Source organism: Symsagittifera roscoffensis, chromosome 4, assembly GCF_963678635.1.
Source record: "Symsagittifera roscoffensis chromosome 4, txSymRosc1.1, whole genome shotgun sequence".
NCBI lineage: Eukaryota > Metazoa > Xenacoelomorpha > Acoela > Convolutidae > Symsagittifera > Symsagittifera roscoffensis.
Genome location: NC_087065.1, coordinates 19366876 through 19438964, shown reverse-complemented (window position 1 = coordinate 19438964; position 72089 = coordinate 19366876). Strand labels below are relative to the sequence as shown.

Here is a 72089-nt window from a genome sequence, read left to right as displayed (position 1 = left end):
AAAAAAATTAGCCATTTTGTAACATCTACATTGTAGACGATCTCATTTATTTTGTCCGACAGACTTTCCGCCAAGGGAACACGCGAGTCTTTTGGTGCTCTCTTGAGTACTCGGACATTTGAGATGGCTGTTTTAACATAATTGTCTAGCACTAAAGCATTTCCTATTGTTGCTTTGTTAACAGATTTTACACCAACGCATAAAAGGACACTGAAACCATTGGGTTTTCTTAGAGTCTCTTAGAGAAATATTTACACAACTGATATGATACCAACTAGAACAACAATCACATCTAATCCAATTTATCAGTCCTGAAGGTTTTAAGCAATCTTTGCTTGTTCACTCTTTGTTGTTTTTCCTCATCGTGACGCAGCATAAAGGTAAAAAAAAACATTTTGACTGGTATTTAGGGGACTAAACGTTTTAATTCCTTGGGCCAATGTTTGCAAAAAATTCTTGGTTTGGTTATGAAAATAAATCAAAACCAAGAGCCAGACCAGAATTTTTGAACTCAGAAATTTTAGCTGTAGTGGGGACCGGTTTGTTAGTACAAAAATGAAATATACGTTTTTTAGCAGACTTTGAGTGTAAGCTTTGAGGCGTTAGAAAAAATTGGCGCAAAACTGGTTGACTCAAGTAGCATTTGGAGTTGAGTTTCCCTAATTAAATTATTTATCTCAAGCAAAATACTTTCGCGCCAAACACTGATTCACGCGCTTTTTTCCTCTTGTGCTAGATATAAGCAAAACAGAGCGAAGCCGATAATGTGTTTGAATTGTTAATTGATTTTGTCTGCTAGAAAACAACAGGTCTGCTGAAAAACCTAGTCCCCTATGTATTGATATGTTATAAGGAATAGCTGTTTCCTGTATCTGTTTATAATTTGTTCGCCGAAAAGTCATCGACTTATTATTATGCATTCAAAGTCAACTTTGAACACTTCGGCGCAAAAATAGTGACCATGGGCAAGGAACTTGGTAATAAAAAAGGTAAACTATAAAAGGGGCCCTTCCGTTTAGGTACGGGTGTGCACAAGCTGGATAGGGCCTATACCAGCATTATATAAATACATCAATAAACAATATTGCAGGAATTAAGTCAAGTCAGCATTTAATGCATTGTCATTAAAAGTATTTACTTCGATCGTCCCTCTTCTACAACAGCACTAATTGAATTGTCTACCAACTTTGTAATTGATTCAAATCGTCAATTGAAGACAGGATTGATTCAAAAATTAAACCGTTGTCTAAATATTGAATCAAAGTACATTCATGAGATGTAAGCTGTTGTAAATCATAAAATATAGTAACTTCTAAGAGTCTTCCGCTTACGTCACAAATGAGGTTAAGAGAAATAGGCCTCATAGCCATTTGCTCAAGGGTCAGGGACACTACATCTTATGTGTTTCCAGCTCATTCTGTAGGAGCAAATTTGCTTCGCTTAAGACATGAGACCACAAAATTGTGTAACAGCTTGAAGGCTACTACCAAAATACCCCCAGCCCCCACTCTATAAAGAAGAACGCCCCCATGGCTAGTTCTCTAAATACCTGAAACACGCAAACGCCGTCAAAAACAAGGAAGGAAACTCAAGTACATCATTAATTTTTATTAGAAATTGAACCTTTGTTACATTTCAGAAAAATCAACCTCAAACCGGCCTTATCTCAACATGACTGGGTAAAAAACACTCAAGAAATTAAATTGCCTAATCACATAGTGACCCGAGACTAGAAACAAGTAATTAATATAACTAAAGCAACTCTAGAAGTTTGAGGAATTAACTAGTTTAAACTCAAGTAGTTTTGTTGTCTGGACCATTGCGTCGCTCCACTCGTCGACTAGACCAAGCAAGGTTCTCCTTATTCCAGTAATAACACTCTTGCAAAAATTCTCGGCGTTCTCTATCAGGAACAAGACAGCTCTACTTGAATTGATTATTATTAATAGACAAACTGCGAATAGCAACTTCTCTCCAGACTCATTTTCTGTCCACTTTCCCGCAATTATGATTCAATTCTTCAGATTTCCTTGACTTCTTTTTTCAGTTGCTGAGATAAATTTGATAATGACATGTCCAATTCGATAGTTTTTTATGTGTGTAACATTCGCCCAAATACTCCATAGTGACGGAGCGTAGAAAAAGCACCTGTTGACAACTGGCCGGCGTCAGTTACCTAGATTCTACCCGTTTTTCACCGTCTTGACCTTGCCATTTGATTTTCTGGTCTGTTTAGGGTGTAGTAAAAAGTTACCGTTTTTAGGCCATCAGTCAAACGATTTTTGATTAGCTTTCGTTACATGCGAAGATAACCACATAGCTCGGTCTCGGATCCCCAGACTAGGTGGTTACCATTCAAAACACGGCTCGAATATCATACTTTACTATCTTTTTAGTGACACTTAGATAATAAATCCATTGGAGATGTGTTGACCTTTTCCTTTTTTTAGCTACTCATGCTCTCAAATACAATATAAAATTGGAGTTAATTCAAGTATTCAGGGCATCACAGCAGCTAAAAATGTATGCTATAGTCTACTGAGTCCTTGAGCACCGGGCCTCCAATTCCACTCTCTCTCTCTCAGAGATAACTCTCTTATCTTTCCGATCTCGGGGCGCGGGACGATACTGATCCGCTCCGGATGTCCCACTGCACCTTCCTTCCGTATGGTTTCTTCAAGGTTAGCGTCTTATCGTTTCTTGTTACCACGATAAGAGGCCCCGTATTTCTAGCGTTTCTAGCAACTGATTCTTGTCTTGCTAATTCGGTTATCTCTTTTTTCTGATTTTCTTGCCAAATATGGCTGTTTTTTCATTTCTCACAAAAAGACCGCTGAGAATCGAAATTTCAAAAATTAAAACTTCCAGAATATTCTGACCCTCTTTTTTTTACTGATAAACGATCGCTAAGGCCTTTATCGTCATTTTTCTAGTGCCGCGGCAAATTCGACTGTGCCAATCCGGCTGAATGTCACAATGGTTCTTCTACAAGACATACAACCAAGAGGTCAACGTCGCCCTAAACCACAAAAAAAATCGCACCCGGCTCCAGACACACTTCACTTCCATCGGTATTGCAAATACCTTGCAAGCAGTCTCATACAACTCGAGCCTCCTGCAGTAATCGATTGCAGGTATAGCTTCCATAGTCAGTGCTTTCGACTCGCGGTATTTTACTACGTTATCCTCAATCCATCGCAGTGCCAGCATCGAGCTTACCACGAAGACGGTCACCTTCTTGAGCAGCAACTGCAAAAAGAAGTCAATGAAAACTGAAGAATTGAATCATAATTGCGGGAAAGTGGACAGAAAATGAGTCTGGAGAGAAGATGCTATTTGCAGTTTGTCTATTAATCATAATCAAAACAAGTAGAGCTGTCTTGTTCCTGAAGGTGTGGTCTTATCGTGTCTTGTTACCACGATAAGAGGCCCCGTATTTCTAGCGTTTCTAGCAACTGATTTTTGTCTTGCTAATTCGGTTATCTCTTTTTTCTGACTTTCTTGCCAAATATGACTGTTTTTTCATTTCTCACAAAAAGACCGCTGAAAACCGAAATTTCAAAAATTAAAAGTTCCAGAATATCTGACCCTCTTTTTTACTGATAAACGATTGCTAAGGCCTTTATCGTCTTTTTTCTAGTGCCGCGGCGAGTTCGACTGTGCCAATCCGGCAGAATGTCACAGTGGTTCTTCTGCAAGACATACAACCAAGAGGTCAACGTCGCCCTAAACCACAAAAAAATCGCAACCGGCTCCAGACACAATTCACTTCCATCGGTATTGCGAATAGCTTGCAAGCAGTCTCATACAACTCGAGCCTCCTGCTGAAAATGATCGCAGGTATAGCTTCCACAGTCGGTGCTTTCCACTCGCGGTATTTTATCACGTTACCCTCAATCCATCGCAGTGCCAGCATCGAGCTTACCACGAAGACGGTCACGTTCTGTTGGTGATCTGGTAACCCTATAGCACGGATTTCCTCAACATCCCATATCAAGCAGAGGTTGCTCTTCTCTGGATACCCCACGGTCTGTGTCACACAATGACAAGGATAGTCTCCATGCATCAAGCTATTACTCCAGAGGTTGCGTTCTTCAAACGTTTCAAGCAAAGGTTCGAACCTCATCATCTTGGTGTGGATCAAGTCATTTTTGTCCACGGCAGGGGCGTTGTTGAGAACCTTGCCTCTGGTACTTTGCTGTCAAAATCACTCAAGACTCAAGAGTTCAACTCCCCAAGTATTACTCAAGTCCACTATCCTCGCTCCAATGTTGTGCTGGTGCGAGCGATGTGACATTCTTGCCGGTCCTACACACTTGAATATCGAGAAGTTCTTCTCAATCATCACCCACTGGCTAGACGCCTCCACCATCGGCATCTGTAATGGTTAATGGCTCCCGCAGAAGTTTGCCATCACCGATCCCACCATAGACTTCGCATTCATTGGCAAGCTATAGGCCTCACTCACCGGGAACCCCATTTTGCTTCCAAGACCATCATGCATCCCTTGATAGGTTTCTGAATCATCTGCATTACTCCAGGTCAGGATTCCACACACAATGCCGTGAGTAGATAGTGTTCAGATTCAAGCATATCTAGCTAATCTAGACTACACATTCTCGAGAAGAATCATAGGGCCGTCTCCAAATTCACAGTGGTACTCGAACAATAACGGCCTAAGATTTGCCCCCCACCCTTCTCCTTCTCCGCAGCGTCACCGAACCTCCTGGCCAAGTCCCTTCTCTGGAATGGCTGGTGTCCACCGTCACATGAGTGTCCCCCGCTTCCGGTTGCCAGATTGAGGCAAGTGACCTGCTATATCTTCTTCGACAAACCATCTCTAGATTTGTCCGTTTCTCTTTAGATTCTTCTTGATGAGGCAAAATCAGCTTGTGTGTCACGTTCAAGTTGCACAGGTCCTCATTTTTCCCTGGTGACAACTTCTTCCACTCTGTGTTCTCCTGAGTCTAACTCGCTAGTGGATGTGGGCACCAAGAAAGTCTTAACAGTCTCCAGACCACTCCTAGGTTTGCGAACAACACGTTGTTTTCGCCACCTGGCCTCAATTCCACTCTTTCCTTGACTGTGGCACACAGATGACTCGGGTTCATTCTCAAGAAAGAAGTCCAGTCTCGGCTTCTCCCTTTGTTACGTGTCGGTTTCAGTTATCCTTTCCTTCCAAAATTTCAGTAAGTCTTTAACTTCATGCAAGTCCATGCAAGCTGCTCCTGCTTCTTTGCTCAAGAAAAGGTTGGACGACATCCCCATGGCACCAGAGACATTATGATATTCTCCTCGCTTTGAGGGCTTTGAGTACTCCTCCGCCTCAATCATGGCACGGTGCTTGTCATGGCTGCTGTCGAATTTTTTGTTTGAGAACCCAGAAGTTTCATCAATCTTCGCACGGTTCTCAAGAGACTGCCTGGAGTCAATGTCTTTCTCAATCCCGGCGCTCTGGTATACAATCAGAATGAGGCCCCAGACTCTAAAATCCAACGTTTTTTTTTCGTTGCCTTCTGGTAGCAAGCTTGTATCACCGGGTCAGGTATCACTGACATGATCCATCTCAAGAAAAAAGTAGAATTTTTCCTCCTGGCGAGACTCAGCCCAGAATTGTCTCGAGAAACATTCTGCATCATCATTTGGTAGACATGCAGGCCTTTATCGCCCAACTTCAACTTGTCGCATGAAGTCAGATCCTCCAGTGCAACCCCAAGCAGGCACCTTGTGAAAAGCAACTGACCCTCAGTTCTGGTTAAGGGGTTCAACATCAGGGGCTTGGCGGACAAGGGTGTCCTCATCTCGTTCTCGAAGTATTGTAGCTGTAATTTCTCCTTGGTTCGTCCTAGTTCCAGTTTATTCACTTCTGCTTTTTGCTGCTTGGCCCAACTCCGGCGCTTTCTGGATACTCCCCAATCCAGCTTCTTCAGACAATCCAGTTACTTCATCGTGTCCAGAGCTATCCACCATGAACGAGCCGTGTTCCGCGATAGGCTTTTCTCTAGGGGGATCGCTCGTGATTTGTTGTCCGTCGCTCTGGTGTTCACTCGAGACCCATTCCTCTCCGACATCGACATCCCATGTTTGTGCACTGGTGGATCCTCTCTTTATCTTCACTTTTTGTGGTTTAAAAACCTTTTCTGTCACTGGACTTGATGCAGCTTCCATGTCGGCCATCACTTCCGCCAATTTCCTAGATGTCGAATTGTCTCTAAAAGCTGCAGTCATCCACCTCGCCAAAACCATCGGAGGGGTCTCTTTCAATTTCGCTTCCGACACCGCTTCCTTTGACGGATTTTCTGCTTCTGTTTCTCGCTACCTCTTCCTTGACCTCTACTCTTTGCTCGATGGCGTAGACTCAAACATCACCGAAGCGGCCTCATTTTCTGGGTCTTCTTCCTCTGTCTCTTGCCTTCCATCTTCTCTTGTCTCAAGCACCGTTTTCTCCTTTTTAGCTTTAGGTATAAAAATAATTTTAACTATAATCTTAATTTCATCTTTACTACTCGCTTTGTCTTTAACATTTTTGAATTACACACTTTCTCCTTATCGTAGAGCTGTCTTTACAGTATCTAGGAGCGGTGTTTGGCCTCGTCTCCCGGATATGAATCATCTTGCAAGCAAATCCTTTCCCGCCACTTTGTCCAGTCCAGGCTCTCCGAACTCCACCACTATGTCCCACAGTTCCTCCTTGAACTCCTGGACATCTAATTTCTGCTCCACTTTCCGTTTGAATTCTGTCAAGAACTGTTGCCATCAATCTTGATCCAGAGTACTCAAGAACATTGTTTTGTTTTCCTCGAAGATGTTCTTCTCTTTGCTCTCATTACTTAAAAACACAATGCTCATGACTGCTGGCTGACTCCAAAGCTGCAACTCCAGATTCTTTCGAGGGGGCCCAGAGGGGGGATCGCCGTATCGCCTATTCTTCTCCACTCAGGTCCTGTAATTGCTCTCGCGTGGTGCCAGGATTGTACGTCCCGACCGCCACCTCTTAAGCTGGAGCTTCCTCCATTTTTTCTCCTTCCGTCACTTCCGAGCGTTCTTGCTTCAAGGCATCCTCAAACCTTTTTTCCACTGTAGGATTTGTCTTGTCTCCAGAAGTGTCAATCGATAGAGGTAAGGGTGTGAGTACCCGATAAACAGGGGATCCCAGCCATGCATGAGCACTATTTGTTGTCGCTCTACGACCTTTCTGGCGGGCACTGATGGCACTGGTAGCGGACTATTCATTCCAAAGGTCATCCGCCTCCCAATAGGGAACTCCGGGAGAGTGGCTGACAGCACATCCCGCTCAAAAATCACCTCTAGTTCCTTCCTTATCAAGTCAAAGGCTTCCATCCAAGGCGGTATCTTCAAGATCTCTCCAGCCTGTTTTTACAGAAAGTTCAAATTCCAGAATTTTGGGTAAGCCTCTATTGAACCCTGTCGTTTTCCACCCATTTTGCATTTCAGCTGGCCGCTGAAGCACTATCAATTCAGGATCCAAACAACACCGTCTCGCTCATTTGGGCTCTCAAGTGTCCTTGTTTGCACCAGTTTAGTGCCGTCCCATCTAGAACGCTGATCAAGCTCACGTGCATCACTGAAGGTCGATATGCTGTAATTAAGGGGTCTGGAAAGGCGTTGGTTACTGCTGATCCTAGACGCAGGTCGCCGCTTCTCCCATCCCTCTCACTACTCCCGGAGGATCAGATCGCATTGCCAGGCATAGGTAGGTCAGGAGAGGCATACGTCAATTTATTCAATAACTTGTTCTTTGTATTTCGGGTCCATATCTTCGCCGTCATCTGTTCTTCTCCCGTCAGATGGTGGGCATTTTTAATAAAAAATATTTTTCTAAGGAATTGAAAGTAATTTGGGATTTGGTTTAGCTTCAACTGACTATTGCAGACACCCGGGTCTCTGAAAAACCGGCCCAGATTGTGGTTGCATAATCAAAAAATTGTAATCAAGCTTCAAGTTTTTTTGACATTGGCAGACTTTGCAGATCAACGATATGTTACGGCGACAGGCACTGCCCAATAAAAATTATCCATCATCGGGATCAAGAGCGGCATACCCAAAAAAAGTTAACCGCGACCACTACGAGTTTAGCGACCGCAGTGTTTTTTTTGCTATACCAGACATTTGTTTCAGACTTTTAAATATGTTTCAGATTTTTGCTAATTTTTTTTCAGATGTTAAATAGTTTTCATACTTTTCGCAATTACAAACTTTTTCATTGCTATGCCATGACCTCAATTTTTAGTGAGCCTTGCCTCAGAGTATCACTTCTCGGACATTTTTTGAGATCACATTTTGCTTCCCGAGTCGAGATTTTTCACCTAATTTGAAGCAAGATTTGAGCGGTTTGAGCGGTTTTTTTAGACAATTACGCTCAAAATCTTGCTTCAAAATGAGCGGTTTGAGCGGTTTTTGAACGGTTTATCTAAAAAAAACGCTCAAAAACCGCGCAAGATTTGAACGGTTTTGAGCGGTTTATCTAAAAAAACCGCGCAAGATTTAATAATAAAAAGTCGACCACCGAGGGATTCGAACCCCCAATCTTCTGATTCGAAGTCAGACGCCTTATCCGTTAGGCCATGCTGCCCTAAAACTGTTAAATAACATCTGAAACATAGACTAACATTCTGAAGCGCAAAACATTTGACGTCATTATTGGCATCTCTAAAAGTCTTCGAAGCTCTTTTTCCTTCCCATCCCCCCCCCACCTCACACGACCTTCAATATATTAGTGTAACGAGTGGTTTTACGAGTAGTCAATGTATTCAACAATGTAGTCAACAAATTTACATGTAAAAATTTGTAGGTGGGGGGGGGGAGGAAAAAGAGCCGACTTCGATGATGCTGGTATGGGGAGGGGGGCGTGGGAGGTAGAAATTGGTTTTTTGTCAACTCATTGATCCAAACATTAAAAGTTTGGGCTCTTTTCCAGTCCCCCCTTTTCAAAACCAAGGAAGACCGCTCAAAAACCGCTCAAAAACCGCTCAAATCTTGCTTGAAAAACCGTTCAAAAATCACCGCAAGAAATGAGCGGTTTTTGAGCGGTTTTCTAAGCAAGATTTGAGCGGTTTGAGCGGTTTTTCCAAAAAAACCGCTTAAACCGCCCAAACCGCTCAAACCGCTCAAATCTTGCTGGAAAACCGCTCAAACCGCTCAAATCTTGAACGGTTTTTGAGCGGGATCTCGACCCGGGTTTTAAGTCTGCTACTTATCTCCAGACTATCGTGACAAAGTTCCAAACAATTTCGAATAGATTTTACGCTATCACGAGCGAAATTCCGCATTTTTAGACTTAGCCCGCTACTATTAAATTCTGATGTTACTAAGGCCGCGGAACCCTTATCGCGGTGAGTTTGCTAGTAGTCACAAATAAGTCACAGACCACGACCAGGCTTATAAAGGGTGGCTAAAAAGGCTATACAACCTTCTCTTTCTTTATAAATGGTCTTAGAGAAAACACAGTCAGTTTGATGGCTCTTTGATTGTGGGAAAAAACAGCTGCGAGCATTTTTCAGTTCTTAACGGATGTGGCTAAAAGTTTGTCATGAATTTTATTCAAAATTGATTTTCTTCAAATCTAGCTGGTTTAAAAATGAATTTTTAGGGCAAATTTAAAAAAAACGTCGTTTAACTTTGTTGATATGCAGAACAGCCTGTTGAGAAGTACACAAAATTAGACACTCGAATCATTCGTTCTGAATTAGACTCATGTCGGTCGCATACAATGAAAGTAGAAAAGATACTGCATTTTTAAAAGGCTTCTATATTTTGCTATTTTAGCTGCCACCGGGTCTCATTTTGCTCAGGTCCAAATCCAGCGCAAAATATGTTTTCTAAATAATCTTCCAGATTTCTTGAAGTGTCGCTACTGTCTATATTTGGGGGTGTGTATATAATTATATTAAAATAAACCAATTTGTGTGTGTCAGCATTTTTTCACAACGGACTCCTCCCAGGACCATGGAACTTTGACCCTGTTCGAATACCGGGTAAAAAAGGGAAAAGGGGGCAAGGAACAGAATTATGCGACTCCTACGGTTCCTTTGCAATTAGTTTCCATTAGATGCTAAGACTTGAACACGTCTGTTTTTCTTAAATTTGTTTCCTGTACAGTAACAAAAAAGCTCAGAATCAGTGAAACTGAAAACTTCTGAATCTTGAAATTGAGATAAAGGTTCACCTTTAAATAAGCAGCATTTCTTTTTCCAAATGCACTTCTTTCTTGGCCATGTAGTCTTCAGTTTCCTTATTTAATCTATTGTTTATCATCGTTTCTTTGATAATCTGTCACTGGTACGCCACAACATTCAATTTTAGATAACATACATTCAATGTGAGCTTAGATTACATACAATTTTTATACGTTGAGATAACATAAAAAATTCAATCAAATTATTTTTTACTTTTTCTCTCAAACTTCAATTCAAAATTTTCTCACAAGGCTCAAAAGTTTGACTCTTCTCCAGTTTTCCGCCTCTTTTGGTTGATATTGGTATATACGGCAAAACGCATGTATGCATTTTTGTGAGCAACTGTTAACTTGCTCACCTTGTCATTTTTACTGAAGTTTAAAACGTCAGCATTCTTTTAAATGGGCTTCCTTAAATCGAATTCCGGCTAATATCAACGAAAGAGACTAGAGAAAAGCCAAGAAATTTTAATAGTTACGTTAAAAGTTTTTAACTGGTTTAATGGCTAAAGTACCGGGCCACAAACGGCAACACAGCTAGTTTTCTAAAAAGCAAAAGAAACAGATGACAGATAAAATTCTTTTTAGTGGAGTTCAGAAGTTGTGAAATAATTTTGTTTAGTTCAAGCTAATTTATTTAGGAATCAGGTTTTTAACACTTTTTTATCTGTTTAATTTTCAAGTTAAGATCTGCTTTAGTTTTGTACCGTATTTTAAAAAATGTTTATTGATTTTTGAAACCAGGAATAGACTTGAAATTTACTACACTTAGCATGAACAAAATTAAGTCAAAAACATGAAAATACAGGCCAGCCTTAATGCGTAAAATAGTTGTTTGTTTTGAGCGTACAAGTCATCGAGAAATTTGTGGAATTAAAACCTGCATGCTAGATTTTTTGTCAGCTTTAGTCTGCAAAATAAATCTGCAACACCTGAAACCAAATTGAAATTTTGAACAAAGATAGCCGGTTACTGTGCAAGTAGCACAGAATGTTACAACCATAGTTTTTTAAAAAAACTTTTAAAAAAACAGGCAAATAAGATACAAACATTTTTAGAAAATTGACTAGAAAACCATCCTAAAAAAACTTCAAAGGTTTTAAAAAAAAAATTTTTTTTCCAAATATTGTGCAGAAAATTTTCCAATTTTTTTTGAAGTTTTTGGTTCCCAGAATGGAACTATACAAAACTCAAAAAACAAACATTTTACTTGCTGAAAGTTAAGTTTTCAGTACTTAAATTTTGAACTTCTCCTAATTAAGCTGTTGTAAGCCTGCTCGCTTGCTTTATTTGCTCGAATTAGGACAAAAAATAAAAATTTCAAACCGGTTTTTTTTTCAAACATTGAAAAAAAAATTTTCGAAATTTTTAAAAATTGGCCGAATCATGACTGAAAGGGCTTTAATATGATATATCACTCACGCGAGTCTGATGATTACGTGTGGTAGCTAGTTTCGCGTGGAAAACAAAAAGAAAAAAAACTAAAACACACCCGTATACAAAGTTCCTCCCCATTTTCAACGGTCGGAACAATAAAAGTTCTCAAAACTACTTGTTTTCACTGTTTTACTGCGCTTAGTTGGACAAACTTGAATACTTCTTGGTGCGCAAGGATAAAAATTATTATAATTTCAGATAAAGAAGCATACAAATATTTGTTTAATATTACGTTTTAATTATTTAAATTTGGTGTTTTAGAATCTAAAAGCTTCGGAAAGAAACTTGTTTGTTTGTTATACTCTAAGTTGGCAAGCAAAAAATTTTTCTCAATACTTGAGAAATAATGACGAAGATTTTGTTTCAGCTTAACCCATATAGAAATTTTTACTTCAAAAAATTTCGATTTATAAGGATTTTGTCAAAAAAAATCCTAAAATGTGTCGGAATAAAAAGTAAAAAAACAGAATAAAAAGCCCAAATGTAAATTTCGAAGTAAAAAAAACATTTCAAAACAACTTGTGTCATTATTAATTAGTAGCAAAAAAGCAGAATAAAAAGCACAATAGTAAATCTCAAAATTAAAAAAATAACTGATTTTTTCTATGAGTATTTCGTTCGGTTTTCTAATTTTTTCATTCAATTTTTTCAATTTAAAAACTCTGGCTAAATTTCTGATAGTGCAGCTTTATCATTTTTGTTGCTTTCCATCGAACATTATGATGCCAATTTTTTGCATTGTGCAAAAGTTTTTTCGGGAATTATTTAATTATATCTGCGATTTAATGATTTAATATTTAATTAAATCGAATATAAAATTTATTTTTTTGTAATGAAATACAATAGCCATTCATTCACACTATATCATTCATGTATAGCTTTCAAATGATTTTAAAAGATTGTTTTGATTTCATTCTTTCATATTTTTTAGTCAGATTTATAGCATATTTGATCAGATATGATTGAAAGATGTCCAACTCTGAGTCAGAGCTAATCATGTCAAGTAAAAATTTCTCGAGTTCAAGATCTGTAAAAATGAATGTTTTCGCATTTCCAGATTTTTTATATATCTAGCATACGTGAATAGAGTTTTTTAATCAAAAATAAAATAAAATACATTTTTGTAAAATTTTTTTGCTAAGTGTTTGATTTTCCAAGAGCAGATTTTTTTTACAGAAAAAATGAAAAACAATTTGATAAGCTTTTTAATTAAATTTCCAACTTTTGAAATATATGTTCATCAAACATTTGCAACATGTTCATCAAACCATTTGCACAGCTACCTGTGAAGTTTGCTTCAAACTTGTTTTGTAGGGTAAATTTACGGAAAATTTATACACTAACAATTATGATGAACGAAAAGTATATGACTCACATTTCGCCATGTATTACAAATATAGATCTTTTGCTAAACATCGTGGAATGACGAAGCCTATCTGGATGTCCTTAACCGGAAATCAATTAAATTTTTGTTTATTTGGTCCACTTTTTGTTTTGTTGCGAATCATAATCAAACTTTCAAGATTAAATTTCACAATGAAACTCATATTCTCCTCAATCATAATCTACAGTCAGCTATTTAAAATCGACAAGTTCAATTGTAAAGTATCAAAAAAAATTGTCATAGAGGCGTACTCGGCAGCGTTTCATTAGAAGTTGTTGCATTTGTATTAATAGCTAGGTAGTTTTGTTGTTGCTTGGAGGCTTCCAATAGGGGTGACAGTTGAATGGCAATTGCAGTATAGGTCAGACACAAACCAGCCATCTAAAACAGGTTAAATTTAAACTTCAAAAAAAAGAAGACAGTTCGTCTATTGGAGAGAAATCGCCATCTTAGAAGCGGTTCATTATATAACAAAAATTAGAAGTTGAACCGCTTTAAAAGAATGTTGTTTTTTGACGAGGAATGGTTTGGATTAGTTTTTTTGGACTGCGCATTCTAAATGCAGAAAAGAGCAAGAATCGTCTTTAGATTGGGACAAGAAAACAGGTTGCTCTCTAAATAACACACCAAAGTAATTTTGATAACAAGAACAAAAGTGTGCTCGCTTCTGAATTCCACGGACACATCTTTAACAAATATCTAATTTTTTTTCAGCCGAGATCCAAGAACAATATATGCTTATACGCAAATTTCTGAAAAACTTGTCTACAGTATTGGAAATCCGAATAAAAACTATAAACGTTGATATACATATGTCTATTAATATTTGAGCTTTTTTCTTTTGATTCAAATTCTTCTTATTTTGAGGAACCCTTTTCAAAAAACAGACTTTGATGCAGCAAAAATTAAATACGCAAAAAAAGCAAGATCAAGAATCAAAATTTAGATCTAGAAGTAGCGTTCTATTTGACTGGTATTCTGCATTTTCACCACATTTGAATTAACATCTTCATTTTAATTCCTAATAATTTCAATTTCTAAAGCTAGAACCTTGACAAGTTAAATCCTATTTATTAACCTTACACTGATATGTCATAACGCAACCCAAAAATATATAACTTCTCACACTACAACTTAATGCTGGTCATCGCTGTCGCGCCAACATGTTGCGAGCTTGCCAAAAAGAGTAGAACTCTATAAAAAACTAGAGCAGATTATTTAAGCAAAGCAGCGATGCACACAAAGCGCACCTCCTGACAATCTGAACACAAAATTCGTTAAAATGTTCTGAATTACACGGCACTGGACTAAATAGATGGGAGTGAAACTACCCAGTGGTTAGATGTTTGGAGTGATCTTCTGAACTATCTTAGTAACCCTACAGAAACCTTTTTACTCTATAGTTCTTTAGCAATTTAACTAGTCAAAACGAAAAAATGATCAGGCATTCAATTTTGAAGAGAAAAAAAAACGAGAGAGAAGTAATAAACACAAGTAATTTAAAAACTTAACCTCCATTCTAGAATGTTACAACCTCTAAGAGTTACAAGAGCTAGATTTTTCTCCAGGCATGTTTCTTTTCCAATGAATCTTCAAGCAACAAAAAAGAACATAAAAGTTTTGTAAAAACTATCTGATCCCTTTTTTGCCTTTTTTGGTAACACTTTTAAATTTCAGTTTTCTGCAAGCTAACGGCTAATCAAGTTAAGTAATAAAAAAAAATAATTTAAAAATCCTTGTAGTTGTTGCCGGATATTAGGAAGGCTGAAATACGATCAGACAGACGTTTTTGACGCTAGGGCTTTTAACGAATCGTCAAAAGCTCAAAAACAAAATCAAATTATTATGGTTTTTTTATTTTTTGAAGAAAATTTTTTTTCATTTCATGAAGAAAAAAATTAATCTATACGACCAGTGGGCATTGGTATTTTATATATTTTTATTGTAAAACTATGATTTGGATTATTTTGACGCATGAATTTTTTTTGAAATTGATATTTTACCCTTAATTGATTTAAAATGAGAAAGATGATTAGAAGAAACGTTCGGGCAATTTTTCGTTGTTTCCATTTATAGTTGGTTTTTAATCTTCAGAGATCGTTTCAAATAACCAAAAAAAAATTGTTTTTCAAACTTGTCAAAGTTCATGATAAAGTGCGTTAGGGTTTTTAACAAAGCTTCGAACGCTCAATAGCAAAATCAAATAATTTTTTGAATTCGATTTTTGACAGTTTATATATTTTTTGAGGATCTGATTTGGATAACTTGACGCATGAACAAAAATGAACTTTAGAAAAAAGTCCAAATTTAATCAGTTTCTCAAAACAAAATTTAAATACATTTTAGATGAAATATTTTTTTGAGACTTTGATTCGTTTCCGATGATTAAATTTCTAATTATTTAAACTGAGATGAAAGCGCATTAGGCGAATGAGGCGCTCCGTGCTTATACAAATTTTGCTTATTCCTAAAACTGTTTGTTTTATTATCCCGCACTATAAAAACGTTCCAAATTGAATTGAAGCAGCTAATTGGTTTTATTAACTCAAACCATACACGACTCAAAATTCAACAGTTAATTTTTGATTTTATCAACATAAGCTTCAAAGTTTGCCCTTACCGAGAAATTTTTTTCTTTATGATCTGAAAAACATTATATCTAATCTAATTTCTGGTCAGAAATGTTTTTTTAAATGTTTATATAAAGCAGGGATTTTCTTAAAATTCTTTATTTCTCATCTTAATTCTGATCAAAAACTAGCTAAATCTAGGCTATTTCTAGCAAGAGAAAAATCTCGTGGTGCGGGTCGAACCCTGACTTAAAATTTTCTAGGTAGTTGCGCTAACATTGATAGATTTGTCAAAATAACACTTTTTATAACAAGTGTAAATTTGCATTGAATTGCTACTGTTATTGTGTATACTCGAAGCATGTTTATCTCGTTCCGGTTGAGCAGTGAACTGATTTCTGGTTATTTTTTCCCAGAAACTGTTTATTTCTAAACTAGAAAAGAATAGATTATTTCTGCAAAAAAAAATACGAGAAAACTAGGCTGGATAATCTATAAAAAAATTTCTATCTTGAAAAACAGCCTCTGTTAGGTACGGGTGCCAATATTTAGTTTACAAAAAACTATCCGAGACCAATTTAAGGGCAGTCGGAAATAAAGGGCAATCAGATACAGAGCTTTGCCCTGATACGAGCAGTCGTGTTTTGTTATAAGATAGCAAGAGATCAATACAATATTGTTATATTTTCTCTTTAACTTTCTTGCTTTCAACGGTATGATGTCATTTCCCACAGCTTATTCATTAATTTTTTCTAACGCATTGAATAAACTCGGGTAAGTGGTTTCACAAATCACAAATCCGAGCGAATGAAAACAGTACTCGATTTTCTTTGCTGAACTCGATTTTATTTTTCGACGGGCTCAACGACTTTGGATATATTTAGACTTTGGATATCTTTTTCATTGCTTCACAACCGCATGTTTGACTCCCAAAAAAACTACATTTTTCATTATTTTGGAAGACGTAGCATAACACGATCTCATCCCACAGAAGCATAACATGTCTTTTAGTCTCCTTTTCAGTTTGTCAGTCATTCTTTGTGGTACAAAGATGACCAAATTTTCGCAAAATTTAACCTAATTCTTTACAGAGTTATTTTAAGTTATTTTAACAGTGGTGGATATGCTATTTTTTCGATAAGGAGGGACCTTTTTATGTTGACTAAATAGAGCCCTTTTAAAACACTATGCTAAATACCCTATTTTGACAAAAATTTTCGCGCTACAATCAAATTTTTGAAAACAAAAACCGGTTAAAATACCATTTTTGGGCACTTTCTGGAAGTTGTTGACCAAAAATTGCAGCTTTCATGCGCGTGTTTTCCTCAAAACTAGTATAAATTGGTACCGATGGCGCCTCTAGAAAAATTTTAGGTACGGTCGGCTGAAAAAGGATGTCGTAAAATAGTACCAAAAGGGGGACCCTTTGGGCGAGGAGATTGTCAAATCGGCGAGGACTAACCCGCCGCCCCTGATTTTTATCGTGTTTTTTGCGACTAAAGGCTTATCTATTTATGCGTCTCGATAAACGAATTTGAAGCCAAACGAAAAAAAAATAGCTTGTTCTGATAAAATTAAACAGTTATTACATGCAGTTAAATTAAAATAGGCAGTAGCTAGGTTTTGGCTTTGAAAAGTCCCCATTGAATATCGAAATCCTCATGACACTAATGGCAGTTTTAAAATTGTGACAAACAGTTATGCGTAGGAGCAAATATAATTACACGTATTCCATAATTTGATCCTGCTGGAAGACAAAAACTTGTTTATTTCGCAAAACTCATATCGCAAATTTTACACTTTTCACGATACAAATTTTACAATTTTTGTTACTTCAATCTTTTTTTTTTGAATTTGTTCATTTTCTTTGTTCACCTGCTTTTTGGATGATTTTTGGATTTCGAATTTGAGGTTTTTTGGTTTTCAAACTCTTTTGGATTTTTTGGGTTTCAATTTGATTTCTATTGTTTAATATTATAACTGATACAAGTTTTTGGTTAGTTGCAAAAGGCATCTTTAAGATAAGTTTAAGCAAAGTTTATAGCAGTCAGTCCAATTTACGATCATAACCTGAAGCAGAGTAACCTGAAAAAGTTCACCCATATCATTATAATGGCTCAAAGTCATGGACACGGGATTATGCAAGCTAGCCTTTATGCAATAATCGAACCAAGCGTAAAAAGGGAAGATTAAGTTAGGGAATTGGTGACAGCACTGGGCCAAATACAGGGGCTTAAATGGGATGAAGTATAACTATTTGGGACATTTTAAGAGATTATTGGGTATTCGAGACACATCTTCTCTCCGAGAAAGATTTTTTCTTTAGAAGATGACATCTAGACCATCGAAGCGTAGATTTCATAGAAACCAAAAAATGTAATTTCGGATTCCATCATTTTGTATTTCTAATTTTCCATTGTCTTGCAAGTCTCTTTTTACCTATTTGACTCAAAAACATGAAAAAACTGTTTTTTAATTGTTTTTGACGACATCGCATCAAAATATCGTAAGAACAGGTTCCGGACAAAAATAAATGAAATGCACCATTTTTGAAAAACTAAGTGGTTTCATGTATTGATGAAACCTGATGCATGCATTGATAATTTGTAATTTATTAAAATCGACTTGTGATGAGAACCAATTATAAAAAAACTCAAATAAAACAGTTTTCTTTTTCTGTTAACTCAATTGAATGATTACGTTAAGTGCACCAAAAACGAATTTGACTTGAAGCAAAAAGGTGCGCATAAAAAAGGGCGTTTTCTTTTTTATTACCGCTGGTACGTTGGACGCAAAGGTCGTTGAATAACAAAATGAAAGAGTTCAAATCCCTCCTAAGCTCTGTTGAAGGAAGCAAAGAGATCAGTATTTGGGAAAAATGCTCTCAAAATGTTTTCACATCAAAATGTTTTTTTTTGAAAAGCAGGCCAGGTTATTGATTGATTTGAGCTGTTGCTTACATCTGCGCGCAAGGATTAAAGTTGCAAGGTGACAGTCCCTGTCAAGTCTAGTTACCAAATAATTCCAAAAGATCCCCTCATTTCTCTTTTGATACTGTTTTACAACACCAGTGTATGGTCAATCAGCTGTATTTTTTCTGAAGGTGTCCAACCTGTCAGAAAACTTCCCCTGTTTCAATCGATAAATAACTTTTTCGATCACTGTAAGAAACTTCGTGAACCAAACAAGGATCAACAAGCACGTTTACCATTTTGATGTTTCCAACATTTTTGTATTAATTTCAATTACAATTTTCGCTAGCATAAAATAGGGCCAAAAAATGCAACTATATAAATAGATCAACTTTAAATTTTATCCTTATTGCAAAATAAACAATTTTTTGTCAATTTCCGACACATTTCGGAAATTGATAGACACAAAAGGTAATAGTTGTCCTGAGTCTGATATGAAATTTGAAATTAAGGAATCCTAACTTAGTTTTTGGATTAGGGTGTAGACACGAATTACGAAGCACACGTGGGAGTGCAATTGACAAAAAAGGAAAATGGTTGCTCTCTCAAAGATTATTCCCCCCCCCCCCCCCCCCCCCCCCCAGGTGAGATTCCTTAATACATTGGTGAAACAACTGATTTGTAACTTGAACTTTCTCAAACATGATAGCCAAAATGAGCAAAAATTGAACTATAGATTATCAATACGAAAATATATGCCTGAAAGGATCAAGATGTAAATGGGAATATACAACATTACAAATTATTTTGACAGTTAATACTAAATTATGGCATATATTTTGTCAGTTAACAGATGGTAATAAATACCAAACCCGTTATTGTTCAAACCCTTCAGTTTTTTTCTCAAATTAATGGCTATTTAATTCATGTTGATCAATTTCAAATTACTTTAAACTTTCAACTTGGATTTAAAAATCAGATTTGGGAGATAAATTGCACCTTGAGGTCAAACAAACAATTCCAATCATGCTACAGTCTAACAATCTACCAACATATAGCATACTTACGAAACAAGAACTGATACTTTGAGAGGCTACATTCGAATAACTATTCCGGTCTCGTCTTTTATCCCAACTCAGAAGGAGGGAGTTCGGAAGAGGAATCGACAGTCTTCGATTCTAACAAGGGCGACATTTGGATGGCTATTGCGGTGTACGTAAAGCACACGCCAAACGTCTAAAAATATCAAACTGCTCAACACATCAAAACGGACAAATTTAGGTGGGGGAGGGATGGTTGAGGGTGTTTTTTTTGGTGGTTAAAGGCTAAACATTCAGAAAGTGGCTACACCTGCCAAAAATTTTGTTGGCTGCTCGATAAGGGGGGGGGAGGTGTATATTTTTTGTCGAAACAATACAAACGCTTCATTTTACCCCGTTTAAATGTTCCAAAAATGCGTTTTAGACTCCGTTGAAAGAAACTTGACCGATTGAGCAATTATTGCAGTGCGCTTCAAATTACTATACTGACCCAATTTTTACCGAATTTTTGGCATTGCGAAAAAAAAACTTGAGGCGTTTTTTGGAAAGTTTTCACCAAAAAGTTGCGCTTTTTAGGCGAGTGCTACAGTGTCAATTTTAATCTATTTTGATGTCGGAGACACCTTAGGAAAAACTTTTGACTGTGGTCAGCTTAAAATGGATGTCCTAAAATAGTACTAAATGGATGACCCTTTGGTTGGTCAAAAGGTCGAATCCATAAAGAAAGAGGGGCATCCGCCCCGCCCCCGCCTTTCAAGTTCGTCAATGAATGAAAGCAAAAGAAGCATCAAACAAAACGGGTACTCTACTTTTTGACATTAATTATTTGTCAGAACAAGAAAAAGAAGCGGCATAGACATAAGGCTTAAATTTTTGTGAGTTATTATTAGGGTGTACAAAGTAGGGTATCAACTTATGTTATCCTTTTTTTTTCAAAAATCCCCCCTTTGATAGTAATTTACTGGCTGACCAACCCAAAAACCAAACTTTTGATTCAATAAAGTCCCTCTAGAGTTTTTGCAAAACTAAGGAAACTCAAAATTGCTAGCTCTAAGCAAAGTTAAATTTCAACAAACACCCCTCCCGAAGATTTCTACGCGCGCCACTGTATTAATAACATACAGATCGCATGTTTATAACTGAGTGAAGCAAAAATCTGCTCTAATTTTTGTAGAACTAAAGCTAGTAAAAAATAAATAGTAAATAACCTCAATTTGCACTCTTCTCAGAGCTGAAAATTTTGATAGTTCAATTTTTTGTCATTTTTTGAGTGGCTACATCAATGAAAACACAAATTGGCTAAATTTTATCAGAACAGCCACGTTGGAGCAAATTCCTGGAAAGCTATTTGTTGGATAACAGAGGCGTTCAAAGTTTTTTGAAGATCGAAGTAATAGGCGGCTCATTAATCTTAAATTGAAAATGAAAGTGTTTTTTTTTTTCGATTTCTAGATCTCGATCTTTATCAAAAATATAGAAGCATAAAAACAGAAAAATTGCATTTGCAAAACAGTCTATCTTTTTTCTGACTTGAGGCACCCAAAAACTGTCTCTTGCAGCCTAATGGCGTCCTCCCAGCCTATACTTTTGTAAGCAAGAAAATAATGAACCCTATAATGGTAACATTTGGTTAGAAACAATTTATTGTGATTGATATTAACCCAATACTGATGCTTTACGTCAATGCAGTAATCAAATGAAAAACAGGCGCATGTTCGACAAACTGCCATACCATGAGTCGAATTTACATCAAGATTATGTCAAAATTTAATAACAATAAGGAAAATCTATTGTTATATTGCAAAAGGCACGAAAAAACCGTTAGGTTTCCAAGCTTCCTTTGTCATCGAGTTAGAAGACCTCGATTTTTAATGTAGCGGAAACCAGACTACTTTCCATTTTGGAGTGTTTTTTTCCACGCAAATCCAGTTGTGACGATACACATCTGATGTGGAAATTCAATGAGGCACTTTTAGGTGATTCTAGTCGTGATTCGAGCCGCAAGGAAAACCCACAGAAGTGTTTTTTGAACACTTCATTTTTTATCAGAGCTTAGAAAAAAGAGCGATGAAAAAAAGAGCGGTTGATAAGAAATCCACGTTCATATCATAAAAACTAAAAAAAACAGTTCCGTCAAAAATGGCTAGTTAAAATGTCGAAACTTGTCTGAAGAAAAAACCCAACCCGAGCACAAAAATTTGGTTACTCATTAATATTCCGGGCCCACTTGGGGTAAATTATACTATTTGGGAAAAATATACCTTCTAGCAAAATTCCTCCACCACCTGTACATTTTTTCAAAATGAATAAGAGAAACTAGGGTTTGAAAATGATTTTTTTTTGTTGCTCAGTACTCAGAAAAATGGGACGAATGAATAAGATTTTGCTTGTTCTAGATATTTCAACTCTGATAAGGATCAAAGCAAAACTTCAGTCACGACGAAAGATTGTAAATATGGGCTGGAAAATTGCTTGTTTTTTCATTATGTTGAGTTAATTCAAGCGCAACTCACCGACATGTATCTGTAACGCTCAACATGTAAGCGCAAATCATTTTATTCATGGGAGTTAAGGAATGTTCAAAATGGGTTTCATGAATACATTTGTAACAGATTTTTTTAAGTCTAATGTCTCGATTTGGCTCCAAACGACAAAAATGCTTATCGTCAAATTCTATTTAAAAAATGCTTGTCATACAATTCCATGCGTGATTTCTATGGAAAAATTGCATATCATAGGACTTCCATTTATGAAAACTGTTTGATAAGCATTTTCCCACAAAAAATTTCAAATCTGAGGAAAAATTATTTTTTGGTACTCATCCTATTCGCTTAATCAAGATTACGAACAAAAAACTTTCTCCAAAATTTTTTGCCTGTAAAATTTTAAAATTTTTGCTTATAACGTGGTCTTTATATATGAAAAAATCAATGGTCACATTGAAGGTTCTCTTAAGATATAACCTAAATCTAACCCAAAAACAGGCCACCATTTTCAACGTTTGAGTTTTTCAAAACAGAGGCATCGTAGCTATAAACAAAAAATTTTATTAAGCATCTACCAAAAAGTTAGTTATATCTGCAATTCAATGCCGTTTAATCTGTTAGTTTTCTCATTTCAGAAAAATTTTGGTGTTTGTGTTTAGGATGAAACACAATTATAAAGCACAAACCAAAAAACACAAAGAAAAAATGCTTGTCATACAGTTCCAGAGTATGCAAAAAGTGCTCATCATACAATTCCATTGTATGGATAAAAGGCTTATCATGTGATTTTCATACAATGTTTCTTATTGTATGCAGTTGTATGAAATTGTATGATAAGCATTTTTTCCATACTATGGGAGTGTATGATAAGCATTTTCAGTCAACGTGGGATAATTCCTCAGCCATAATAGAGGCCACACAAAGTACCTTACTTTTCAACGCTCTAAAGAGGTCTGAATATATCTAAGGAGGTTTGAAAGACCTCCGATCGTTTAGTTTCAACGCTTCCGACAATTTTGACAACTGGTATTGCTTGCAGAGAAAAACACCACCGAATGAATAGCTTTTCATCGACTTTTCCTACAAAAAACGTTCAAGGCATTTTTGAAAAAATTCAAAGTATACTTTGAAAAAAAAAATTAAATTACTTCATTTAGCGTTAAACAAGTTTATTCATTCCAATAGTTCTCAAGCGCTTATCAGAAATCAAATCATGGGACAAAAAACTTATTTTTCGAAAACCTGAAAGTTTCTGTTACAATTTTCGAAGAAAAAGACGAAATATTTATGCTTGGGTGGCTTTTTAATCAGGCCATTTTCGGCAATTGCGATATTAGATTTCAACAAACGTTTGAATAAACCAATATAGATGGGTACAAAATTGTATAAGGCACATATATTTTAAAACAAATCAGGTTGACAAAAATTGCTTATCATACATTTTCTTACAATTCCCTTGAATAAAAATTATTTTATGAAAATCACATGTTAGGCTTTTTTTGCAAACATTGGAATGGTATGATAAGCAGTTTTTCCATTCTAGAGAAATTTATGACAAACCTTTTTTTCCTTGTAACTTTTTTGTGTTTCGCTTTATATTTGTGTTTCGTGGCCTGTTTATTGGTTAAATTAAGGTTATACTCCATCATCTAAAACTGAAAAAAAAACAAATTCTGCCACAGCAGAGAACCTTCTTTTGACCCTTGAACGCGTAAGCACAAAACACTTTAGCCCCACCGATGAACTCGGGCTGAAAAATCATACCAAATTGATTTGAGGTGGGCTAATTATTCCTGTAGCTGTCTAATAGTAGCTAATTACGTTACTTAACACAAATAGGAAACGAAGTCAAACTACTGATTCTGAAAGTTTTTTGCCTTCAATTTCTCAAATTATTGAAGTTACTATTTAGTTCGAATTTAAAAAACTGATAAAACGTTGTTCCGAGTTTTATCTTTTCTTTAGTTTTGTTTAAGCGCTTAATCCTTAGTTTTGTTTAAGCGCTTAATCCGTTCTCATGTTTTTTAAATGAGAAAAGTTTTTAGCAATGCACTCATTGAGACTCGAATAGCGAATAGCAAGCCTAGGGGTAGGGGCGATGAAACGACCACCCCATCACCCTGCCTTCAAATCTGGTTGCCAAATTTTTGATAACGCCTTTAGCAGCATTATACCAATTTTGAGGATGCAACGATCGCTCAAAAGAAAAACACATTTTTTGTGAAAATTTTCCAGAAACTGCTCAAAACTGCTTTCATTTCCAAAAAATGCTAGCAGTACAGAAATTTTAGCCAATTATGATCATTTTGGCTCAGAGAAATTCGAAATGTTTGACAAAGTCTTTTGAAAAACTAAAAGAAAAACCAAAAACTACTTAATATGCCAGAATGGAGTCGCATGAATCGAATGGTTGATTTCTCTAAAAATATTGTCAAGGACAGAGAATCAAATGAATTATGGTTTGCGAAAATTTGTTCACTCAATTTTTCGCTTTTCTTTAAAACATGGAAAAAAGTTGTGCTCTTTAAAGTGGCATTATTTCAAATTTCGGCGAATTGGACATTAAAGTGAAATCCACTCAGTCTTAGAAGGCGCTGTCTTGTTTGTTTATTTTAGAAACTCCGAACAAACCCGCCTTGAATTTGTTCTAAGATTAAATTATATTGCAATTCGACAGGGGTGTAACAAACTAAGAGCAATTTGAGAGCAAAACTTGATTAAACTTGGAAACAATAACTTGAAACACAGTTCGCGCGGTTTCTTTTTACGATCCATTTATTAGGAGAAAAAACATGAAGCTAATCCTGGGAAAGTAAAGTTGCCTTTTGGCAGGCTTCAACGGCGCGTAAGATCTTCTGCGTCCAAGTTTGCATTTAAGACAAATAGTTTTTGTTCAGAATTTATTCAGTGAATTTTCGGCGAGCGAAATGATAGTTTTTAACAAAAAAAAACTTTTTGCCTCATTGAAGATATTGACTCCCTGCAATTAAATGTGAAAACATAATTTACCGCCAATAGTTTTTTGCAATTTTCTGGGGGTTTGAAAGTTGCCAAATTGGCCAAGTTCTGGACTAAGTTATGCGCGCTCTGAAAGTTTTATTCCTAACGCAAATTATTTAAGCGTGGCTAATCATCCCGCATAACAAAATCATTCCAAATTGAATTGAGGCTTGATAATTGATCGTATTAACTTTATAGGGTGGAATCCCTTATAGTCGAAGGACCGAATGGGCGAAAATCGAAATCAGCCAATCAGATTTCAGAATTCCAAAATGTGGAAAGAAAGAGTTAAGAACTCAAAGAAAACAAGACTGCTTGTATCAGGGCGAGGCTTGAATGCTTCGACTGCTTTTTAAGGTCTATGTAGCAGTAAAAACATGAAAAAATTAAATGTCAAAAAATTAAAAAAAAAATTAAATATGAGATTTTTTGTGAAAATCATTCCCCTATGCGCCATATAAAGTACAAAGTGATAGATTTTGCTCCCATTAACAAATCAATTAAGGCAAATAAGATTCCTTCAACCAATTTGGAACAATTTCTAAGACGGATTATTAAGTCTCCGCTGACGCGTTAATAGCGCAAAATATATCGCTCCTTAATTGTCCCAAATTAGCCGAGATGGCCATCTATTACTTTACGAAAAATGATCACAGGTAAAATATCTTTTCAAATTTAAGTTCAGGACAACAATACTTCTTGAATGATAAAAAAATCTTCAAAAATGGCTAGTTAATAAGTTAAGAAAATTGTCTGAAGGAAAAAAACCTACCACGAGCACAAATATTCCGTTACTTTTGTTACGAAAGTCGGAACAGTAAAAATTTCCATGCACTTAATACTAATTTTGGTTGAAAATAAAAACAGCAAAAATAAGTTTTCGAAATTTCACTGACCACCGGCAAATTGGAACAAATATTATATTTCAAGGGTACCGTTATATATGATGCAAAATATTGCTTCATTCAATTCCTTTCAATTGAACAGCAATTGATTCATTTTAATAATTGACTTTCGACAGTTTTTCTTTTCGGTCCATCACCCATGTTTTTTGCCCATTCGGTTTTTCGCCCATGAGAACAGCCCCATTTTGTAAGACTTAATGGTTCACCCTTGATATTTGATATTGTCCAAAATGTATAGCTTTTCAGTATGTTATTTTCCCAAAAACTATTCGATATGGATCAAGGGGGCCGTTGGAACACTGAGGGCTTTGCCTTGATAGACGAGCAGTCACCTTGAAACGCTCTATCCATCCCAACTCAAACAGAAGAAAACAAGACTGCCAAGGCGACACCCTGAATCTTCCAATTGCCCTTTAACGTCTATGGAGTAGAGTTCCGTACGAATTTTTTTTTCAGTTTTCTTTGTTATTTTTAAAACCATCCACCACATACTATGTAAAAAACAAACTGATATGTTTTACACTCATCAAAGTATTCAATAGACCAAGTAGCATGCCTGATTTCATATATGTTTGGCTTCTATGTTTGGAACGGATTAAATCTCCGCTCACGTGTAAACAGCACGAAATATATCGTGCAATAATTGTCCCAAATTGACCACATTGTCAATTTTGAACCCCATAATTTTACAAAAAACAATCATTTTTGTCTGGAGAAAAACACCTTGGGCACTAAAATCAAATATTACTTCTTTTCCTTCAAAAAACGGAACAAAAAATTAATTGAATGAAAAAGAATTTTCTCGGCCGATAATAGTCTGCCTAAATAACAGCATGGTGGATTTTCTCTACCGTGTTAAAAATTATTGCCTTCAAATTCAAACTTTTCACCGACATTTTTTTAAATAAAAGTAAAGATATTTGAACTGCGGAATTGCCAATTAAAGCTCAAGCTCGCTGCCGCCTCCTTTTTAATGTGCACGCAAAGTTAATTAAATCGGCACAATAAAGCAACTCAACATAATAATTCAAAGAGGGCGTTTCCAATGCTGCAAAAACCCATGACGGTTAGCTGCCATGTATCTGACGGCACAGAAAATTCAAAAATTGGTCTGATTAATTTTTCCCCTCTTCTATCGTAACGCAAATGTTGCCGAACATTTCGCGAAAATTCATGCGAGAAAATACATTGACTTTGCTTTTTCTTGCAAGTTCTGGATTCATTTCCCAAAAAAGAAGCAAAAACTTTCATTCAAATAAAACATTACTATTGATTCTTAATGCTGATTTTGACATGTTCACTGAGTTTTCAAGTTTCTGCTTTTCTCCAACTGCTCCTCAGCAAAATCTCTCAATGGAGAAAGCCTGTTTATGAATCTGCTAAGCCGAAATAAAAAACAAAAGGAAACAAGACTGCTCGTATCAGGGCGAAGCCTTGAAAGTTCCGACTGCCTATTAACGTTTATGGAGCAGTAATAAGAAAAACAACATAAAAAAAATTAAAAGAAATAAAATAAAATAAAATGAAAAACGTTTTTTCTAAAATTTGAAAATTTTTCTATGAAAATCATCCCCCCACACGCCATATAAAGTACAAAACAAAAGATTTTGCTCCTTGTAACAAATCAATTATGGCAAATAATCTTCGTTAAACCAATTTGGAACGATTTCTAAGACGGATTAAATCTCCGCTTACGCGTTAATAGCGCGAAATATAGCGCGTTAATTGTCCCAAATTGGCCAAAATGGCAATCTTTAAACCCTCATAACTTTACGAAAAATGATCACAGGTAAAATACCTTTTCAAATTTAAGCTCAGGACAACAATACCTTTCGAATGATATAAAAAAAATTCCGTCAAAATGGCTAGTTAAAAAGTCGAATTTGTCTGAAGAAAAAAAAACCCCAACCCGAGCACAAATATTCCGTTACTTTCGTATCGAAAGTCGGAACAAAAACACAAATACGTGGAAAATGAATGTTTTTAAAGTATTTAAAATATTTGAAATTTTTCTTCAAAATACGTAGATTAGAGTTACAGTTTGAACAAATTATTTAAAGCTACCAGATTTTTCTTTTACCCCCAATTAGTCCTTATATAAAATTTGCAAACTCAAATGCTTGCGCGCATTGCATAAAACACAAATCATCAGTGGAGTTCCTGCGTTGTTGAGGCAATGCAAAATCTCGTTCCTTTCAAAAAATGTTGCGAAAGTAACGAAAGTAACGGAATATTTGTTCTCGGGGTGGGTTGTTTTTTTTTCTTCAGAAAAATTTCGACTTTTTAACAAGCCATTTTTGACGGATTTTTTTTATTTATATCATTCAAAAAGCATTGGTGTCCTGAGCTTAAATTTGAAAAGATATTTCACCTGTGATCATTTTTCGTAAAGTTATGAGGGTTTAAAGATTGCCATTTTGGCCATTCTGACCAATTTGGGACAATTAACGCGCGATATAATTCGCGCTATTAACGCGTAAGCGGAGATATAATCCGTCTTATAAATCGTTCCAAATTGGTAGAACGAAGCTTATTTGCCATAATTGATTTGTTACAAGAAACGAAATCTATCTTTTTGTACTTTATATGGCGTGTGGGGGGATGATTTTTATTAAAAATTTCAAATAAAAAAAAAATTTTCATTTTATTTTATTTCATTAATTTTTTCATGTTATTACTGCTGCTCCGTAAACCTTAAAAGGCAGTCGGAACATTCAGGGCTTCGCCCTGATACGAGCAGTCTTGTTTCTACCTTTATATTTTATCTCAATTAGTGTTCGGATATTGAGATAATTCTGGGCCAGAAATCAGTTACGCTGTTTTCGTCCGTTGGCATATTTCCGTAGCAAGAAAAAAATCAATTTTTGTTTGCTTGCCTCAAGGCTAAACATTAAGAGGTACACAACTTTCGTCTTTTCATAAGAGTCCTAATAAATTTTAAGTATATTTATAAGATCATCTGGCTCGTCAATCAGGTCAAATTGTGATACATCAAATCGTATGAGGCATATAAAACAAATCGATGCTCATTCGGAAGTGACAAAAAAGTTTCCAAAATGCCAAAATGTTCTATTGCGCATAATGGATCTCGTTATTTTCTCGGAATGGAATGAGCAGAGCTAGAATGACGTGATGTATACACCATTTTTATTATTGTTACAAATGAACTGCTCGGGAAAAACTCCGAATTGAAAAAAAAATGTGAAAACTATTTATTCAAAGTGCTGATTAACTTCGACTCTCGTGAGAACTAATTTCGGGGTGATCAGAAATACTCTGAAAAACTTGGGACGACTGAGCAACTTCTGAATGGAGACTGCAAGCTCCACATCATTTTTGATCTGTCCTTAAAAAGAACTAAATGTGTTGATGCGACTTCGTCATAAAGAAACCACCTTATCCGCCGATATCGTCTCTCTAACTCTTACGGCGTCTAATATCAGATCTGGAAACCCTTCAGTACACAAGGTGTACTCCCGCGTTTGCAAATCACCAACGATGCTTTCGCTGCTGTGCTCAAAGTTTCTTTTGATGATCAGATCATGATTCCTGAAGGTGCATGCGTTGTATTGCAAAAAATTCCTAGCATGTTTTTCTCGATTCCAACTAGAATCCTGAAAAAACCTAAATATGGCCAAAACTCTGCTGCTTTGTAAAAGTTAAAATTTGGTGAGTTCAAACTTTGGAAAGAAAAATATGCTTCCTTGCGCTCTTCTCTTACTATTATAATCTATTAAAAATGACTTATTTTGCTAGTATTGAATAAAGCTAAAGTACATTGCAAATCAATTATCAGCAATTGTGTTTCACTGTTATAGATAAAGACCAGGAAACACCATTATAATCGATTTTTAGCTATTTTTTGTTATTTGCCATTCAATTTCAACAAGGGGCTGGTTGTTTAGGTTATGGGGGTACCTCAGGTGGCGGGGGGATCTGAGTCAAGTGGAGAGTGGATCAGGTGGAGTAGAGATGGTTCAGGTGGGAAGGGGGCAAAAGGGCCGAAGGTTGGGGTGGGGCAGAGCAGCTCAAAAATCGATATAAGGCAATATCGAAGCTCGGCAAGTTTTATTTGGCAGTCAAGATAGATCATCTAGATTATCTTAAGTGAATCTTGGAAAAAATGTTTGAAATTAATTTTCTCTAGAACAAAATTATAGCAGTTTGTTCCCAAAAACGCTTGTTTTGAAAAAGAAATAGCTGACTTTTCATTTTTTTGGTTTTCAAATTGCAGCTTCCAAAAAGCAGGGTTTTTATTGTTCCGAATTTCCATACGAAAGTAACGGAATATTTGTGCTCGGGGTGGGTTTTTTTCTTCAGACAAATTTCTACAGACACTTTTTAACTAGCCATTTTTGACAAACTTTTTTTATATCATTCACAAAGTATTGATGCCTTGAGCTCAAATTTGCAAAGGTATTTAATCTGTGATCATTTTTTGTAAAGTTATGGGGGTTTAAAGAGCCATTTTGGCCAATTTGGGACAATTAACGCGCGATATGTTTCGCGCTATTAACGCGTTAGCGGAGAGTTAATCCGTCTTAAAATCGTTCCAAATTGCTTGAAAGAAGCTTATTTGCCATAATTGATTTGTTACAAGGAGCGAAATTTATCCTTTTCTACTTTATATGGCGTATGGGTAGATAATTTTCGTAAAAAATTTCAAATTTTAGAAAAAAAATTCTTTTTACTTTAATACATTTAATTTTTTAATGTTATTACTGCTCCAGAAAACCTTAAAAGGCAGTCGGAACATTCAGGATTTCGCCCTGATTCGATCAGTCGTGTTTACTTTCATTTTTAAGTTCTCATGTAAGTATGCAACGATTATCGAGGGAGTAATATTGACTATTGCCGCACCTACTTAGATTATTGTTTTGTTGACACCGCTACGATAATTTATCGATTTATTTCTAACGTCAAAAATCTAGTAGTGCAGTAACCTTTTACGCCCCGCTGGGTTAAATCCCTGAATTTGCCAACTATATTAGTACCTGAAGAAAGTTTAGGAATTTGTTTATAGAATGAAATTAATAGAAATGTTTAAAAAACGACTTTTTACAATTTTTTTTCTTGGAAATCTACGCACGAAAAATCAATTAGACTTTGTTAACTTTGAATTTTTTAACCCAATTTTTCACCTGTATTCATATTGAATGATTCCCAAGCCAATTTTTAACCGAATTAACTGCTTTGCGTGCTCATTTATTTTTGTTTACACGCTTTTTTTTTCGATCGCTTTGTACACAACATTCAAAGCTTCTTCGATTTGTCTTAACTGGCGGCAGTTGCAATAGCACATCAACCCATTGGAAATCGTTTAGAAAAATGAGTTGAAAACATAGATAAGGTTGGTTTCTCTAATCCTATATTGAAGGAAAGGAGCTTTCTCATTATTTGTTTATAACAGGAGTTGAGAAAATGAATGTTTTGTCTCGTTTTGTGAAGTGGTTGAAAAAGTTGCTGTTTTGCGTTAGCTTACTTGGATAGAAAGGGAGTTGATTGCTCATTTTCATAAAAATAGTACAAGGGCTTTATTTATTACCCTATGAGTCTGACCGGCATTGTTGAAACAGTGAAAGAACCAATGCAAAGTGATTGCCCTTTCTCAGAGACAATACCGATTTGAGGCCAAAAAATGTTAATTCAAAGCTTGAAGCAGAATTATAATGAATAATAGAACCTTTGGTCTTAAAACGGTATCGTCTCTGAGAAAATGCAACAATTTTGCGTTGGTCTGTTGACTGTTTGAAGTGCCATTTTGAAAAAAAAATCATTTTCCGGTCTTTTTAGAGTCATGATTTCACAAGTAAAATCAAAAACGGAAGATGTTTTATATAATTTAAAAGGCACATTCAAGAGTGCCGAAGAACAGCATTATCAAAACTGAAGATGAGGTAAACTGTAGTAAAAAAAATGATGCTTTTTGAAAACTTTGAAGTCTGAATTTTCGGCAATTACGCCTGAATACTGGTTTGTTTTGAAGGAAAGCCTAGATAAAAGTTTAAAAATTTTTAAAATTATGATTCGCTTACCAAAATTAACAAAGTCACGCTTAACATGTGGCTTCAAATACAAAAGAAAAAATGTCTTGTCATCCTTGGCCGATTTGAGTAAATTAGTTTGTCAATGCTTTGGGTTGATTCTTAAAATTTTGGCTCAGTTGATCAACTTTTCAATTTCGGCACTGCTTTTCCTCGGCAAGGTCTTACTTCGGCACTGTTGCACTGCTTCCTTTAAAACTCTTAAGCTATAATCTAACAGAGTAGATTCAAGGAGTGAAGTCTAAAAGAACGAAAGAAGACTGCTCATATGAGGTTTGAGGAGGGTGTTCAAATATCAATATAAGATTGTATCGAAGCTCGACTATAGCTGGTTTTTTTAGCAGTCAAGATAGATACTCTAGATGTATCTAGACAAAAGTACTAGACAAGAATTTAGACAAGAAGTATCTTAGACAAAAAAATCATAAAAATCGCAAATCCCCCAAACATAAATCTTTCCTATTGGAAAAACAACCCAAATGGTGTATTACTAGAAAAACATTTTTTATTTAAAATAAAAATAATAAACAAGACTGCTCAAATCAAGGTGAAGCCCTGAATGTTCCCTCTGCTTTTAAAGTTTTATCGATTAGTGTTCCTTTTAAAAACATGGAGAAATGTTTGTTTTTTAGTTCTTTTTCTTAAATCATCCCCCCACACGCTGTTAAAGCTCAAAACGATGTATTTGAAAAGGCGCAAAAGGATGTAAGGTTACAGCTCAAAAGGATATAATGACGCGAAATATATCGAGAGTTCATTGTTCCAAATGTGCCAAATTGGCAATCTTTAAACCCTCAAAACTTTACAGAAAATGATCACAGGTGAAATGACTTTTTGTATTTGAGCTAAGAACAACAATACTTTTTGAATAATATTGAAAAATCGTATCAAAAATTGCTAGTTAAAGGCTCGAAATTAGCCTGGAGAAAGAAAACCATCCCGAGCACAAGTGTTCCGGCACTTTCTTCGAAAGACGGAACCAGATGTTCTAGCGGGGATGCGACCTTCTCAATTCTGGTTGCCAGTTCATTCAAAGGGTCCCCTCTTTGGTATAATTTTACGACACCCGCAAAATTTTCTGAAGGCAACATCGGCACCAATATATACAAATTGAGGGGGGAACTTCTAATCGGCGCCAAATTGTTTTTCTTCAAAAGTTTGACTGCGGTGCAGAAAAATTAAAATTTTGACAAAGTAGGGTCTTTTTAGTGTTTTTGTAGAGCTTGTAAAATCAAATTGGTCGACCTAATAAAAAGTTGACAAAGTTTATAAATTTATATATATATATATATATACCACCAAAACACCCTGGGTCATAGTTTTTTTACCACTCTCTAAGAGTGTTTAGATAAGTATAATATAAAATATGAAATATAAATGAGTGCTATGGGTAAGAATAGTTGATTTTGACTGACCGTAACTGCAAATGATTTGGTGACACTAGCAAGACTCGAAAGCGTGAATGCAATGGGACCCCCATCTAGTTTGGACAGGAACAAATTCACCTAAAAAATACATACATAAAACTATCTCCCCTATATCAAATTAGGGGCAGATTGTTCACTTGGTTATAGGTAATATTTTTCAGCCAACCAGATTTGAGCATAGTACATGCAGGCCTTACTGCTTGAACTTGCCATTTAAGTTTAGGAGGGAGTTCATCGGTCCATTAAGGGGGAGATTGTTCATATGGGCCAATCCTAGATCCCCGCCTGCATCAAATCAAAAACTCAGCCAATAGATTATCATGAACGTAATCTCCGAAATTAATTTTTCAAAAGCCCTTAGACGATCAGTGTAAATTCTGAACTTTCTCCGGCTGATAAAATTAGCTCGAACTTAGAAGTGCAGTTAGAAGTGGAAAACTAGCAAACTCGATGAATAAATAATTCATCATGATTTGTAGAAAAAGCCAAAGTTTACCTGAAGAGCGAAGCTTTGTGGTGCATTCGATGGAATTCTGAGGTTGTAAATATGCTGAAGTGGAGCATGCGCCTAAAAAAATAGAAAACAAAGTTAAACAAAACTGCTCGTATCAGGGCGAGGCCCTGAATGTTCCGACAGCCTCTTAAGGTTTATGATGTATGCAGTAATAAAAAGAAAAAATTAAATGTAATAAGTAAAAATGATTTTTTTTTTAAATTTGAGATTTTTTGTAAAATTCATCCCCCCACACGCCATCTTAAGTACAAAGTGATATATTTTAACCTAGTAGCAAATCAATTAATGGCAAATAAGCTTCCGCCAACCAATTTGGAACGATTTCTAAGTCGTCAAAAATCCAGTCAAAAATGGCTAGTTAAAAAGTCGAAATTTGTCTGAAGAAAAAAACCACCCGAGCACAAATACTCCGTTACTTTCGTTACGAAAGTCGGAACAATTATACTAGAGATGAGCAATCTGCTAAATTTTAAGTACTGTTCCAGCGACCTTGACACATGAACAAGATTAAGTTAAGCTGAATATAGGCAACATAAATTCCAATTTTTTCTCCCCATTGCTTCAGGCGGAGTGGGAACTGTTATCCGGTTCAAAATTTGTCTATGCTTAATTAACCTCGTTATTACTAGTTAGGGTTTTAGTTAGTACTTATCACAGGAAGGCGGGGTTTCGTATTACCATGAAGGGAGGGTGCTACTATGGAAGAGGTTCACTAAATAATAAAAATTAGCAAATTTGAAAGAGATTTAAGTTATTTTTAATTAGATTTCAAGCGACCTTCAGACGCAAATGATTTGTACAAAATTAACGTTTGATTGCAGAAAATTTGTTCTTTTAAAATATTTCGGTCTGTTCCAACTTTTCAAACCTCTATTAAACTTGAAAATTTAAAAGCGTTTTTCTCAAACTGGGTTGACATAAGGTGGAAATTGAAGAAGACAAAACTTGCGTAGAACTTGCGCATTATAAATATGATGTTGTTTTGCGGATTTTGGAACAACAAGGGTATAATATCTAAAAAATTGTAAAAGTTGAGTTCCTTTTGTGTGACATAAGGTGAAAAATGATGAAGTCAAAACTTGCTTAAAAGTTGCGCAGCGTGAAGTCCAAAAATTTGTATAACTTAAAATTGTTTTTATTTTGTAGCCAAAAAATATCATTTTACTATAAAAAATACCCGGCATGGCGACAATTCGTTGATCAGATCAAAAGAAATTAGATGAAAGGGTTAAATTGAAAAACACAGAAACTAAAAAACAAAATTAAGCGTGAAACAAAGAGTGAAATGAGGAAATGCCCAACCCCTCTGCGTCCTCGGAGGATAGTTCCAACCCAAATTGATTCAAAAAAATTGGCGTATTCAAGTAAGGGAGACTCGCAACTTTTGTCGGAATATTTAAAGCATAAAGCAGTCATGCCGATTTCAAAGTAGAGCTCAGGTATAAGTGCCAAAGCAATGAATGGCTTTGAAAGCTTGCGCGTTTTTTCATCTTCTGGATACACTGGTGCTAATACAATTTCTTGAATTTTACAAGAATTGGCCTGAGCGAAAAGAAAAATGCTAATTTTTATAGATTTTTTATTGAATACCTTCTGAAAAGCGTTAGCAACAAAAAGATGTTGGCAGCAAATGCTTCACATGGTCTCCTCAAGCATCGCCAACCGCATAAATAAGTTATAAATTTGTGGCGGCTTAGATTGAATGTTTTTTCTTTTGTGGAAAAACTGCTGTTTTTTCTTAGTATGTTTTCTTCTCATGACAGAAATTGCTTGATAAAAGTGGAAAAAATCCACCGAAACAACGACGTTTTAGATATTAACATTGTTCAATTACTCTTATCCTATTATTAATTCATTTAAACTGGCTAACTATTTCAAAACTGGTGCATCAACCAAAGCTTGAGGTTTAAAACTTGATAAAATGACGAGGGAAAAGCTTTAATAATCCCATCTGCATTTCAGACTGTGCTGCTTACAAAATTTCCGAGTTTTTGTTGGTGGCAGATTTTAACATTCAGTCTTTGTCATGCCACTCCGAATCAAATAGAAGGAGGTTATCTTCTGTGAGGATCCTGCTTAACACCAAATGCATGGAAATGTCTTTAAATGAGTGTGGGCTGAATCAGTTGCTCTTTGTCGCTGAACAGTTCTGGCGCGTGACTTGTACTTAGGCAAGTTAACAACTGGTTCGAGGCTAACAATGCCAGCGTTTTTCACTTAAATTATACTGGGGGGCTCCAATGTTTTTTCTTTCTTTTTGATAGCACGCTTAACCTTGAACTAATACAGTTTTTAAACAGACCAAGAAAAAGGTTTGATAACCCTAACAAAAATAACCCCAGTTTTTTTTTGAAAAATTGCTTGTGTGATGTGTTAATTTTTTCTACACTGAATGTTGTCAATTTTTCCTAACTTAAACTCATGCCTTGCAGTCATGCTAGCTTAACGTTTTAAAATGAAAATGTTTTTTTCTTAAAAATTTTAAACTTTTGAAGTTTAAGTTCGCGCACGTGTCAAAATTGTTGAGTTTGTCACTCACTTTTTAATTTCTCCCTCGCAAGGAAAGTTTTTGTGAGCAAGTTTTCTAAATGTGCTGAATATTTTATCTGCAATGGTGGCGACAAACGCTTCACACGCTCTCTTCTAGCATCGCCAAACGAAGTCATCAGTTATATGGTTGTGGCGGCTTTGATTGAAAATTTCTCCATTGTGGAAAAGTTGCTGCTCTCTCAGACTGTTTTCTTCTCATGACAGATATTAAAGGCATGATAGTATCAGCAAGTGTAATGATTTCTTTGATAATGGAAGGAAGTCGTCGAAACGAAGATGTTTTAGATACTACTTTTGTTCAATTACTCTTATATGCTGGTAGTTCATTTCAACTGTCTAAGTACTTCAAAACTTGTGCAAAATTAAAAACTTGGATTGCTCGCTGGATTGCAATCCACCCTCAGTCACCGCAAAACACTTTGCACAATTCGCATGGTTTCTTAATCTCCATAATTAGCAAATTTTTGGGCTGCTAGATGTCGCTTGCTACGAATTGACGCTTGGTTTGAATTGTCACCCTTTAAAATAGCTGCCAATCGTTGCTTGCAACCAATTTTTGCTTGAAAAAATTGCCGCCCCACAAAAACACACATACTTTATAAAACATCATTTTTAAAGGTTTGGCGAAATTATAATGTTCTCAAACCTTAAAATGCTACGTAAAAGCCTAATTATAATTTAATTTTCGCAGTAATTGACCAATTAATGCGTTGTTTTTGATTGCCTTTTTTTTAAATCCGTTTTTATAGTAAAACGTTAGACCGAGTTCTGCATTTTGAATTACACTAAATTTGGTTTTGACTGCCAATGAATCTGAACAAAATAAATTAACCTAAAACTGCTCATTTTGACGTTAAATGTAGTTTAATGCTGGTATTTATTCGAAAAAAAATGTGTCAAAAGCGCTAATTTTGGTAGAAAATTCAGTTTCTTCAAGGTTACTGATGTTGCCAAAAGTTCAGCAAAAATGACAGTGCTAATTCAAGCTATCCGGACAAAGCACATAAAAGTTGAACTTTGAAACCCGTTTTCTTCAAACTGGGTTAGTTTTAGACAAGAAAAGGAAAGATAAAAATTGCTTAGAGTTTTCGCAGAATTATTATGGAACAAGTAGTTTTGCGAAATTTTAATCCAAAATTGTATTCCAAAAATCTTTCATGAGAAAAGCTATATATAAGTTAAGTAAGATTTTTCAAACTGTTTTGGGTGCTGAAATGAAAGGCAATTAATCTCTAACAGCAAAAAGAGCTGTCAACAGCTACTTAATTTCTACTTAACAGATTTTGCCACATTTGGCATTACTTTGTAGAGAGTTGCAAAATGTTTGGACTTACAGAACAATTAGAAACAGTCATTTTTCCGTTTTTACAGAGAAACTCAAGACGAGAAAATCAGGGTTTCAAGGCTGATGGTTTCAAAATAGTTATGAGCTATCATCGCCAAAAAAAAAGAAAACAATACGCGGCCAAACTGTGCATTCTGTGCATTGTGTGCGGATACCGCAACAGGCCAAAATCAGGTTTGTCGCGGAATCCACATCATTGCTACTTTTTTATCTTCTCTGCTGTTATGGATTCCACAAACAAATTTGCGGAATCCAAAACAGTCTGTGGAGTCCACAAACAAACTATAAGACATATGTATAGTTAAATTGAGCTGTTGCGGAATTCGCAACTGTAAACGGAATCCACTAAGTGTAAGTGGATTCCGCAAATTGTAAGTGGAATCCGCATTTTACTTGAGGATTCCGTTTACATATATGCATATAAGTAGTAGCGTTTAAAAATATATCTTTTAATCACCAGATTTGATTTCAGTAGACTAGGATTTTACTATATCAGTGATTGGGATTAATGGAAACCAATTAAACGATTATTATTTGGGATCAATGAAATCCCAAATACTGAACTATTTCGACGATAGCTATGCGTTGGGTTTATAATCACTCTCAACCTAATGACTCCAAATAATTAATTTTTTCCATATTTATTCCATATAATTCCAGTTTTTGGGATTCCATCAATACCAAATACAGACCAGTAATTGGGATCGATAGAAGCCCAAATACTGATCTAATTTGGCGACATGCTGTGTGATGTATTTCCATACACTCCAAACTCAATGATTCGGATTATTGAAATGATTTGGTGTTGTGCTTCCAAAATACTAAAAGATGACATCCACCGATTTAAGTAACCAATGTTTTAAGACTTGTTTGTGAATTCCGCTGAAAATTGTTAAGTCCTTGCTTTTAAATTCCATTGCTAGAGATAAGATTTCCAGCTCTAGTTTTTAATTGTTCATATGCAGGATCAGGATTTAACAAAATTCCAAATCCACCTACATTTTGCGGAACCCGCTTACATTTGCGGATTTCGCTTACATTTTGCGGAATCACTTTACGGTTACGGAATCCAAAACAACTGGTTATTTTTGTTTGTTGCGGAATCCGCGACACAGCAAATGTGCCGACAAAATTTACGTTACACTCATATGAATCCACGGAAATTTTGTAAGTGGAATCCAATTATATTTTGGGACACGTTTAATGATTAGTTTTTGGAATCCAGGAACATACAGACAAAAAATTGTGCGCCTATCTAGTGCACAGTTTGGCCTCATAATGTAGCAGCTTAGGTTGAATCGTTTCCAAAAACGATATTGCCAACAATTTGGAACCATCTATATCAAGAAGCAAAAAAGGAAACAGAGAAAATTTAGTAAAAAGGGCAATTTGTCAATTTTGAATAACTTTTGCATGCAAAATTTACTTTATAGGTGACCTTGAGACATCTTTTTTATCTGAAATTTAGCTTTTAATGCAAAATTGATCTGAAATAGGTTATTTGCTCTTTTTACTTTACTTTGTCAGTTCCAAGTTTTTACAACTCTCTATAATACAGATTTTCACATTTTCACAAACAAAGAAAATAAGTCAAATCGAAAAAAGAAAAACAAACAAATCGAAATAAGCTGGTCAGAAAAAAACTGATCCAATTGGCTGACCTGCTCAACAACATTTCCAGCGAACCAGGACACAATCGCAACATTCATGAGGCCGACAACTAGCCACACGACCAGCGAAATAATCGGCAGTGTCTCGGTTTCCTTTGTCAAACTGTATATACTCAAGCACGACAACGGCAAATTGGCTGTGAACGTCAGCAACAATAAGCCCGAGAATATCTTATCCGCCTTTGTAAGGGTGTTTGTCATGTATTGATGTTGGGTTCGTAATTGTTCAAACTCCATAATAACTATTTCCTCGTTTTGAACACAAGTCTGAAGTTGGGCGGAAATATTTCGAAAGTGTTCACACAGCAACATGCACGTTGCGACGAAAATGACCAGAGGTAAGTTCATTGCCGATGTTGCCAGCATGTTCAAGCCTATACAAAATTTTCGGTTATATACATCACAATTTTTCAGAACCATGGACTGATATTGATGACTACATCCGTTCAAAAATTTGGGTCAAGCCAGTCATTTTACAATGAGATCACTCATCTGCGAGCAATGGATGATAACTATTGAGTTCATCAGCTCTTCCCGGTTATTCGCAGAATAAACTTTGATCAAAAATGGGCTGAAAACGAAACTTAAACCCTCCATCCCCATCCCGGCTTACTATTTCCTTAAAGGTTTGGTTGTTAAAGTTTCTTATATCACCGTATCACGGTTCTTAGAGTTTTCTAAAATTCACGTTTTTTCCAAGCTAAAAAAATTTTGATGCAAGCTTAGTGGAAACATTTCGAAAAACACTCAAACTAGTATAATCGAAAAAATTTAAATATTGGCATGATAAAAAAAATTATAGTTTTTCCGCAGCAAAAATAATTGAAAAATAGAAGTCAGAACATCAGATGAAGTGCACATCTGCTGCTATATTTGCGCTCTGTCGGCTCATAAATTGTTAAAATGTTACCAAAGCACATGTATTGAACTCAAATTCATTAATTGAGAAAGCTGAATTATGGATGCAATCTGCATCTGTTGGTTAATTTCTTTGAACATGCTCTATTTATTTATTGGCGAAGGTTTTATTGTAAAATGATCAGCAATCGAATGAAAAACACATGTTTTTGGACAAATAAAATAGCAAGCAAGATTGCTTGCGTAAAACAGGCAGGTAAAATCTCCGGGGAGGAACTTTGTACTGGGTGCGTTTCAGTTTTTTCTGTTTTTTTGTTTTCCACACAAAATCAGGTAGCACAAATAATCATCGGAATGAGTCGAGCGATATATCATATTAAATCCTCTTCAGTCGTGATTCAAACGTCTTTAAAAAATTTTGAAAAAGTTTTCCCAGTGTCGAGAAAAACCAGTTTGAAATTTTTTGATTTTGGTCTAATTTCGAGCAAATAAAGTGAGCGAGCAGGCTTATCTTCTTTTTCAAAAGTATTTACCGCAAATAATCATTGTATTGGGTGGAGTGATAAATCATTAAAAAAAGCATTTTTTAGCGCTATATTTGGAATAGAAAACTTCAAAATCTCAAAACAATTTCTGCAAAACAAATTTCATTTTTTTGATATTTTTTTGTTTTTTTTTGTCAGTTTTTGACTAAAACCGTTGCCCGCCTGACCAATTTTACTCTGACTGTCGATTATGCCTAAATTCTATGTTTTCGTCAGTTCCATTTATCACGCAACTCGCAAAAAAACATTAATTTGAAAAAAAAACGTTTGATGTTATTTTAACGAGTATGATCTAAACATTCTGTGCTACTAGCTATCTTTGTTCAAATTAGTTTTAGTTCGCCAAAAAAGTCTGCATCGTATCTTGAAAAAATCTGACATAATTGGTCTCTGACCTAAGAAGAAAAGGCATCCTGCTTTTGGGAGGTTCTTGAATGGAACTGTAAGCACATCTGAGTAAGCTGATGCCCCCACTATGTCCATACAATTGTGGACTATTGCCAAGAACGTCCATAGTAGGTAGAGGTTGAGGATAATCATCATTTTCAGCTTGAGGCATCGCCAAGACCGGGCTTCCATTTGGAAGGGCGACAGTCTAAAATAAATACAAAAACGAACTTTTTGAGCTCTTACGAGTTTTTGTAATGGACAATAAAGAGAAACTCATTTCACCTCAAAACAAGTGCACTTGGCTGTCTCATTTGGTTCAACTTGGTAACACATTGATTCTCTATATTTTTCTTAAGGAGCTGAAATTAAACCTTAAAATTTATCCAAATGAAATTTTAAGAAATGGAAAAGTTAAACTAATAATTAAGCTTCAGAAAAATTAACAAAACAATCATGATGATATGTATGTTTGTACATTTTATGAATGTTCCATGAAGCTTTCTGTTTCAAGGGGTGGTTTTTTTTCAGACCACGGCTCGTTTCCTTTCCAATACCCCCATCCCCCTCCCCCACACACTCACACATTGAAATTCAATTTCGAAAAATTTGTTTTGATATTATTATCATAGAAAAAATTGGCGCCTGGATAAAAAATAACTATTGTGAACAAATTTGTTCTGCATACTTTGCACCGTAAATGCGCCTGCTTAAAACACGACAAAACAAACAATATCATGTCTACGTACCTTTGCGTGGCTAAATGAGTTTTATTAATAGCCTTCTCACGCCAAAAAATCAATTATAAAAGAAAGAGAATTCCGTGATTCAATGGAAAATTCTTCATGTTCTAAACACAAAGGATAACAAGACTGCTCGTATCAGGGCGAAGCCCTGAATGTTCCGACTGCCTTTTAAAGTTTATTGAGCAGCAGTAAGACATAAAAAAATTGAAATTAAATAAAATGAAATGAAATTTTTTTCTTCTTAAATTTGAAATTTTTTATGAAAATCATACCCCCACACGCCATATAAAGTACAAAAAGATATATTTCGTTCCTTGTATCAAATCAATTATGGCAAATAAGCTTCGTTCAACCAATTTGGAACGATTTATAAGACGGATTAAATCTCCGCTTACGCGTCAATAGCGCGAATTATATTGCGCGTTAATTGTCCCAAATTGGTCAAAAAGGCCAAAATGGCAATCTTTAAACCGTCATAACTTTACGAAAAATGATCACAGGTGAAATATCTTTTCAATTTAAGCTCAGGACACTAATGTTTTTTGAATGATATAAATAAAAAATTCCGTCAAAAATGGGCTAGTTAAAAAGTCGAAATTTGTCTGAAGAAAAAAAAAACCCACCCCGAGCACAACTATTCCGTTACTTTCGTATCGAAAGTCGGAACAAAAAAACAAGGCAAGTGGAAAAAAATGTTTTAACAATGGTTCGAACATTCTATGCTACTGAAATTGGCTGAACGACTGGAAAAATAGAATTTTGAAAAGATATAATAAAAAAAGATCAGTTAGTTGCGAGCGGTTAGTTTTTTAGCTATTACATTTAAACTGGTAAATTTCACTTAACTTCATACAAAAATCTGTAAAGCGAGCAGTGGAAAAGTTGACTGCTATAAATACACTTCAAACTTTTTTTCATTTCAATCGTGTTTTCTGTAGTGTTTTCTTAGGAGCCTTCTGTTTAGTGGGAGGTAGCTATTTCATATGATGATTTTTGCGCAAATAGGGCCTCAAGTGTGCCATCATGTTCAGGGGTGGATCTAGGGTTTTCTCGAGGGGCCGGTTTTCAAAAAAATTTTGAACTTTTTGTCGACCTTGATTTTAGGTTGATCAATATGATAATTTGATTTTCCGAGCACTCTCAAAGCCCTTAAAAGACTCTGTCTGGCATTGTTTGGAAAATTTTCTGGCATAGCTTGGAAAATGTTCACTAAAACATTGCTTCCCCTCAAAGTTATTATATATTGGCGCCTAGGGCGCCCTCAGAACAAATTTTAGGACCCCTGTACACTCTTTTTAATCTTTCAGTTGATGTGATGCGCAATGGCCAAAACGTACAAATTTTTCATAATAGATGTGATGACACAACTTGTTGACACTAATAACCTCGCCAAAACAGACAGAAAAAATGTAGGGAGTAGTAAAATCAATATTTCCAATTGCGATTATTGTTAATTCAGCCGTTCTCAGTGTTTTCTGACATTGCACTTTTCAAGCTTTCATTTTCGAAAAATGACAAAGGTTACCAACGAGTACTGGCATAAAATTTAAGGATGATTAACAAGCATGCAATGCATTTTAAAGAGCACAACGGATTATGAACAGATGTATTATTTTGTGTTTTAGTAAAAAATGATTCATGGATTATTTCAAATGTTTGCAAGGGATTTTTAATTTTACTTTATAATTCATTCAAAGTGCCTATAAATATAGCAACCTTGTAATTCATTTTTATTTGATCACGCAAGACTTCTGCAATTGATTTTGCAGCAGACGATTATATCCAAAAAAAAATCTTTTTTTTTCACATCGACTCGTAGAATTTGACATCGACGTTACGAAGACGAACAATTTCTAGTTTTGAAAAAAGTGGAGTTTTTTCTAACACGCTTTTTCTAACATATTAAAAGTGTTGACTTGTTAAGCTTAAAGTTTAAAAGTTAGTTCACATGTTTTGAACTTGTTTTTAGAGTAATGGCGCTTTTAAAAACGCAATTTTGGCTACTATGGTACCAATAAATTGCGATATATTTCGTGACACCACCGCATCAGGCGACGAGGCAATTTGGCTCAGAATTCGATACAAAGTGACTTGAGGTGAACTATTTGGACATATTTATGCGTTTCTACACGTTGGCTTTATCACTTTGCAGTTTTTATAGATTGTAGGTGAAAAATTTCAAAAAATTGAAACGGAAAAATCAATTTTTTTATCATTATTACTTAAAGGGCAGTCGGAACAATCAAGGATAACTCTGATACGAAGACTCTTGTTTATTTGTTCGCAATTAACGCAGTATAACATTTTTTGCAAGTTTTTGGGGCATCTTCGTTTGAACAAAACATAATTAGCGCGGGGGGTACAACAGTATTTCAACAGAGTCAACAATCAAAATCATTTTCAATGTGCCAAAATTTATTTTGAATACTGTTTTACTCATCCAAAATAACTGGCAATAATTATGTTCAATTTAAATATCAAAAAGGCTATTTTAGATGATGCCGCCTGTTACACAAACAAAAGTTTCCCAAGCGCGGCATCATAATTTTTTCTCGACAAACAATTAGCTCATCAAAATTTTCAAATACTTCTCTCGGGTTTGCTCCAAAGCACAACAAAGTTGCCATCAGTTCAAAAACAATACTCAATTCTTTCAAAGTCATCAATTTTTGGCACTGCTGAACTTCAGCAAAATTGAACGCCCCCATTCAAGCAAACTACCAACAGCAAGCTTTGAGATCTCAACATTTTCAAATATCGTCAAATTTTGGCACTGTTGAATACGTTTTCAGTTTCGCACTGTTAAACAATGTTTTGATTTTCAGCACTGCTGTACTGTCCGTAATTTCTCTCTCAACATGTTTCTTCCGACTTTTGAAGAAAGTGCGGATCATTTATATTTGGGATGGTTTTTTATTCATTCAATTTTCGACTTCTTAACTAAGGTTTTTGACAAAAGTTTTTCATCCCATCTTAAAGATAATGTTGCCCTGAGCTAAGATTTAAAAAGCTATTTCACCTGTTTGTAAAGTTTTTTTACGCATCATTTTTTATATAAAGTTACGGGGGTTTGAAAACTGCTAATGTGGGATATCATCTTATAACACGCGTTAGCGGCTAATTTTTGCGTTTTTATATGAAGTTAGGCCAGCAATTTAGTCTTATCAAAATAAAACGAGACGCTAAAAACACCCCTTCTATGTTACATAGCATGTCGGAGGATAAATTGAAGAAAAAAAATCCTTTTTTAATTATTTTGTCAACTATTCAATCAAAAATTTTTTTGATTGGCCTTAAAGTGCAGTCGGAGCATTCAGGGTCTCATATTGATATGTGAGCAGTCTTATTTTGGTTTCCAAAATGGATGTTTTTTCTATATAGTTTATTATTCTGGCTGGGTGTTACTTTGATTATTTTGCGGAAATGTCGTTTTTCGTGTTGATAAATAGTCACAAAAGAATGCACAAAATCAGACCATTTTTATTTTGATTTTTTTGGCTTTACTTTGATCCAATCGACCTTTAAACTTTATAATTCAGGAGAAACTAGCACTCATTTTAGGTGGAAAATAAATGGGAATATTTGATGGCTGTTGGCCTAAATTCTTTGACCCTTTCTATGAATTAATCTTTAAAATCTCATTAAAACAGGAATTGAGTACAGAGCAACCTGAAATTGGACTTGTCACCCTAAGTCTTTTTCCTAATTATTAGGTCAAAAATGAGCCTTTTTTCCTCGGGGACATATTCAGAATGAAATAAAAATTCGATCAATTTTGACTACTTGATTGAATTCTATATTGCAGAGGTCATTTTATTCTATGATAAATATAGAAGCCTAATTTTTTCGCCTTTTTGTGCCATTTGTGTAATTAGAGCAACGGCACTCATTTGTAATTGAAAATAGTCATCTTAATTTAAAAGCCATTATTATTCGTTGGAGAAACTCAGAAAAGCAATTGAAGATAAGAACTGTGTAAATTAAAAGTGACAGCTATTTTTTCAGTGGGAAACAAAAAGAGACAAATTTCAATCAAATTTCTCGTCACTTTTTATTGAATTAGGAAACTAGTCTTATACATACACAGAGTAGTTTATATAATTCACTGGTTTGGGGTATAATTTATGCAATAGAGGACGGAGACCAAGAAAATGATCTTCAAAAAGTTTATTGTTGTTCCGACTTTCGATACCAAAGTAACGGAATATTTGTGCTCGGGATGGGTTTTGTCCTTCAGACAAATTTCGAATTTGTAATGATTACTGAGTGGGATTTGTTCCGCTCACGAGATTTAACACGCAATATATTGCACGCTTATATGATAGGATAACAAATTGACCAAATTCAAATTTTGTCCACAAATAAAAACCGTTCAAAAAAAAAAATGAACAATAAACCAAAACGAAAAGGAAAAAAAAATCATTTTCATTCAAATGATAAACCGAAACCAAGAAATCAACAAACTTTTGTATGATTCTGAAAGCGTAACGCAACTAATTTATGCGTGGCGATATATCCCACACAATAACACAAAATTGAATTGAGGCAAGCTAATTGGCAATCTTATTGAGTCGGCTCATTTTATAAAAAATGACTTTTGATACTACCCAAAAATTTTTAAAATTATTTTTTTTTTGCAAAAATATTCGATACCTTTTATGGGGCAAAGGGAACTTGCAAGGTTTTGCCATGACATTTGAGCAGATTGGCAAACTTTCATTGTAATTATTGAACCCAATAACAACTGACTCCAACACCTGTTTTCTGACAATTTTCCAAATTGACATGCGCGCTGGAATACATGGCGTATTTTTCACCAATAAAGTTTTACAAACGCGGTTTTTTTCCATTTCAGGTGCATTTTTTGGAAAGGTAATTTTAATCCAAAAAATTGCACGCACAATTTGTTTTCAAGAGCATGACTTCATGTAAAAGCAATGTAAAGAATAGTCATAAAGGTGGATCATGAGTTTCAAGCATAAGTTCAAGATGCACCTTTCTTGAAAAGCAAACAGGATCATTGATTTATCAGGTTTACTGATTTTCAGTAATTTGGAACCAAACAAAATTATTATTTTGACAGTAAACTATCTTTTTTCTAAATTTTTTTGAAGAATTTGTTCTCTGTTAGGTAATAACTTTTTGCTATATAAAACTACAAGTTTTTCAACTTTGTAACTACAACTTCATTGGAAAATAGTGACTAACGCAAGAAAAAAACCTACTTATTTTTCGAAAAAAAACTTTGAAATTTTAATTTTAAAAAATCATGTTTTTCGTAACTCTTACATTTTTGCTGTTCGATAGTGGAGTTTGATATCTTTCCATCGAAAGAAAATAGGTGAACTTAAAAAATTCAAACCGAGAAAAATCAAAAATTAGCGTCAACAAATTTTAAGATTTTTTCCTAAAAAAAACACAATAAACACCAGAACCTTGGTATGAACTTTATAAGTCTTAGTCAAATTAAATTTCGAGCAATTGAAGCGATCGAGAAACGTTTAGTGGGAAAATAAATGGGAATATTTGATGGCTGTTGGCCTAAATTCTTTGACCCTTTCTATGAATTAGTGGGAAAGGACAACGTTGTGGTAAAACACATAGTAATTTTACTTTAAAAATTAGTTTTAGAAGCTTCATTTGGCGCTTCAAAGAAATTTTAACTTTTTTTGAATGCAGAAAATTCGAAAGTTTTTTGAAGTTTTTTCTCAAAAAACAATTTTCATTTTTATTAAATAAATAATTTTTGAAAACAAATATAATCGTTTATACCTAATTTACCAAATTTCTACGCATTTGTAAAACTTTATCATTATATGACGCACAGGAAAAAATGTTTGTTTGGAAAAAGACTTTCTGAGAATGTGGCACATCGTTTTCAATTTATTTTGAGTGTGATTGCAGTCGAGTTACCTTCACTTCTATCAGTTTTTACTGTTCGATGAATGTTTGAATGTGACAACGTTGATTTCATAATGTGACAATGTTGATGTCTCAGCTACGAACTGGTCATTGTGATCAATTTATATTTGTAGTGTTCAAATTCTTTTTGCATCTTTTTACAAAAAATCGTCTTGTTTTTTGCATATTTTTTTTTTTGCTTTTTTGAATCGGCATAGTTGTCATGACGCAGAATTTGTTTGTGAGTGAAGCTAGTTTTACTATAAATAAGAGAAATTGTGATTTATTTCAGTAAATAGTAAGTTAATCTACCTGAGTTTGTATCCTGAGGAAACAATTCTAGAGATCAAAGCATCTCAAGACATCGCTTTGCTTACAATTCAACTTGCGTCTCTTAAAATTGAATTCTTAATTTCCGCTCGTTAAATACTTTGCATGCTTATTTAAGGCTGGCGATTGTGACCTTTGACTTGTTTTCCTCAAATAGAACATCAATCAGTTATCGAAGTTTAATGGCTTCAGACTTATTTTCTGTCCGCTAGCTTACAATGATATGTTTGAGCAGTTTAGAAAGTGATGCGAAGCTCATTTTCACCTCTAACTGAAAAACTTAAGTCTCGTAACAACAATCTTGTATTTTTCTCATCTGTTAAACTGTAGCCGTTTTTTTTCATCTGTTAAACTATTTTTCTACCTACCTTGCTATTTATTTATTTTGACAAATAATTTAGAATTGTAGTATTATTCTAATTTCAAAGTCTAAAAAATTATGCTAAAAGGGAACTTTACAGACTAGGTTGTGTAAAAATTACTAGGAGGCAACAAGTTTAAAAGTTTGAACATAAAATGATAACTATTGAGCAAAAATCAAAGAAAACGTTAAATTTGATACAACAAAAAACAAGCTAAATCTTGAAAAAGGGTGATTCCCATTCAATGAGATAGTTTCAGATGGCTAAAACTTCAGCCTGGTAATCATTCTTCTACAAAACTAAGTCGCTCAAAAACCAGTAACACTAAGCTTTTCCAGAAATAAAGATATATCACTTAACTGAATATTCGGATAAACACACACAGATTGAATAATAGTTTTCTTGGGGAAAAAGTAGTGAAAAAAACAACGTAACCAGCTGCATGCAAAAATCTCACTTTTAGCTTTAATGAAAATAATGGCCATAAAAAAATGCATAGCCCAAAAACAACTATCAGATTTTTGATAGCTGTCTCAGATTAACGCATTTTTAATCAGGGTGAAATTTTTTCGATGAAAGCTGAGCTTGAGGTTTTTATATGCAGCTACTCTTTGCTTCGTAGCTTTTTTTAAAAAAAAGTTTATAGCCAGAAAAATTATTAATCGAGTGGTGTGGTTCATTCACACGCCTCCAATAAATTCTGGTGCACGAGTGGTTTTTTTTTCGAGGGTTTTGAAAAATTTGTCGGCCTTTGTTTTAGGTTAAACCAAAGTATCGCTAAATAGAACCAAAGTATCGCTAAATAGAAAACTATACAGACCCTATTCTGTGAATATTTTTCAGCGCAGCATACAATTTTTTACAATAAAACTGAGCAAGAATGTTCACTTTTTGCATCATTTTACGACCAACCCTAAAAAATACGCATGACGCTTTTATTTTCAACAAACACAAATCTTTACTAGGATTATTTCTATAGACCGAAAAAACTAATCAAACAATTCCATTAACTAAGTCTTCGAGAGAATTCTACTCATACCAATTTCATACTTTTTTTACTAAATGGGTGTATTCAACTTTAAAAGAAGTTTTTTTTATTGTTTTGGCATGAAAATTGGTGTATCGTCAAAAATAAAATAGAATTAGCATTTTTTGGTGCGACTAAAATTACTTTTAAAAGTATATTGTGTTTTTCCAACACAAAACAACTTTTTTACTCAAAGAAACTTTTACAACTTTTTTTTGCTTGCAAGTTCATTTATTTGTCCATTATGGAGAAAACTTACAAAAAGGCTTTCAAATAAATGCATATGCGTGAAATCAAATCATGTAATTAAAACATATAATTTTAAACGCTACATCTATACATATATGTAAACGGAATTCGCAAACAAAATGCAGATTCCACTTACAATTTGCGGATTCCACAAACATTTTTGGATTCTGCTTACAGTTGCGGATTCCGCAACAGCTCAATTTAACTACACACATTTCTTATTTTTGGTTTGTGGACTCCACAAACTGTTTTGAGTTCCGCAAATACGGCTGCGGATTCCGCAAATTCTTCGATTTGTGGAGCGATTTTGAGTGGAACAGTAATTTAAGTATTTGTTTGTGGAATCCATAACAGCAAAGAAGATCAAAGAAAAGTAGCAGTGAAGTGGATTCCGCAAAAAATCTGATTTTGGCCCATTTTGGAATCCGCATACAATGCACAGAATGCACAGTTTGGCCTCGTAATGCTCTACGTTAAATAAAAATTAATTTTTTTGTTGCTTCGCATTGAACTGTTGAATCCAAATTTTGTAACTTTGAGCAAAACTTCAAACCGAACAAACTCGTTCATCCCCATTGTTCAATTTTTTATTCGACACCTGCCCCTACTTTCACCCCATCCACTAACCCCGCCCTCCCCATTTACTCCCCAGTCCCCCGTTTAACACAGAGATGGGTTTGACCATAAGTCGCTAGTTTAGAGTTTTTCTTATAAGAATCTTGCAACTTCTTACAAAATTACTTTCTTCGGTCTTACACAGCCTTGTTATAAAGATAGTGGTCTTACAAATCACAGACACGCTCTCATAAAATTGAAAGAGAGTCTAAGAATAGCGTTTCTTCTAACTAAGGAAGTTAACAACTACAATTTTCTCTATGCTATGAGTTTCTAAGACCAGCATATTCTCCATACTACAAATTTGGCTATTTTCACCTATCACAACTCATTTTCAAGTATGGAAAACTACTTAAGCATTGTAATTATGCATTGCCCTTTTACTTTGCGCGAACAAACAAATTTCTTTCTCCAGACTATCAAACAAAATGACCAGTTTCTTCTCTTTATTAAAAAAAATACTACATTTATAAGAGTTTCTCCTTTTATGAAGAATGCAGCTTCTTTTCATAAGAGAAAACCAATGATAGTTCCAATGATAAGAGGAAATCAATGGTTGAAATTTCTAGATGACTCAAGATGATATTTTTTCGATTTTGAAGAAAAAATCTAACTATTTATGCTCGATGTGATTTTTGTTCAGACTTTTTAAAATCTGAAGGGTATTAAATATCTGAGCTCAAATTTGGAAAAAAATGATTATTTTTCGTGAAGTTATGGGGGTTTAAAGATTGCCATTTTGGCCAATTTGGGACAGTTAACGCGCGATATATTTCGCGCTATGAACGCGTAAGCGAGATTTAATCCGTCTTAGAAATAGTTCCAAATTGGTTCAAGGAAGTTTATATGCCATAATTAATTTGTTAATAGGAGCAAAATCTATCACTTTTGTGCTTAATATGGCGTCTGGGGGATGTTTTTACAAAAATTCTCAAATTTATTTTTTTTATTACATTTTTATGTTTTCCATGTTATTACTGCTCCATACACCTTAGAGGGCAGTCGGAAAATTCAAGGCCTCGCCTCGATACGAGCAGTCTTGTTTCACTTGCGATCATTTTTGTAAGAATATGAGGGTTTGAGAACAGGAGGCTAATTCGGCCAGTTTGGTATAACTAATGCTGAATATTTTGCGTCCCGGTAACACGCGTAAGGGCGGAATACTTTGTTTCAAACTGAATTAAGGCAAATCATTCGTTGTTATTAGTGTACCGAAATTTAGAAAACTTGTTAGTGTAGAAGATTCTCGATGAAATTACCGACGCTTATAAGCCTCATAATACATAATATATTTGTTTCCGACTCAAGTCCAGCTGCTCCAAATAGATATCAGTCAGATTTGGGAAAAGATTTTGCTCGTGATTTGAGCTGCAAAAAATTATATATTTTTCTAGTATCAATAAAAGATGGTTCAAGATTTGGCGACGAGTGAACAGTAGAAAAAGAGGTGTGAGTAGCAGTTTTCATTTCTTCTGAAAAAAATGAACCAATTTTCAGACGATTTCATAACAAAGTGAGTTTTTTTATCAGCTAATAGTTGTTATTTTTCGCCAAAATTTTATTGGGAAAAATTTATTACCCTTTTTTTATTCGATAATCTGTTTTAACGTTCGTTTCCAAACGAACATGACTGTGTTTGGAAACTTTTATGCTGTTTGTACAGCAGTTGCCTTTAACGAGATTCTGACCAGCCTCGCGAAGAGGGCGGAAATTACAATAGCTTAGTGGTTTTTAGCCCAATTTTGAGTACCTCTGAGAAACTTGTAAGGTGTCAGTGTAGTTGTTCCGACTTTCGATACGAAAGTAACGGAATATTTGTGCTCGGGGTGGGTTTTTTTTTCTTCAGACAAATTTCGACTTTTTAACTAGCCATTTTTGACGGAATTTTTTTATACCATTCAAAAAGTATTGTTGTCCTGAGCTTAAATTTGAAAAGATATTTCACCTGTGACAATTTGGGACAATTAATGCGCGATATGATTCGCGCTATTAACGCGTAAGAGGAGATTTAATCCGTCTTATAAATCGTTCCAAATTGGTTGAACGAAGCTTATTTGCCATAATTGATTTGTTACAAGGAACGAAATCTCTCTTTTTGTACTCTATATGGCGTGTGGGGGGATGATTTCCATAAAAAATTTCAAATTTTAGAAAAAAAATTTCATTTTATTTTATTTCATTCAATTTTTTTATGCTATTACTGCTGCTCAATAAACCTTAAAAGGCAGTCGGAACATTCAGGGCTTTGCCCTGATACGAGAAGTCTTGTTTGATCTTAAAACCTATTTTTGTAGTTTTTGTTTTTCTAACTAACTAGCCATTTTTGACAGAGTTTTTTCATCATTCGAAAGGTATTGTTGACCTTAGCTTAAATTTGAAAAAATATTTACCTGTGTTTATTTTTTGTAAAGTTATGGGGGTTTAAAGATTGCCATTTTGGCCAATTTGGGACAATTAACGCACGATATACTTCGCGCTATTAACGCGTAAGCGGAGATATAATCTGTCTTAGAAAATGTCACAAATTGGTTGAAAGATACTTATTTGCCAGAATTGATTTGTTACTAGGAGCGAAATCTCTCAACTTGTACTTTGTATGGCGTATGAAGGTATGATTTTCACAAAAAATTTCAAATTAAAAAAAGTTTTCATTTCGTTTTCATTACATTTAATAATTTCATGTTATTAGTGCTCCATAGACCTTAAAAGGCAGTCGGAAAATTCAGCAGTCTTGTTTGTCATTTGGGTTCCAAATTTTGTCGTTTTCTGAATTTTTTAAATTTTCAGACCACGCAACGATATTTCAGCTCATAAAACAAACATCTTTCGCAGCAATTTAGCATAATTTAACGGCCCTTAATTAAATAAAAATAACCAGAAATTTTGGCAAAAAAATGAAAAAGAAAAAAAAAACATACAAAACAACCCCTACAAAAAATAGGCGAATCGCATCAACTCACCCAGATGCGGATCTAGGATTTTCAAAAAAGTTTTCAAAAATTTTGTCGATTTTCTTAGATCGACTGAATTATTTTTCTGAGCGCTCCCAGAACACTATAAAAACACTAATATAAAGACACCGCGCAAAATAAATTGAAAAAAAAACGAAAATGCCTTTTATGACACATTTTCGGAAATTTTGTCCTTCCTCTCTAAATTTAGTATGTATTGGCGCCGAAGGCGCCTTAAGACAATTTTAGAGTTGGTCGGCCAAAAGTGGATGTTGTAAGATAATATCAAATAACAGACTAACAACCCCCGGCCCCTCCCACAAAATCCGCCCCTTAACCCTTAATCTACCCTTTACCTATATACCTAGTCCCCTCATGCTCATTCATTTAGAACACCTTCAAAGGCAACAAATTTTATGAAAATTTCATGAAAACATAAAAAGTGAAACCTTTTGACTAACTTTTGCGAAGAGTTTTGTGGTTTGGTTTCACTTTGGCCCTGGTTTGATTGGTGGCTGAAGTTGTTATTGTTGTTCACGTTGTTGATAGTGGAGTGAGAACGAGATAATGTTGGCATGATGTTGGCGTGATCAACTTTGGAGAACGAGAACCACTCGTTGAACAAACTCGGAAGCAGATCTGATTTGAGAGACGCTTTGAACATGATGGCCGCGTTGAATGCACATAAAAACGTCCAGATCGTATTCACTATAGAACAAAATTTATCAAGGAATTTTTTGGATCATTTTCGAGGAAGTAGCATAAAACTGAAATTTTGAAGCTAACCGTTTGCATTTTTTCCAAATTGCTGGATTCAAAACTGTCATGGACCATCAAAAATTTCTACAAAAAAAAATATAACTAAAATCTATCTTTTTCGGAAATAGGTTAATTGGTTTTACCGATATGAGTCATGTCACCGGATTCGACACTGGCTACGATACATGCTGCCACATATCTGAAACAGAAATAAATATTGATCTACTTATATTAAAATTTCTTTTTTATTTCTTAGACATGAATTAAGTGAATTACCATCTGTATTTGGGAGTTTTATGAAAGACTAATTTTGATTCAAGTGACCCTTGCTACTAGAGGCACCCGGTTATTCCGAAACTTTTTCTTTATATAGCTTAAATGTTTCTCGGTTTTATTTTAGGAATCGGTTTCTAAAATAATCCGAATTTTCTCATTTAGATAGAAGCTTTTACAAATGTACAGCTTTTACAGCTTTTTCGATTTAACGATATAGTTTCAATGTGATTTTTACCTCAATTTAATCAATTTTACGCAAATTTAAGCTAACAGGTGCCCAAATAAATGCTGGAGGAATTAATTTAAGCTATCACTTTTGGAGACCAAATAAAGTTTAATGGTCAACACTAGAGGTTTTCAACATAAATGTGGGAGTTCTTGCTTTCCTTAATTCGGACTTTGCAACCCCGCTGGTAAAATTTGTTCCCTCCGACTTCAGGGCAATAACCATTTCGTAAACGATCCCTGCCTTCCCGCGGTATCATATAAAAAAATTCTAGCTTGTATAATTTGAAAATCTATTCATTTCAACCGAGCTCTTATTTATTTTAGACAATTCGTCCCGTGAACAAACTTAGCAGGTTGATCTTTTTGCACTTTTTGCGCCTATGCTTTTGTCAGCAGAGTAGGAATGACTTATGAATTCTACCCACATATCAAGTCTAAATCAATAAATGATGGGTTTGGGCTCACGAAGACGTTCATTTAGTTAAAAACTTCAGTACAGTTTCCGATTTCAGTCCTCAAACAGGTCTTAATCAAAATAAGATTTCAAAAAATTCAGTTTTTTAAACGTTCTTCAAAACTAGGAAAAAATATATCATCGCTGTGAAAATGATAGGTATCAATGGTGAAAATGATCTGATTCGGCCAACTTTTGTAGTTTTAATGAAAACAAGATAAAATGTATAACTGTTTTTCAGACAAACTCTCCCCAATTAAATAAAACTGCTGAAGCCCTGAATGTTCCGACTACCTTTGTTCTGACTCTTCATGGTCTATTGAGCACTAATAACAAAAAAATGTAATAAAAGAAAATGAAAACAAAAACAACTAAATTTGAGATTTTTTGTGAAAATCATCCCCCTACACGCCATATAAAAAACAAAAAGATAGATTTTGCTCCTTGTATCAAATCAATTATGGCAAAAAATTTTCTTTCGACCAATTTAAAACGATTCCTAGGACTGATTAAATCTCCGTGACGCGTTCATACATATCGTGCGTTAATTGTCCCTAATTGGCCAAAATGGCAATCTTTAAACCCCCATAACTTTACGAAAAATGATCACAGGTGAAATATTTTTTCAAATTAGGGCTCAGGACAACAATGCCTTAGTTAAAAAGTCGAAATTTGTCTGAAGAAAAAAAAACCCACCCCGAGTACACATATTCCGTTACTTTCGTTTCGAAAGTCGGAACAAAAATTCAGAAAAGGATAAAATTTGGAATCCAAATGACAAACGAGACTGCTCGTATCGGAGCCAAGCCCTGAATGTTCCGACTGCCCTTTAAGGTCTATGGAGCAGTAACAACATGGAGCAGTAGCAAATTTAAATGTAATAAAAAAAATTAAATTTTTTTTCTAAAAGAATTTGAGATTTTTTGTAAAAACATCCCCCAAACGCCATATTAAGCATAAAATGATAGATTTTGGTCCTATTAACAAATCAATTAAGGCATATAATCTTCCTTGAACATATTTGGAACTATTTCTAAGGCATAATAAATCTCGCTTATGCGTTAGTAGCGCGAAATATACTGCGCGTTAATTGTCCCAAATTGGCCAAAATGGCAATTTTTAAACCCCCATAATTCTACAAACTTTCCAGTTTGAGCTAAAGACAATCAACAACAACTTTTAAATAACAAAAAAAACTCTGTTAAAAGGCTAGTTAAAAAGTCGAAAATTGTCTGAAAAGAAACCACCAGTGCACAAATATTCCGTTATGTTCGTTACAAAAGTCGGGACAACAAACACTAAAACTTCAAACGTTAACAATAACGTTTCTTCAAAACTTCTAACTCTTTATTGGAAATTGGTTATTTTTAGGCTCAAAAATTAGCTCGTTATGTCAAAAACTTAACTCAGTAGCCAGCTAGTTGTATCTTCTAACATTTTAAAGACTAGTTGTATCTTCTAACATTAAAGGTTAGTTAAATCTATAAACATAGTGAAAAATTTAAAACCAGTAGAATCTATTATGTTTTGTATGATCCATCCTTTTTGAAATAGTAACAAGGATAGCATGTTACTGTGCAATAGCACAGAATACTGCGACAAAAGTCTTAACAAAATACCACATTTTTTCATATTAGTATTTAACAAAAAAAAAATAAAAATTAGGCATATTCGACAGTCATAGTTGAATAGGTCAATTAGAAAACAGTTTTTGTAGAAAAAAAAACAAAAAAATAGTAAATAAAAAACAAAAATTTTCACAAATTTGTTTTATATTTTTTGCAGATTTTTTTCAAACGTTTGAAAACTTTGATTCTCAAAATGGCACTTAAAACCCCATAAAATAATTTGCTCGAAAAAAAACTATGTTTTCCCAGCTTAAATTAAGCTTAAAAGACGTTTTTAGCTGGAAATTAGAACAAAAATCAAAAAAATCGAACCGGTTTTTCGACACCAGAAAAAAATTGTTAATGTGGTTCGAGTCACGACTGAAAGAACTTTATTTTGATATATCATTCGAACCAATCCGATAAATATTTGTGGTATCTGATTTTGCGTGGAAAACAAAAAGAAAAAGAGAACCAAACTAAAACACACCCGAATACATATTTCCTCCCAATTTTCAATGGGCGGAACTATAAAAACAACAAAAAAGTTTCTAATCGCTAGCTAAAGGATGCAGTAGGTTTTTTGTATACAACCCTAGCCATTTCAACCTTGCCAATTTTGTAATTTCAAAAACCTGATTTTAATGTTTTATGTCTATATCCTTATTTAATCAAAGTGCAAGTGACAAACTCAACCTTTTTCAAATTTCACGCCACACAAGTTTTGTATCATCTAAAACAAAGTCTTGTATCTTTTCTATGCTATTCTAATTTCAATTTTTTCAGCTTAAACCTTTAATTGTGATCTATTTTAATTTGTGAAAAGAACGTGAAAGATTCTGTGACATAACAAAGGGATGAAGATGGAAATGGAACTTTTTATTACAAAAGTAGATCCATAATATTATTATGGCTATAACAATCCCGCACTACAGTTTTATAAAAAAAAAACGATTATGATGGCTTACATAGTCAAAAAGAAATCCATTATAATGTTTCGAGTTTCCATTTTAGAACTTGAATGGAATTTATTTCCAGTATAAGCCATTTTCTTAGCGGATTGTAACCCATTTTAGCTTCATTACAATGATTTTTAGTAATTAATAATCTGTCTGAATTTATTGCAATTTAAAAAAAAAAAACAATTTTTTTTGCACTCTCACAATCTGAGCAATTTCTCAACCCATAGTTTCCACACACGATAAACGCAGCTTCCCCACACTACCCACCCTCTCATAACGAACCCAACTGCCCCCCCCCCCCCTAAAAGAGGTATATCGGGAAAAATGACTATGTGCATGTGATTGCATGGATTAAGGTGGGAAGAAGATAATGGGCAAGAATGTTGGGAGCGTTAGTGTCGGAAAAATTAGAGTCGGAAAAGCGTAAGAGACGCAACTTTTAGAAGGTTTCGAAGAAAAAGTTTCGACTTTCATGTCGAGTGTCTGCGGGAGTACATGAGGGGATGAGAAGTAATTTTGGGAAGATCATAGGGCAGCAAAATTTAAAAAGTAAAATCGAATAAAGGAAACTAAATTTTTATAAATAAAGAAAAAATATTTTCAAAAATAGAAAACAAGATAACAGCTTTCCAACCGAAATACACATTTTTTAAACAATCGATTTTTTTGCACAATCAAAGGGTAGGCTCTGAGATTTTGGACAAACTTTTGAAAACAGACAATTAATCCACTTTACCTAAATATAATCTACCTAAAATGAATTTTGGGTCTCCTACAATTTAACACCGCACATTTTACATAATAGTTAACACCGTGCATCCTATTACTTTTTTTTTGTTCAGTTTTTTTATGAAAAGACGTTTCCTTGCAGAATCCCGGAAAACGTACTAACTGTAAAAACTTGACTCCTGCACTAGCAATTCAATCCCAGGACTACTGTCGCTTTTTTCGGGGTGCTAGGTTGAGACTAGGGGCTGGCAAACCATCAGGCTTTGCGTATATGTGACAACAAACTAAAAAAAGTTGAACAAAGCGATCGCGTTATAAAAATTAAGCTCGAAAATAATTCTAAAATTGAATGACTCTTAGATCTTGGTTTTAGTGGAACCATATTTTATTTTCTGTATTGGCTAAAAGTGCCTGGAAAATCACGCCATTTTTAGTCAAACAACGTTTAATCTATTTCGGGCTTATGAAGTTCGTTGAAAGATTGCTCGTTTTTGGTTCGAATCATTTTAGCAATCGGAATTTTTGCCAGGGTCATAAGTATTCAACCCTTACGCTATAAAAGTACAACAAAATTTTCTTGCTTTTTTCTTTGCTGCTTACAGAAAAACTCCTCTGAAGTATTTTTTTTTTATTTAAAACGGTGTTATGTTATAGAAATAGTTTTGAAATTTAGTGACGATAAACTGCTAAAGCAACAAAAGAGAGGTACTATTGACAGAGAATGCGTCTAATATCTAGGGCAATTGTAATAAAAATTGAAGGGTAAATCTAGGGCAAAAATAAAAACAGCATATGTAAACTCGCGCAAGATGTCAAAAAGCGTTCTTTTTTGACTAACCGCCCAAAGTTAAACCACAACAGTAGCAGAAGAACCAGACAGTAGGGCAACCTATTGCACATTTTCTGGATCTGTTTCAGCGGGAAAAAATCCACTGTCAAGGCCTGCCGGATGTCGTGGTCAAACTTCGACGTCGTCAACATACCACAGACTGTAAGGGAAAATGCGACAGGTCGAAGTGCTTTGCAGAAGGCCAACAAAAGAGGTCGCGTGGCGTCGATTCGTTCGATTTGTTTGAGGGGTTTGTCTTTTTTGATCTCATACTGGAACAATTGCTTAAATCTGGTCGGACTTCGTGATTCGCTCAACCGATTGCTCTGTTTGCGCGGTCTGACGGACGCTTCGAATTCCTGAAATAACACATATTTCATCGTCATTAAGCGAAGCTAAGAACTCTGTTCGAAAACCAAAACTTTATGGTGAATCTGAGCGTATTAAACACCTTTATGACCAATAAAAAATCTCAGCTGAAACATAGATAAATTTTTGAATATTCGAAACTTGGTTCTACAAATTCCACCGAAACTTCAGACTAAATAAAGACTTACCATTATACAGACGACTCTGGGCGAAGTATTAACAACTTATGGTTAATTCGCTAACTGCTTGAAAATACATAATTTTACTACTTTGATCGTCTCATTGAGCAGACCAAAGAAATCGGTGAAAAAAGTCATAAATTTAATTTATTTGACCTCCAAATTAGAGCGCTATATTTTATAGATGTTCCCAATCAAAGCTGTCTATTACTGAAAATGTTACAAAATCTGACTTCCAAAACATTGACGTAATTTTGAGACTATAGTGACGCAGGTTGGAATTATGACACAATTGTTGACACAAAAGGGAAGCGACGCATGAGTTGAACTGATCATTTAAGGACTCTATTCTGTAAAAAAAATCATTCAGGGGCGGATCTAGAAGGGGCCGAAAATAACGTTTTTAGTCCTTTGAGAAGATTCCCATCAGGAAGTTGACCCTACCAAATACCATAGGGTCCTCCTTCTGGTCCTCTAAAATTTTCAAAGGGCGTCTTCAGCTGTTGTTTTTGCACTGGACATTAAAGAATATTTGAGGTGTGAAAGTTTCAAGGTGCGAAAATTCGTCTTATTTGGAGGCTTCAAATTGGGCTCATTTTAAGGATCGAGGCCAGGTATCTGCTAAGAGTCAATCCTGCCCATTCAGCAGTGAATTACGGGACAATCGTGCGATGTTGAAGACAGTGCTCGCAACAAAAAGTCCGTACGGATGCTACAATCTGGGTGATTTTTGGATTGAGGCCCTAAGAAATTAGGCTTATGACTACTTGTGACAGACCGAGACTGTATCACAAAGCCACAGTGCCAGTAGTTTTGTCGAGCTTAAAACTATGCTTTGTCGAGCTTGAAACTAATTAAAAGTTAACTGGAGTAAACATGATGGAGTGTTGACTCTCAAGTTTGACTCTTATTAACATCCTCAAAAAAAATGTGGGAATCAAAAGAAAGGATGTCATTGAAAGATTTGCCGCAAAAATTGAAGACTCAATTTGTCTAACTTTGTTACTTTAAGATTGCAATTAAATCAACCCGGGTCGAGGTCGGGGACTTATGTAGCAACCATTGCGACTCAAAATGGGTATATTACGACCCAAATCGTGCATGTTGCGAACATTGCGACTCAAAATGGGTATGTTGCGACTTTGCGCGATCCAAATAAGGTATGTTGCGACCATTGGGACTCAAAATGGGTATGTTGCGACTTTGTGCGACCGAAATATTTGCGCGACTTTGCACGACGCAAAGCATATATGTTGCGACTTTGTGCGACTCAACAAAGGTATGTTGCAACCATTGTGACTAAAAATGGGTATGTTGCAACTTTGTGCGACCGAAAAATTTGTGCGACTTTGTGGGACCCAAAAAGGTATGTTGCGACCATTGCGACTGAAAATGGTTATCTTGCGACTTTGTGCGACTCAAGCCTCTTGTGGGATGATCGAATTTCGGTTGCAGGAAGTCCATTTCGGCAACCCATTTCGGTCGCAACATGAGTCGCGGACCTCGACCCGGGAATATTTTTGTCAACATATATTTTTTTATTCTCCCAATCGACCTTCAGAATGAAATCCTAGATCTGCTCCTGGTTTTGACCAAAAAACATGTACTTAGCGCGCGCATAGAAAAACTCATAATCGGTCGGCCAAAAATGGATGTTGTAGATTAGTAACATGAATGAAAAAATGCCGTTGAATATTCCTCAATCAACTCATTACCAAAAAATTATTATTTTTTCAACCCTCGAATATAATCTTCCATTATGGGGCCAGAATGTGCACTGGATAGGCGAATAATTTTGTGTCTGTATATTTTCGGATACCAGAGACAAGACTTTAAACATGGTAAAATTTTGTCGGAACGATCAAAGCAAAAGAAAAGAAAAACAAAAAGAGCGTCCTTGTTGCGAAATCTGCTAACAATTCACAAAATGCACAGCTTGGCGTCGCAATGCTTACGACTAGCGTTTTAAAGAAATAATAATTGTCACAAAAATGCCGAAAATTAGAATCAACAATGTTCTTATTTTTGAAAGGTTACATACGATTTTGTTTTCCATCAAAGAAACAAATAGTAGATTAAGTATTTTCGGCGCTTCTCTTATTTTCTTCAAACCCAAAGGTAGAACCGAGGTAATCAATTGAACACGTAACAAGAAAATCTGAAAGTTTGATTGAAAAAATTGGCGTTGTTTGAACGTTAGATAGAGCTTTTAAGATTGTTGTGTAATTATGAGTTGTGAAAGTCTTATTCACGCATTCAGAATTATGCCTATTTAAAAAACCGGATGAAACCTGGACTGGTTTTCAGCGGAAACGGGCTAAACAATTTCGAACTAATTTTTACTCTGAGAGTTATTTTTTGTAAGATTGAAGAATAAATTAAATTCGAAAAATTGCGACTACTTGAATGACAATCCGGTTCAGTAAAAAAAGAATAATTGCTTTGCCTTACATAATAATGATAATAAAAATCATTTCGCAGCAAAGAGAAAAATTTAAAAAGCTTTAAAATGATCGAATTAGTCACCCGATGGCAGGTGTCAATCCTACGCCTCTGCATCCAACATAAGTTCTTTTAGTTTTGGCATCTCAACTGCTAACCAACACCGACTTTAGCAAAAGTAGTACTATGGCTTGATGTTCCAGTTTTTTGGTTGTAAAAGGTTAACTCAAAATCTACTCTGATTTTCTCAAGTTTTAGTTAAATTTGCATCAATTTTATCTATTGGAGCGAAACTATATAAAGGAAGGAAAAACGAATATCCAGACAAACAGCATAGCGAATTTCCGAACACCCACTTCAGGAGGCGGTTTTTCTAAGACGGATTGAATCTCCAATTACATGTTGATAGCACGAAACATATCAAAGGTAAAATATCCCAAATAGGCCAATTTAGAACTTTTAGACCAATATATCTTTATGCAATTCATCATAGGAGTTTTTTTAAATTGTGAGCTCAGAATCTCAAAACTTTTTGAAATATACAAACCGATTACGTAAAAAACTGCTAAAAAATGAAAACAATCCTAGAGAAAAACACACTCGAAGCACACTGTTTTGTCTCTTTCTACAGAAACCGGAAGAGCAAATTCATCTTTTTTTCAATTATTTGTCATTTTTTTTACAAAAGTAATTTCAAATTGACCGAAAACTGCTAGCAAAAATTTCAGCGCTTTGCCCTGATATACGGGCAGTCTTTTTATTTAATTAAGATCAGTTTCTTACTCTTGACTAATTAGGCAATGTAGACCATGAAATAGATGATAATGCAAAAGTTTTGTGGTTGTAAAAGGTTAACATAAAACCTACTCTGATTTTCTTGAATTTTAGTTAAATTTGCATCAACACATCATAGGTGATATCTATTGGAGCAAAACTATATAAAGGAAGGAAAAACGAATATCCAGACAAACAGAATAGTGAACTTCCGATCAATCACTTTAGGATGCGGTTTTTCTAACAAATCTTGGTTACGGTAGTACAAATGGGGATGATTTAGGTTGATTTAGCTTACAAAAAAGCCACAATTTCGAAAAAAGTTTCTGGCCACAGTTTCTGAGTTTTTACTTTTTCAATTTTGGACTAGATGGTTTGAAAAATATCAATGGCATAATAAAAGACGTATCTCTCATATTAATAGTAGAGTTTTTTTACACACTAATCAAGCTATTTGTTATCTCAAGTTTTCAACTTACTGCATTTATTCGACCTCTTTTTACTGTTAAAAAACAAAAGGAAATAAAAGAAAAGAAGGAAAAAAAATAATTTTTTAAAACTTTTTTGGATTCAATTTTTTCAATCTATATTTTCAAAAATTTTTGTCCTACTTGCACAACAACCGCTATCCATATTGTTCCAACCTCAAAAAAAATTGAATATTTATGCTTGGATTAATTTTTATTCAGTAATTTTCGGCGATCGAAATGATAGTTTATAACAAAAAACAAAAAAACATTTATTCCCCATTCAAGATATCGAAAAATATTTTACCTCGGATTGTTTTTTTTGCAAACTGTAAGTGTTTGAAAATTGCCAATTTGGCCATGCTCTAGACTAATTGATGCACGCATTTGAGACTTTATCCATATTCCTGAAAATTAAAGGCGATTTATTTATGCGTGGCGAATTATCCCGCATTATAAAATCGTTCCAAATTATATTGAGGCTAGCTAATCGGTCGTCTTAACTTTGTACGACCTAATTTTTTTCTACCTGGTTTCTGATATTAACCAAAAAAAGAAGTTTCTCACTTTTTCTTTTCCCAAAAAACTATTTGATATGGATTAAGGTGCAGTAGGAACATTCAGGGTATTGCCCTGATATACGAGCAGTCTTGTTTAACTTAATTGCTTGTTTCTAATGAAATCGGAAAGATCACCTAGGCAAATCATCAAAATGCAAAAAATGAATAATGCAACTGGTAGAACTATACCTAAACGAACAAAAAATTTGGGCCATTATGTTCATGAAGTCATAGTGAAACCAGGCATTTACGAATCATATTATTGAAATCTAATATAATTTTTGCAGTTTGCACCACTCGTTTCGATGTTGAATCACTTCGCGGCATCAAAAATAAAATATAAAAGGAAATGTTAATGATCAAGCCCCGGAAGTGAGTGTATCATTTTCGTTGGTTTTCCAAATGATGAAATCAATTAAGCAGAAAAACGTAATTTTTGTTTTAACAATTTCTTCCGAGATTAAAACCATCAAAGCAAATCACTGAAGTAAATCGGGTCACGGGTAAAAGTTTTTAATTATTTGATGCTTCTTTTTCTACAGGCAATCCATACGTGTCAACTTCTGGTTTTATCACGGGATGGGGACTCCTATATGAAAAAAACTTACATTATTTAACTCGGGCTCCGGGACGTTGCGGATTCTCTTAGAAAAACGCTGAAGTATAAACACTAGTTTAATTATAACAAAGTCTGACTATTTTTTCAGCCGCAAGGATAAAGATTATAGTTTTCTTTTTATCATTTGCGCTAACATTTGAATTAAATAAAAACGACTGTCATAAACTCCAAAATTGATTATTTCGTTTTTTTTTTTCATTTCAAGCTGATGCGATCAGGGACAAAATTTCTTAGAATGTTTTTCTCTATAAGAGAATCATGTAGACGATCACTTCATTATTGAACCTCAGATACAAGATGGTGTGAAATTTTGAAGAAACAAATTCAAACTCTAACCTCATTTTTTTCGAAAACAATAGCTCGAAAGGATCAGAAGAACAAAAGACGGGGTAGCACCCGAATAACTTGATTACTGCAAAAAAAAACATGCGAAATCGTACCGTATAGATTTCAGGAGCAGTGTGTGTCACATTTACAAAAAAAGACCATAATGCAACCAACAATTTAATATTTATAGGCGACGAGTACTTGTTTAAGCATTTAAAAAATGGACGCAGTGGCTTGAAGCCGAGCATGCGCTTGCCCCTGTCGACTTTTTGTTTTTCACTTCGGACCCCCATATAACTTCAATTAAAAACCCAGGTTTTTTTCAAGAAAAATCAGGTACAACAAACGTTTCTTTGAGTGGGTCGAATGATATATGATATTAAAGCTCTCTCGTATGTGATTCAATTTTTAAATTTTTGTAAAGAGTTTTTAGTGCCAAGAAAAAATATTTTTGAAGTAAAGTGAAAGTTTTTGACAAAAACGCATTATTTTTGTAATATATTTGCTTTTTGTACCTCCTTTAGAAAGGCCACGCAACAAATAAACGTCACTGGGGCTATTTTTATAGCAATTGGCTGCCCATTTTTGTTAGTTTTTCTCTTTGCTCACTGAAATAAAAAAAGCAATAGTATATAAAGATAGCAAAAATTGATTTTTTTTCATAAGACACGGGCAATATAAGCATCGAGTCTAGGCCAAACGCTACTCAACATGATGAATTTTAACAGCAAACAAGCGCTTGCTGAATAGGCATGATTATGTCACGAAACTTTTGCTCAGCTTCGATTTTTATGATAATGAATCTTATGGTATAATTTTTTTCACACTTCGAGAGAGATGAAAACAGTATGTGGGTATGTTAACGTTTAAGTTCCCCTTCATTCAATTTCTTTTCCGAACATCTTGTAGTATATTTTTCACCAGTTTTTTCTATCTTAGATAAAAAAATTTGTATAAACAAAATTGGTCAGCATTTTGTAGCTTTTCTGATCAAAACAGTTTTTTCATCCTTTATGAAAATTGGGATCTTTGTAATCTCTCACATTCACCTTTGAGTTATTTTAGACTTTTGGTGTTTTTTTCTTTTGGGGAAGGGCTTGCGATCTTTTGAAAGTAAAATGTTTAATCACATTGCCGGATTTCGCTGAAAAATGTTATGCAGACTAATTAGGCCACGACAAACATATTTGGTCTTGATAGTTACCCTTTTGAATTGATGCTCATGTGAAATGGGGGGATGTGGCGAAAAGCAAAAGTGCCTAATTTTGCACAATTTTTACGTAGAGCAAATTGGCTTTTTTATGACCAAAAAGACAAATTGATGCCAAAAGTGAGAGTGGAAAAATTGCCCATTTTGTATATTTTGTTTAAAAAAAACAATTGCGCTATCAGAAATCCTCTCCTCTCTCAAATAAAATTTCACTGGCACCTAAATCTAATAATGATTTTTGAAGAAAACGCGGAATAGTTATGCTTGGGGTCTTTTTGTATTCAGTCAAACTTTGACTTTTTAACAAAACATTTTTGACATGAGGTTCTTGTACAATCTGAAAAATATTGCAAAAGTTGTAATAGTGCTTTTGAGAGATAAGGTATTCAATTTAAACCTGGGACATTTTGCTTTCATATCGCCTGCGTAAACAGCGGAATAAGATGTAGTAAATTGAACTGATGAATGCCATTTTGTTTTACGATAAGGATAAGGGACGCTAAATACACTTGTAGTCTACATTAGCGTATGCGAAAACTGAAGATAGATTAAGTTTTTTCGAACCACACGCTATGTAATGTATAGAGTGATATAAATTTCATAGAGCAAAGTGCCAAATCGACATAATAGTATGCCTCAATTCAGTTCGAAGCATTCTAAGACGGATTGAATCTCCAATTACATGTTGATAGCACGAAACATATCAAAGGTAAAATATCACAAATAGGCCATTTTAGAAATCTTTAGACCCATATAACTTTATGCAATTCATCATAGGAGTTTTTTGTAAATTTTGAGCTCAGGATCTCAAAACTTTTTAAAATATACAAAACGAAAAGCAAATTCATCTTTTTTTCAATTATTTGTCATTTTTTTACAAAAATAAATTCAGATTGACCGAAAACTGCTAGAAAAAATTTCAGCGCTTTGCCCTGATATACGGGCAGTCTTTTTATTTAATCAAGATCAGTTTCTTACTCTAGGCAATTAGGCAATGTAGACCATGAAATAGATGATAATGCGAAGTAGAGGGGAAAACGAAAAGGAAGAGGGAGGCGTAAGAAGCCCAATGCTCATTTTCTTACAGCATTTAAATTGAGAAAAAGTTTTAAAAAAAGAGCTAAAATGAGACAAAATTGCTTTTTGCTGAAGTAATTGCACATTTTAAAGGTTTTGGTCAAAAAAAAATTGCGCTTTTTTGCGTCCAATCTTCTCTCAAAGTAATTTTCAAGAACACCGAAAGCTATTTAAAACATGATCAAGGTTACCTGCATCCAAGCTTAGGCGTAAGTAGTCGATTATAACTGATTATTATGATAATTTTTTGACAATTATAAATGATTATAATTACCAAAATTAGGTGTTAAAATGATTTATAATCGATTATAATCGTGATATTTCCAGGAGATTATAATCTCTTATAATGGATTTAATTGATTATAGTTTATAAAAAACCTTAAAATCAATTATAATCGATTATAAGAGACTATAACCTCTTATTTTGCCAAAATTTTGTCCAACCAAAACAATATTTCAAATATCTCTCATGGGTAATTAGTTTTCTGTCAAAAAAGAATCTCTGAAAGCGAGACCTTTGTTACTTTTTTGTTCAACTGAACACAAAGCTTTACCACGAAACAAAAGTTTTCTTCAAAAGTTTTGTTCAACTGAACACAAAGCTTTACCACGAAACAAAAGATTAAAAATTTGAATTGATTTAAAAACAATTTTTTCATTTTTCACAGGAACCAACGTCTATAAAAAGCATAAAATATAGGCAATTCAGATGCATGTTCGAAGACAAAATGGGCTAACAAAAAGGATTATAATCGATTATAATCGATTCTAATGGATTTTTGAGCAAAATATATGAAATATCAAAAATACCGAATTACCGAAAAGTTCAAAAATAGTGTCAGAATCATTGATTTTTGAGATCTGAAATAACCAAAAACACAAAATTTCACATCTGAAATTAGATCTAAAATAGATTTTTTTAGATCTGAAAAAACCAGGAAAAACAAAATTTTAGATCTGAAATAAGATCTGAAATAACCCATTCCTAAAGTATCCAAGCTATTCCTAAGTTAAGATCTGAAAAAGTTTGTTTCAGATCTGAATTAGATCATTTGCTAGGTACAGGTTAGCTTTGGCATTCAAAAACTGCCTATTTCGCCTTGATGGCTGCCTATTGAATTTTGGTTTTTTTTCTAGTTTTTGTATGGGTTGCTGTTTGAAGAGGCAAACTTTTTTAAGGTATTTAGTTTACAAAAATTTTAAATACACAGAGGGGGTTTATAAAACTACACTAATTTGAAAAAAAAATTAGTTTTCTTTCGCACAGTAACCGGCTATACTTCTATTATTTGTTTATGTTCAAGTTTCATTGCAATTTTTCAACTTACTTTTGGACAATAGTAGCGACAGCAGTCGTATAGGTGTGTATGGTTTTCAAATTGTGGCTGCACTTGCTGTTGATAATTATTCGAAAACGTTCGGCTTCTGTGACATGTGTTCTTGTTGTCGCCATCTATCGGTAAAAGTGAGGTCACGTTATTAACATCACTTTCGCCTGTCTGTGGAATGGTAATTGAAGTATGATCATTACAAAATTGGTAACTGTTGCTTTTGGCATTCAATAACTGCTTATTTCGCTTTGATGGCTGTCTTCTCATTTTTGATAACTTCCTGAAAAAATCTTGGTTTTTCTCTGGTTTTTGTCTGGATTGCTGTCTGAAGAGGGCAACTTTATTAAATTGGTTAAGTTTACAGCAATTATTAACCAAATTGGGCTGATTAACTTGAGTAACGGGGCTAACGGCATTACCGTGTTGTATGTCATTGACCGCATCGGAATGACAAACTGAATAACTATTATCCTTTTTCCCGTTTTTTGAACTAGTTGTGACACTTCGTGATCGGGCTAACTTATGATCATTTGAAATTTCAGCCGGGTGGAAAATAACGTTTCCGTTGCTGTTCGGAGATATCCTTGTCTGATGATTGCAGTTTGGAACCATCTCATCTTGGTTGCTTACGTTTAGTACCATCATTTTAACGGTAATCAAACAAGGAAATTAAACAACAAAACGCTTAAAGGAATTGGATTAATTGGATTAAGTTGTTAATTAAAAAATAGTGTTGCAGTATATGTAGATTCCGAAGTTGTTAACAGTTCGAACTATTCGAAAGTTGCAACCTGCAAATTGTTCTGAGAATTCGGCTGCAAATTCTAATCCTCGGGTCAAATTAGAAACAATTCATTCCTTTCGAACTAATTCAAGTTGTAATTCAAGTTCGAACTAATTCAAGTTGCCGGGTGGAAAATAACGTTTCCGTTGCTGTTCGGAGATATCCTTGTCTGATGATTGCAGTTTGGAACCATCTCATCTTGGTTGCTTACGTTTAGTACCATCATTTTAACGGTAATCAAACAAGGAAATTAAACAACAAAACGCTTAAAGGAATTGGATTAATTGGATTAAGTTGTTAAATGAAAAATAGTGTTGCAGTATATGTAGATTCCGAAGTTGTTAACAGTTCGAACTATTCGAAAGTTGCAACCTGCAAATTGTTCTGAGAATTCGGCTGCAAATTCTAATCCTCGGGTCAAATTAAAAACAATTCATTCCTTTCGAACTAATTCAAGTTGTAATTCAAGTTCGAACTAATTCAAGTTGCCGGGTGGAAAATAACGTTTCCGTTGCTGTTCGGAGATATCCTTGTCTGATGATTGCAGTTTGGAACCATCTCATCTTGGTTGCTTACGTTTAGTACCATCATTTTAACGGTAATCAAACAAGGAAATTAAACAACAAAACGCTTAAAGGAATTGGATTAATTGGATTAAGTTGTTAAATGAAAAATAGTGTTGCAGTATATGTAGATTCCGAAGTTGTTAGCAGTTCGAACTACTCGAAAGTTGCAACCTGCAAATTGTTCTGAGAATTCGGCTGCAAATTCTAATCCTCGGGTCAAATTAGAAACAAAAGAATTGGATTAATTGGATTAAGTTGTTAAATGAAAAATAGTGTTGCAGTATATGTAGATTCCGAAGTTGTTAACAGTTCGAACTATTCGAAAGTTGCAACCTGCAAATTGTTCTGAGAATTCGGCTGCAAATTCTAATCCTCGGGTCAAATTAGAAACAGTTCATTCCTTTCGGACTAATTCAAGCTGTAAAAGAACCTCTTAATCATATACAACAAGAGGCAAATGTCATAATCATGTTTTACGTAGAGTTAAATTGCCCACAAGTCAAAATTTGAGCTCGTCGCTGGAAGCCAAAGTTTCGTTTGATTAGGTTTTTCAAGCCAGATAACCATAACAAACCCCATTCCTTCCAGAGACTCGAAAATTTTGTTGATTTAGTGGCCGATAATTTGCAGTTTATGTCTAATCTGTTGGTTTGAAACCTGAAAATTAGGTTTACATTGATTCATAACGTGTCAAGTTAATATTTTTTCCATAAAAGTGGTGCGAATTTTTGATCACATGTGAAAAGTTGTTCAGGCATAAGTCCAAACTATTTGAAAGACTATAAAATTCTGAAGTACAGGTGAATATCCAAAGTTACCGAATCCAAAACCACAATAATCATAACACCTCTTTTTAAGAATCAGCTTGCCAAATTACCTACATCAAAATTTTGATAGTTTCGAATAACCATGCCAGATAACCAGGTAAAAAATTGAATAAAAAGAAACTTTGAATTCAAATTTGGAGTTCAGTTTCTCATTTTAAGTCTCACTAAGGAAAAATCGACTTTCTTCAAATCAAACAAATCGAAAATCAAATTGCGAAAGTTTAATTTAGTTTTCATATTTTCGCGTTAAAATATTTTCATTTACAGCATTTTGTCGTGACATAATCAATAAACCTGAATAAAACGCTTCGTTAAACCGATTCAAGGGGAAGGTTTTACTGTTAATAGACAACAAAAAAATACATTTTTTTCCAGTATATTTCCAAATTATTCAAAACTCACTGGTAACATTGATTTTAATGCAGATAAATAGTCGCAACGTCTTTAACGCGGAGTAACTGAAATTTCAGCCAATCATGACTGAATTCTTGAAAAAATAGACAACAATGACATTTCACAGGATAAAGGAAAAGATAGAAACTTCTATACTGTAAAAGAGATTCTAAAAGTGATATATTAATAATACCACCATTCAAAAAGTCTAGCTAAGAGATCAATCAAGAAATTTGAAAGGGCACAGACAAATCGTAAAATCCGATGAAATCCCGCAAAGTCTTTTCCCGGGCCGAGGTTGTGATTCTATGACCAGTAATTGCATTAAGACGCGCAAAACTGACAACTTTTAAGCATTCGACCCAAACCGCAAATTGAAGCTTATTGAATCTGCGAACTTAGTAAAACGCTGGGTTCATAACACTAACTGTATCCAAATTACAGACTCTGTTTTTTTTTAATTCGATACCAAAAGCTTTCCAGGAATAATAAGGGAGAGAACAAAATTACACAACCAAAAACTTATTTTGCTATTTTGTTTTCGTTTACCAGAAATAACACGCCAAAAATCAAGCTTAGGGTTTGATTTTAAAATTGATTTTCTGTCATTTGGCTCTACTCAAATTTACTAAGTTAAGAAAATAGGAAAACAAGATAGTCTGCATGGATAGACAACCTATTTTGGTCAAAAAAAAATTCGGCAAAAAAAATTAAATCATACAATAAATTTCCATGGTCCATGTCGTTGAACCATAATTTTTAAGGTCTTTCAATTGATTGTTTTCATTATTCAAAAATCAGTTATAAATGGAATTGACAAACAACTGTTTTACGCCAAAAAAAGTTCGAAAAATCCGCCAACTGAGAAAA

The 72089-nt window shown here is 34.6% G+C and overlaps 1 protein-coding gene across 2 annotated transcripts; it reads right to left on the bottom strand.

Moving 5' to 3' along the window:
* Positions 1-13190: 13190 nt before the first annotated feature.
* LOC134844249 (uncharacterized) lies at positions 13191-69747 on the bottom strand. Of its 2 annotated transcripts, XM_063860839.1 has the most exons (10): positions 68647-69747; positions 59304-59653; positions 54353-54408; positions 53912-54158; positions 41278-41477; positions 39471-39853; positions 33897-33968; positions 33389-33478; positions 19566-19734; positions 13295-13397 (listed from the first exon to the last, which is right to left on the bottom strand). In XM_063860839.1, exons 1-9 carry the CDS (start codon positions 69292-69294, stop codon positions 19624-19626), a joined length of 2157 nt encoding a protein of 718 aa, XP_063716909.1. In that variant the 5' UTR covers positions 69295-69747; the 3' UTR covers positions 13295-13397; positions 19566-19623. The 2 variants fall into 2 exon arrangements, with proteins under 2 accessions (XP_063716908.1, XP_063716909.1); XM_063860838.1 differs by lacking the exon at positions 19566-19734 and having other exon boundaries at positions 13191-13397.
* Between the last annotated feature and the right edge of the window lie 2342 nt (positions 69748-72089).

Bases quoted from the DNA above. Each gene is read 5' to 3' on its own strand.
- LOC134844249 (XM_063860838.1), bottom strand. From the start codon at position 69,294: ATGATGGTACTAAACGTAAGCAACCAAGATGAGATGGTTCCAAACTGC. The intron at 54,409-59,303 runs GTTAGTCAAAAA...TTTCTGTTTCAG, and splicing joins TTGTGGTTTAACTTTGGGCG to ATATGTGGCAGCATGTATCG. The intron at 39,854-41,277 runs GTCAGAGACCAA...AATTTTGTATAG, and splicing joins AGGATGCCTTTTCTTCTTAG to GCTTGAACATGCTGGCAACA.